Genomic DNA, 71740 nt, shown 5'->3' with positions numbered 1-71740 from the left:
AAAGCGGCAATTTTAAATACTGAAAATAAAACCGTAAACAACATAAGTTTTATTGAGGCCTGCGATAATTTAAAAAACGCTTTTCTAGGCAGTGAAAATCGCAAAATTTCGTGTGCCTCTGGCACACATTGTGTTTGATCGGCGTTTAGAAACATATCGTCACTAATTGAGGGCGGGATTTGCCTGATTATCCATTACTTTAAATTGCCGTCGAATGCCGCGGTTTGCAGCGGTATATAAGAGTGGTGAGGATTTTATTTTGTCGACGCAACCGCAGGATAAATTGAAGACAATTAAATTATCATCACTTTGCACAACAGAAAAATATATATTCGTTGTTATATTATTTGTTGTAAAAGTAGACTCTTTCAACAGGTGGCGCGGCGATGAATATGTATTTTTAATTTACTGCTAAACTTTATATGTATATTCATTGTATGAAATGAATTATTCTCTACACTTAACAGGATTTTATATAATTATTTGAGATTTTTCTAACGGCGATAACGAGTTGGCAAGATTGCAAAAATACATATTAAAATTAAACACATCAGGCAGTTTATCTCGTACTTTTAGGTCACAGATTACCGTGGACCGAATAGTAATGTTTTTTTTTGACGTAAGAAGAAGCAACCGCGAGTTATGTTGGACACATTAAATTAATATATAAAGATATTTTAGAATCTTGTAGTTGTCATGGATTGAATATTTTACGTAACAGAATGATCATTATACGCTGACAAGACGGCTCTTTTAACGAGTGCGGAATCGCGGTGGATGTTACACGCGGCAATAGGAATTTCCGATTTCGAAAATCCTGGCTGCGCGCTGGCAGTGGTGGTCATACATTCTCTACTAATTTATTTCTAACTCCAAACACAACAATATGTTACACATAATAACAATATGGTTCACATAAATTTATATACAAATATACTGGTAGGTAGTAGAATACCCTGGGCTTAAATATTAGAATTTTTAAAGGCATGATGGATTTTCGATTGTTGTTGCCTGTATTGCCAATAAATTTTATTACTCTCAGAAAATATACACAATTATCTGAATACAAGTAGTATTTTTGTCAATAGACTCGACTATTATCGTAATATCATGGTACCAATGATAGAAAGCGTCAGACAACTCCTTGGCTCTCTTTTAATATGGTCATTTGTACAAAGTGAATAATTTTAATAAACTGACTGTCACAAGTTGCTATTATTTTTTATTAATAGCTATAAACTATCAATTACATTGTGTACATATACTGTTGGTCTGTGGCTTCATTCTGATATTTCTATTGAAGCTTATTTCCTAATTTACTGGGTTTTAATCAACTAAAACAAAAATGTGTTATTTTCGATTTTAGAATGTATTCGGAATTCCAGATTCGAAAACATTATTTTAGAATGTATTCGGAATAGTTTAGTATTCGGAAATGGCCATCCCTGGCCGTGGCCCCGGTCTTATATTTAATCACCGAGGTCACACAGGCAGGTCAAAAATATTCTTAGCCTTGTCAGTTGTCATCTTTTTATCATCTCACAGTCTTAAGTATATCTCAGGTTTATTCAATTGATAATTACCAGTATATACTGATATATGTCAGTACTGCAGTATGTAGAAAATTAGCTGAAGTTTTATGTGTTCTTGATTTCGAAATGCTAAACAGGAAATTTTTCTTCCGAGATCTATACCATACTGCGGTAATTCTGTTACCATTGTATAGTAGCCTGTATAGGTATTATTTATTATATCAATTCTAATGTGCATATTTTTAAACAGTATATTGTTACATGTACTTACTTGGTCAGTCCTCCATTGAGTGAGTAACCTAAAGTATTTGGTATAGCAACAAATATCACTCAATAATGTCGGATGAAATTACACAACAGTTACAGGATCTTCAAACTGCGGATCTGAGGGAAGAGGTAAGAGGCAGTTAACATATTTGTAATTCTCTGGCCTGTTTAAGGAATGTTAGTAAATTTGATCAAATAAAATTTTTGAATAATAATAAATACAGGATTTTAGCTTTCAGAATTACTGGTTTTATTCATGCTCTATATACTGCATATATGATGGAAGCATTCATTCAGGTATTAGGATAATTTTAGTGGGTTGCATGCAGTTTAGACTCCGCAAATCACATTCTTGGCCAGACACACAATTTGGCATGCAAGAATCTGCGCAGGATAAATACCACTTTATACGTGTTCAAAACAGGGATAGGCAAATGAATCATCATCAATGATTATATAAATTTGCAACCCTTCACTATGTTTATTAATATAAAAAATAATATGACTGATAGAACTAGGTATCGGGAGATCAAAAAGGAATCAAATATTCAAATAAAAGAGATTTGAGCAAAGTTATGGACTCTCAGTGAAGCGCTAATATTTAACGAGACTATAAATAATTATAGCGTTGAATTGTACATTACTGGATGCGTTGCGATATACTCGAAAATTCAATAAAAAATTACGCACCCATCAATCTTTCACACTATCTAGTTATTTTTTATTTTGTTGTCCAAGTATGATAATAGTCCTGCAACTTTGCCCACGTTTAGGCGGTCAATGTGGACTCAGATGTGTGCATGTAGGTTCTTGACACTTGCGATATTTAACTAAACGTTTTGCGACCAATTCGGTACCAGAAAAACGAAAAGTTTATGCGTCGGGGCCAATATTAATACCACACTTATCAAACACTCAATATAATGGCGGGAATGAAAATACTTATCAAAAAGCAGCTTCACCTTTTCGGGTTTGGTGAAGCGGTAGCGCTGGTAGAAAACAATAAAATAATTAAAACTCATGAACCTTCAAAAATGCTTTGCGCAAAATCAACTGTCCATGGACCAGCTGTTGGAAACCACTGTTTCGAAGAGCAGAAAATTGTTATCATATATAACACTAACATGAATGGCAACACAAACAGTTTTTCTTTTAAAAGCGTACACGTCGTACAAGTGAAGTGAGGACATACAAGTAAAATAGTGACAATCTCAAAACAACATGAATGTAGAAAATAAATGAATGATATATGCCAAAATGGTGCTCAAACTGTTTGGAATCCATTGCAATTTTATGTCCCTAAATATCAACCGGCTTTCGAAAAAAATATTTCTCATGTCGCGCATTGAGTTGCCATAGAACGATAGAAATTGTTAAAATTAATATCTAGAAGTGTGACTACCTGATATCGGACATTCATGCATGATATGCCGTTATACACAAAAACAAGGTCATTTCTCATATGTAGCATCAATTTGCATCTGTTTCTTTTGCTAGTATGACAATCGTTATCAAGAGTTTTCGTCAGTCATAGAATAAATGTCATTCTGTGATATATATTTTTAAGCTACCTACATTCTTTCCATGCTGCCACGCTTGGCAATTCTTTTTATAAACCATGCATTGTAAATAATTTATTTTGCCTATTATTCGATGACTGCAACTTGTTTCATCATAAGTATCAAATATCTCAATCTATATGACAATAAGCCAACTAACAGCGATACTGTATCCTAAACACGATTAAATGTATGTCGGTGCTAAATTATCTTGAGATGATAGCGAAAAAAAGTATTCAAATTCTGATTCTCCAACCAACAAACAACGCTGTTGTTTGTTCTAAGTAGAAGGCAAAAACTGGTATCGAAGAAACTAATATAGTTTTCTTAAAGTTTGCATCTAGTTACTGTTGTTTTACATATTTCCATTTACCATTACGGTAATTTATTTATTTCAATTGAAATATTTTATGCTGATTGCTGATGCAGATAAAATTCAACTTTGTGGAATTTAGATACATTACTCTACTACCTATTTCCTACTTCTTCAAAATCTAGATTCGATGAATTGACAGAAATGAGGATATGTGATTTCACTCACTATTTACTATATATCAACAAATAAGTTATTGGTTTAATATATTATGTTTAATATTGTGAAGTTATGAAATGAATTACCTAAATTTTGATTAATGACTACCGTATGGACTGGTCTCCAGTAATTTTGAAGTTTCATAAGTGAATCTTTGGTATAAGTGAATCTTTGGTATAAAAAGGTTGAGTAGTCTATTATTTATAGCTGTTTCAGTGCTTCAAATGGTTTTATGTATGACAAAGAGCCAAAACATCATGCCACTTGAGAATTCACTTGGTAAAGAATGTTATTATTAATAATAATAATCTTTTGACTTTCTTCTGTTTTCCTACAGTCAATCTATACAATTCCCTTTTCAGGCCGACGAATCGTCAAAACCAGCTCGGCCACCACCTAAAGTTGCTTTGTTTGTCAAGGTAAATACGGTAACTTCTTTAGTTGGACTATACAAGGATTTCAGTTTGCACTTTACATTTTATTGGATCATCAAACACATTCTCTTGAATAGTTTGGTAGTTTCAAACTAATATTTATTAGGCTTGGCTTGGCTAAATCTAGTTTTCGATAAATATGCTAGATGGTGGGTTTTTGCTTAAACTATGGAATAACATCTTTAAATGCATTTGATTTACATAATAATTTATAATGTTGTATTTAAATTCCTCTCTTATCAGTCAGCGGTCTTCAGTTAATCCAATCTTATGATCATATTATGTTTGAGAAGGATCCACGCCCATTATTTATTTAATAACATCTCATATAAATTCCATTTACCGTTATAATATGTGTAATAAACCTCCATCAAACGCATTCCATAATCTCAAAAATGTTTTACCCTAAATAAAAAACAAACCCATGTAGTTGAATATTTTTTATTTTATTAAAAGTATGTTAGAAATTGGCAATATTGACTTACTAGGTAGTCAAGCCGACAACAATAAACCACAATAATCTGGGCACAACCTATATTTAACTCAGTGCCTCAAGGCAATTGAAACTTCTTCATAGCCTTCAATTGAATGAAGGCATGTCTGTAATTGGTAGAACTGCGCATCTTATAAGTCATAAAAAGTAGGGCGGTGCCATTCATAGGCTTAGGCTTCGTATTGGTTTGCTAGTATGGATGGGAAAGATAAAAGAAAACATGTTATTAATTTATATGTGAAGGTGAGTTCACTTCCTATTAAATATCCTATTTTTTATCATTATCCTGAATTACCATGTTGCAAGACCTAATGCTATTAGTTCCCAATCCTATTGTTATCAAATTGTTGGGATCAAAATTGTATATTACTGACCAAATAAATATGTTTATTATTGAGTTGTTGTTATATCATGTCACGATGTCCTGTAGGTTGGGACATAGGACCTATGTGTTTGGGTATCACTGAACAGTTTAACTGAATCAGAAACTTTTATAAACAATTTACTACGGGCAAAATCATGAAACTCTTGGAACTGTTGTTAATGATAAAATCCTGAAGAATTTCAACCCATGCAATACTGATTTTTTTCTGATACAGCTACTGCCTTGCCTCCCTTCTTAATAATTAAATACATTCCTGCACAACTTTCTTATTTACCCTTAATGACATTTTCAGGCCGGTTCTGACAAAGAGTGTATTGGGTGTTGCTTATTTTCACAACGCTTATTCATGCTATTGTGGTTGAAGGGAGTTGTGTTTAATGTAACAACTGTGCATCATACACGGTAAGTTAATTTTTCATCATCTTATTACAATCTAAACTTGACATAATTACAGCTAGAATGGAAATAACAGACTTGCCATTCCTTAGCATATTTTGCTAACAAAATTCCAGACCAATTGACTTTTCCTAAATTTATCCTTTCCAAACCATTTCCAGTTTCAGAATCGATTCGCTACATTAGGCATTATGACAAGTGGATAACAAAAACTTAGGAAACGCCAGACATGTGTGCATAGGTTCAAACTTATATGTTGTACAGTATTTGTGACAAGTTGCCAAATTGTACATTTGAACGTAGTGTATTGGTATTAGTGTATACCTTTTACGATCGAGTACACCCCAGTACACAATGTGGTACACCCTTGGGTGTACTATACCCAGACTCAGTTAACCAGCACTGTTCTAATCCTTGTAGATATTCCGAAACTATGTTTTATATTGAATTTTCAATTTTTTTTGGTCACAGGGTCAAGGAATATGCCGTTGGAGGAGAACGTCCTCCTTTTATGATATTCAATGGGGAAACCCTTACAGATATCCCCAAATGTGAGGATTACATTGAGGCAGAACTGCATCCACCAAACTATCCCATCTTGGCCTGCAAATATGCCGAGAGTGCCACTGTTGGAAATGATATCTTTGCCAAATTTTCTGCATTTATCAAATTCAACGGTGACCGCAGATCAGAGGATGCCAAAAGTATGTATTGTTTATATATTGAAGTGTATAATATGCGAAATGTCAGTTTTTTATCGGAGCTGTTTTTATTGTGAGAATTGAACAAGGTTGCATGCATTTACTCTTCTAAGCAAATGACCCTCACCTCTAAATGGAATGAACCACTGTCAACTGCTGAAATGTCAAGAGCTGGTCAATGCAATTTAATGAGATTCTGATAAATTCATGTTCCAATATTTCTGAAACATTCTACAAATGACATAACAGTAGTCAGCTATAAATTTATGGTTTGTTTGATAGTGATGAGTTTGTTTTCGCTGATTGTGTCGGAATTGCTTTCAAGTCCATACAGAGCCCTGGTTAGAGGAGAGAGAATAATTGTTGTGAATGCAGTTTATGATCATCATTCGATGCCTTTTTATTTCTCTATTGAAGTCGATGTGTACCATGCATGAGCCTAATAAGTGGTGTTCATATCCATTCTGAATTGAACTTGAATTGGAGTTCTGTAACATGTAACCATCCAGGTTAACTGATCTCTAGAGCAGCATTTCTTAAGCTGGGGTAAATTTCTTCATTCTTAGGGGTATATTTTATTATAGTGAAAAAAGATTTTGAATACTATAAACAAAAATCATATCTATTTGCTTGTTTTGTTGCGAGAAACCTTGTGCTATTGGTAAGTCGCAAGAAATCAGTAGGACTATATTTCAATCAAAATTGAAAACCAACATCTAAATTAGTCAAAATAAAATTAAACTTCTTAATTAAGTCGAATTCTTTGTTATTTTAATCATTACATTAAATTTAGTCCCAAACACTCTAGAATTTGTTACAACAGGATGTCACAAAAAAAGAGAAATTATTAGGACGATTACTTAGATTTTGGATTCAGGTATCTTATTTGGTATGGTCTTCATATTCCTCATTGTGTTCTGTGCATGAAAACCTTTTCAAAAGTATCATGAAACCTACCTCATCTTTTAGTTGAGATTGTCCTGTTTAATAATAACGAGTCAGAAGCTGGACAAATCCAGCACTTTTCGGCAAACTACAATACTGCTATACGTACATCTTTTGCAATTGCTTTATATGTGGCAAAAGCTAAAAAAGCAAATATGCTTGTTGAAACCTTCCTGAAACCTTGTATATTGGAAAGTGTTAAGTTAGTACTTGGCGAGAAAGCATCTCAAACAATGAAACAAATTTCGCTGTCCAACGACAAAATAAAATCTAGAATACATGAAATGTATGACAATATTAAGAGCATGATGATTCCCCGCCACTCTCTCACCCCAACACTCTCCTCCGACTTTTCCCTCTCTCACTACTCTTTCCCCACCGGACCCCTCTCTTCCCTTTTTTCACGCCGAACTAAAGCTCCATGCAGAGGAGAAGATGGGTTACAAGGAGAGTGAGAAAGAGAGAATTCATGTCTAAGATTTCTTTATACACAAAGTGCTCTTTACACTTTGCTTGACGAGTTTTTAGTAAACGGCCACCAGTGGCTGTATTGGGGGTAAATCTTGTTTGATAAAAGGGTAAAACATGCAAAAAAGATTAACAAGAACCACTGCTCTAGAGTTCAGTTGCAATGCACAGGTTGACACCAAATAACAAAGGATTAGCGTATAAATGTGTTTGAATAAGGTAGAAACTTTACATAAATAAAATTTGTCAATGATCAATATAGTTTTTAAATATTAACTTTGTCAAGACTATGGAATGATTTGTAATTTCTGAATAAAATGATCATGGTTGTTTATTTCAGCTTCAAAATTACGTTATTCAGATAGATAGCGGATTGGAGCTCAAAATCTTTCATAATAATTTTAATCCTTTACATTAACCAATTTATGCAAACTGAAATCCAGTGGGTTTGAACTCTATTAATAAATGACGTAATATTGTCAACATTGACTGTTGGTTAAAGGTGTACGAGAGAGACAGAGTATTTATACAACCGTGATATCCATTGATGTTTGGTCACAATATCTGGTATTCATCACTTGTATTATGAAATATCATATATTGCTGATAGAAACACTTTATTGTATTTGTAACTTGCAAACATTCAATTAATTTGGTTTGATGTTGCCAGAACTTGTCCTGTGTCCATCTATGTATAATGTGTCTGAATTCTCCCTATGAAATATGAATTGGTAAATCACTATTTTTGTTTGATATTGTAATCTTCGGATGAAGTGTAATATCAAATAATAATATATGTCATATTGTCTTTTCTCATTTATAGAAAGAGAGCAAGGCTTGGTTGCTGCATTGAGAAAGTTGGACAACTACCTGAAAAAACCACTAGACCATGAAATTGATGCAGATTCTGATGATAATGAAGGAGAATCAACTCGAAACTTCATTGATGGCAGCTACATGACAATTGCTGATTGTAACATGCTTCCCAAGCTTCATATCATACGGGTAATAAATAAGTCTTTGTTGTTGTATTGTATTTATATAATCATATTACAGTTGGTCATGTTCATCTCGATCACCTGGAGCCGTGGCATTTCGGTGGAACTGTAGCCAAGCTTAGCATATTATATGGAGTCGAAGCTGGAGCTGCTAGAAATTTTAGTGGTTCCAGTCAACCCTATTATACTTTCCAGCTTATAATTTTTTTTTATAAATTTCAATTTATGATATTAATTTCAAGTTCTCAGAGTGAATTTTTATATTTAAAAGTTTAATTTCGAAATTTAAAAACCCCTTTATCACAGTTTTGTATCCTGTTTTTGCAAAACTGGGTTCAGACTTTACTGGTGTTCCATGTATGTGGTCAAGCTCAAAAACCTGAATGGCTATAAAGTCAGAGCTTGAGCCCAGTCACAATATAACAAATTTTAAGCACTGTAGTTTCACAGTTTGAATATACTGTGACTCTGGAGACGCTGTGATTTCTAACCACCAGCTCCCTAGCCCTGGTGTTGGCACACAAAAATCATTTTAACTAAATGGGTCGAACATTTTTTAACACAAATAAGAAAAATGTGGGTCAGAGTCATGGATTATTGCCTGCAATAACATGTAAATACAAGTAAAATGGAGACTGTTAAATTCAGGTCATACAACGGTGTAACAGGCCTACCCTACCATAATGATGCATAAAAACAGGGATGGCCAATACCGAATAGTTCACTATTTCGAATACATTCGAAATTATTTTTTTCGAATATGAAATTTCGAATACTTCGAAAATAAAATCCACTAATTGAAGCTTATCTAAATGTATGTAGGAATTTCTATACAATAAGCAATGGAATAACTGCTATCTACAAGTTACAACCTAGCTATATTACCAGGCATTTCATATTTGCAGATTATTGCAGTATATATTTTATATACCATGAGTCATGTGAACATAATTAAATTAATACGGCAATAGTGGCATCGATGATGGATTTGAATATTTGCCCAACACAAAATCATCCTAGTAAAACGCCCATACTTTTAAATACCAACCGTTATACAAATTATTTGCCAAAAAGCGGGATAAAGTATGAGTTATTTTTCCGACTCGTGACAATTTTTTCGTGAGTACAAAAATACGAATCAAAAATTAATTATATTCGGAAACTTTACCACACATTTTAAGTCGGCAGATCGCCGTTGTGTGTTTGAGTAACAAATACTTTTATAATTTTATAAATATGAAAATAGGAATCAAAAACTATTTAAAATCGGGTAGTTTACCACACATTCTAAGTCCACAGATCGCCGTTGTATTTTGTAGATGCGAAAATAGGAATCAAAAATAAATATTAATCGCGAGTTTGCCACACTAGTCGGAAAAATAATTTATACTTTATCCCGCTTTTTGGGAACTAATTTGATAATGGTTGCCATTGGTCTGTATTTAAAAGTATGGACTTTTTACTAGGATGATTTTGTGCTGCGCAAAATATTCGAATCCATGACCGATACCACTATTTAAAATGCCTTACCATGTTAATTTGATTCTATTATCACAACTCAAATGTTGGTAAATCGGGCAGTTTACCACACATTTTAAGGCCACAGATCGCCGTTGCATTTTAGAATTATAATAGTTTCATTATTTTGTAAATACGATTCCGAAATTAATTATAATTGGGCAGTTTACCACGTATTTCATGTAAACAAATACCCGTGGTATTTGGTATCAATAGTATCAATACTTTCATTATTTTATCAATATGAAAATAGGAATCATATTTAATAATATCGGTCAGTTTACCACACATTTTATGTCCACAGATTGTCGATACAACCATGAGTTACGTTGAACAGAATTAAATTAATACGGCATAACATTTCAAATGCTGGTACCAGTCATGGATTGGATCTTTTTGCGCAACAAAAAATCATCCTGGTAAAGGATCGATACTTCTAACTATCGTTATCAAAATTATTTGCCAGAAATTATTTTTCTAATAAATCGACTTGTTTTTCTGACTTCGACAATTTATTGGATATCGTAACAATGACGGCTATAAATACCATATTTCCCGGCTAATAAGTCCACATGGCAATTAGGACGATGTCTATTTTTAGCACTCAAAAAAGGGTTTTTTCCATATAGGCCTCCAATAGGACGGGTAAAAATATTGTCCCTGTTGTTCAGTTATGCTGTTATGCGCTAATAATTTTATGTTTAGAACCAGATCATGTTAGTTTGGTAGAATCATACTCGCAGAATTAACTATTTTTCTATTTTTAACAATTGAGCGGTAAATTTAAGTTGTAAAGCGGCAATAATTTTGGACAACCTATTAACTGGAATGTTGCAATAATTTTGGAATGTGATAAGTACTACACTATACGTGCACGTGCACGGGTTATTTCGCAGCTGTGTTTTCCTGTCCCTGTCGTGTTTTGCTGAATCGGCAAAACGAAAGGGTCGCAAATCACTTTATTTCGGTGGCCGTATTTCTCTTTAAAGTAACGATAACCGGCCTGCGATTAAATAACATGATTGGCAGACCCTAAGACCCAAATATAAGGTTACACAAATCATGCTTGAGAAGACTCGTGCGAATAATAAGCAGGCCACATAGAAATAAAATAAACATACTTTCTCAAATTTGCAAATGTGTCGCAACACTATGCGACGTACGGTCGCACATAATATAAACAATCAAAGTGTCGATTCTATTTCATCGTCATTACAATACGTGAGACAGCGTAAAAAGTCGTTTGAGGATACCCGTAAAACGAAACACCACGTTTACGGCGAAAAGTGGCTACTATTCGGAATTATTCGAAAATCAGCCGAAAAGGTATTCGAATACTTTGATATTCGAATACATTCGAATATTCGATTCGTTTTGGACAACCCTGCATAAAAACTTCCTGAAAATAGGACGCTGCTGACAAGCGAACGTTCAATATTATCAGTTTTCTTCTCCGGTCTTTTTTTCAAATTAAGTAAAATTTTACAAATCGGTTCAAAAGTGGCTATTTAGGCCTGAAGAAATTCTAAACAGTTGAATTGAATTTCAAACCCTCTTAAAGACTGTATAACGATCTTATCTTGAATACTTGTTCCGATTAATATGTAATATTTATTAATGTTAGATTCCTTACATTTACAAGACGGGACCAGATATATAACAGTTGTATTGATATATAATTTTAATCTCATAATGTTATGTTGTACATCACAAAAATTCATTATGTCGTTTCATATTTTCCTTCTCAATTTGTTCATACGACAGGTACATAAATAACACTCCCACGCAATGAAAACTATGGTTATTTCCTTATTCAATGTGTGGTGTATGTCTGAAGATGAATATAATAAATTAATTCATATTTAGGACATTAATGTCTTGTCCAAGTAATAAGTAGATTAAAAAAATTCAGTCAGTGGTAAAATTGTACAACCCTGTCCTGTTTTTTGAAACACAGTTGTTCAGAATCCTTTTCTTTAGAGTAAATTACAGTCCAAATATGAAGCTGCTGCTAGTAGTTGTTTATGTAATACGATTAAAGACCATTTATTCGCTGTCCGGATAAAAATGGCACCTTTCAAAAGAAAATATACTCCTATAAATTTTGTTCTCTAAATATTTGATATTTTCTCTTATTATATAGATTGCTGGTAAAGCTCTTGCTGACTTCGAAATCCCACCTGAATTCACGGGTATTCATCGCTATCTTCATGCAGCTGATCAAACTGAGGAGTTTGTCCAAACATGTGCAAGTCCGGAGGAGATCATTGCAACTTACGGAGGAGGATCTAAACTTCCACATAAAAAATAATGAGACCGGGGTGATATTATAGTGCTCGTTGGTATTATCTACTCTTCTCAATCAGTGACCTATTTGTATTGTGTATATAATGAACAAAAAATCTAATCTTTCATATCATGATGTATTTTGTTAACTTTAATTGATGATTCGTGACTTTCATATCGATATTTTAGCGTGTTACACACATTCATGTAGTGATCATCTGAAATGTATAGCATTTTGATAATTGCATGCTTTTGAATTTTTTAGTTTACCATACTATACTATAGAAAAACGTGTATCAAAATTGATTTAATGGTAATATCGTTTGATAACTAAGTTTTGCTCGCTACCTGAAATCAGGGGTGGGAACGTTCTTGGTATATCGGTCACTAAAATTGAAGATAATCCCAAGCGGGTCAAATAAAATTAAATGTTATGTGAGAAATGCACATTCTATTTCTACTATTCCCAAATTAAGACCAAAAAAGTTTGCTGAGGTAATATTCAATGACATCTTTAAAAACGTACGGCCGCGACGCTTCTCTGAATTATAGTAAAAAAACAGCTGTCCTGACTATTATATTCTTTACGAACTGGAATTTATTATGAGACACATGTTGACTAAATTATATTATAACCAATCAAGTATATAATTCACCATTACTCGTTTAATAAGCCTATAATTAGACAAACGGCAACAAGCGCAGAAAATGTGATGCTGTCCAATGGTGCAGAATATGCATAATATAAAAATGAAATTTTTTGAGATATGATTCGTGTGAGAAAATGCGATCCATCCGTTCAGTTTTTAACGTTCTAAATACATGTGCGGCCCGCCAATGACTTACAACCCTAAATTTTGGCCCGCGAGCGACCCAAGGTCGGTGACCCCTGCTCTACATAATATAACCCAAAAGTGCTGAATTCAAGGTGCTGATATTTTACTTCATGGTGTTTAATGTATTGCAGATATACACTTGTCTTGTGATAACCATTCTAAAGATAATGCAATGGAGTGATATGGTTAGCTGAGCATATAAGTTGTTTCGAGATTACAACTGATGTCTTTTCAATAGAGGAGTAGTTATAGTTATACATATGCACATTATGGTATACTCTATAAACATGCAATCAAGTATGTTGTTTGCGTTAAATTTTAACACAGGTTCAAAGTTTCCCACCCTTGCTTTAAATGATTGTACATAATTGTAATAAACCTTTATAATATGATTAATATCATAATTTTCGTATTTGTTTGGATCTCTCAACTTGATGCTGCAAATGTTTGGATATGGATAATAAATCATTAGACCAAGTAGTTCTATTTGATCATCATAGCCGAGTTATTTTGTGATCAAGACTTCGATAATTTAATAGTTGCAGAGTTTCTTTTCTAGTCACAATAAAAAACAAAACTTGAATAATTGATCATTTTTTAACTGATTCAACACCGTAAACATATACTAAAACGCTTTGCTTGTTCAGTGTTGCAGACTTTGGAAATGTTTTTTTCTCTTGTGTTTATGTACCAGAAAGTAATGTATGAATATTGTAAGTGAACATTATATCATGTCTGCTAGCATAATATTTTAATGTATTTCTTCAGTTCCTGACATGAACGCTTGCTGACTTTGGCAAAAAACAATTGATGTGACAAGTTTGTTGAAATGAGTATTTGCCTAACAAGATTGTTATTTTGCTAGTTGATGTTTGGAAAGCCCACTTTTGTTAGAAGAATTCACCTGTTACGAATCCCGTTGATTTTGGAGAGAAACTAATATACAATTTTGTCCAACCTCCTAACGTATTAAATTTTATCAATGTGTCTGTTTGATTTGTTTTATTTCTGCCTAATTTCATTTACAAAATACGGTACATTTCCGTCAATTTATGTTCTGAAGTTTTTTCTTAGGGCATAACATTAGTGTTCGGATTAACATTTCGTTCAAAATATTTTCCTTAATGTGATTTTCACAGATATAAAATTCACTTGCTGTAAGACGAATAAACTTTTGCCATCATTGATTTATTTGAGTAAATCAAGTAATGTGATTTGTTGCTTTTTCTGCTCAATTTGTATAATCTTTTCTTTGGTGAATTGTGGTTTGTTTTCAATATCATATTATGTTTGGTATATTGGTGAATATTATGAGTAACCTTATATTATCCTTTCAAATGTCTGAACAGCCTGAACTAGGAAGGTTCCCCTAACCTTTACAACCTTGTGTTTTCTTGGAAAAATATGAAATTACTACGAACAAGTAATTTGAGCATAGCTCATCTATCCCCGTCATTCTCGAGAAGAGAGAACTCTGAGAATACTGTATCTTGTGTATGCTAGCTCGCTTTTATAGACTGTTATCGAAATTTATTAAACTTTGTGATTTTTGAGTTCATGCAGAAAATTTCAATACTTTTCCCCATCAAAAGGTTTAGGGGGTTCAAAATTCAGACTCCAGCCCGTTCCAGAAGTTCACTCGAACTCCAGTAAAACGTGCCAATTTCCCCACACAGTCCTGCTTATAAGCCATTGTTGCTGAAGTTAACAAGGAAAGTTACAGGTTGGCGGAACATCCAGTATGTTCAGTGTACACAAAATAAATTCCGATCTCAATTGCATCACTCTCACTGCATCATTCTGTAGTTTTATCAATAAATTTCACAGATATAAATGATCTGGTCTGTCTGTAAGCATATCTAAAAATCACAAAAGGGCATTCAAACAGTCAACTATTGAACAATCCATTTGATTAAAAGGATCTAAGTCCCTGATTGTTTGGACATCAGTGGTGGGCATAGGTTTCGGGCAATATGTATAACAAAGCAGCTCATCCTAGCCGTTCGGACCACATCTGTTTCCTCTAGATCATAGATGTACAATAGGCGGATCGCGGGCCACAACCCGGCCCGCCAAGCCATTCAGTGAGGCACTTAACACCAAGCATAAAGCACTAATCCAACAGTATGTTTAAAAATGCGCTTATATGGGTAAAATACATATTTTCGCCCGTGTCGCTGGGTTAAATCTTTCGCCATTCATTCATATTCATTACCTTCCATGATTTGCCTTATGAACAATTCATCTTCATCAGACATCTTATCATATTGAGCAACGACACAATCCTTTTCACAACTACTGCTCGTATTGTGGGGACAGCCTTTCTTATTTTTTGCAGAGAAAATTTTTTTTAAGCTGCTCATCTTGGTCTTTTTTTGCATTCTCGGGGGAATCTCTTTTAGTACAGGTATATATGTTAAAACCTAGTCTTTTGCGGGGGCGCTTGGTCTTTCTTTGAGGAGCATTTGATTTTTTTTTTAATCTCGCTTGGCGATAGGTACGATGATCATGAATTTGATAGGTCCGGATCTGGATTGTTATTTTTCTGGAATTGAGATGCTGAGTCATAACCTTCGGTGTAGGAATGCAAGGAATTTCTGTACTACAGCCTGGGGCAGTGGGCCCTTTCATTTTGAGAACTTCCCTGATACATTACGATCCACGCCAACGACTTCTCAGGCCGTCAAAGTTGCAGTGGCAAAATTTGCATCGGTAAAAAAATCGCGACTGTAAGGCTATATTCCAGTGCTTTGAAACCCAAATAAAATATTCCTCAATGTCATTGTGACATTTGAGCTTATTATTTCATATTTTGTCTTTTTTGAAACCCTAGCCACTATAAGCTTTACCCGCTTATTGTTTATCTTTCAATATGCCGGCATATGCAGCTGATTTTGAAAGTTCATCATTCATTTTAAAAGTTTTTGCGCTTGGCTATAAATCTAGGAAAGGTCATTTTATCGAGGAAAATGCTTCAGCTACACACCGCAATGATCGTCCGCAATATCGTCAATCAATTATATCCAGAGAAGTACTTACGGTTATGTTCGTTTTTCTCCTATAAAACTGAGGCAGCACCTAAAAAAAGCTGAAAACAGTATTGACAGCATAAAATATATATATATTAATCTATTTAGCAGGGTTAGTCGAAACCAACGACTAACATACCGGTCGAAACCCGTATCAACCCGCAGGGCTGCCACGATTGTATAATCCACTCAACCTGTGGCCACTTCGAAAAAATGGTCAAATCGTATTGCAAGGAAATATTCGTTTGCATCACGTAGTCACAGTGCCCGGAAAATATAAGTCATTTACCTTGATTTGACGTTTCCACTACAGATCTCGGAAAATGTCAAACGTCCTGCAGCCCACATCGCCAGGCAACTAAAGATCATATCCTGACCGAACACCAGGTAGCGTATCAATTTCTTGAAGTTCATTGCGCGGTCGTGAGAAGGGCTGTATCAACTAAACTAGCGCATCAACTAACCTGCCTCTCCCTACGTATTGATCGTTTTGTTATTATATTGTCGCCGTTCTTGTTTATAAACATCCTTGTAATGATATAACTTATTTCCCTGATATATTTGAAACATCTCTAGATCCAAATTGTCCAAGAAACTCTTTTCGATAGTGAATGACTTTAATATTAACTTGTTCTCAACATCTAATGCCATCCAAATAACCAATTATGTTGATATATTCCATAATGTCCGCTCCTTGTTAACAAAATCCACTGAAGTAAGTCAAACTTTCTATATGTAGCCTGCACCAATTTGCAAATCAACTCCTTTATTGTTTTATCAGTATATAACAGACCATTTTCCAATCATGTGTTGTCTGAGTGGTATAACACAAATTGATAAAAATGACCGTATAATATCTATAGAGACATCTTCACTTTCGACTCTTTTCGTACAGATGTACGACAAACATTTGAAATGAATGCCCTAAACTAGGCCTGCACAACTCACAAAAGGGCTGCAACATACAAAAACAGTTGTTCACCGGCCGCAAGTTTCATTATTACCCAATACCTTTTATATATTTATAATCTTATATGTTTCGTAATATACCGTATAAATGATCCATACACATGATATACACATGATCCATTCAACACAACCAGCTTTTAATGAGATAATTATGTTGCATCGTTTACTGATTACGAGATCCTTATAAAAATAATCATTTGATTGTAATTCCAATCTATTTTCAGTTACTGCGGTTTTGTCGAAAAATGCTGTAACCAAACGTTGTTACGATTGCATGTGTTCCCATACATTTGTCCCTTACAGCGCACGAGATATAAGGATGTATCATGGCGCCAAAATCATACGTCAGGTGCGAAAGTACGAGTTATTATTAAAGCTACTCGTACTTATTTAAGCTATATTGCCTAGACTAGAGGATTATCATATTCAGGTTCAGATTCAGATATTTTATTTCTATCACGCAAGAATCAATGCACTAAAAGATTCAAATGTGTTTAATGACATTAACATAAAAAGGTAATCGTGCACGATAAAAAAAGAAAATCTTTAAGGTTTTTTGGTGCACTTCAAAGCTAAAAACGTCATGAGTAGTCAGGCGACTAGAACTGAAAGTTATCCTTAAATCAAGCTTTTCTATTTACAAGATAGGCTACTGCCTCTCTGTGAAAGTATATAGATTTTTTTCATTGCATTCCCGGTCAAATTGTTCATATCTTCATCTTTGGATATATCTTGCATTGTATTTTAGTTAAATTGCTTAACCTAAGTTGTATTTAAACTTGAATGATTTCTATATAAAGACTAAAATTGAAACTGCTATTATAACGTTATGGTACGTTAGTTCAAATAGTCTATGTTGTGAAATCAATATCACATACTGCTAAAATCAAATTGACCCATGACATTCAGATATCAGAAGAAAATAAATATATAAGACATATTGATTCAAATTTAGCATCTATAAAAAGGGGAACCATAATTAAAATTAAAAAAAAAAATCAAGCTGTACAGAGCGCATTTGGAAATATATTGATTTTGCATCAATGTCCGGGTTTGGCAAAGATTAATAATATTGCATTTTATTTCTTCAGCACAGTGGGTTGGTTATATGAAAGCCTGGCAAATTCATAAATTATTTGCAACTGGCACCACCCTGTGCGTATTTGCATGTACATAGCGTTTCTCCGTGACATGAAGTTTTCGCGCCAACCTTCGCTAATGGACAATAAACGAAACATGGGCCGAAGCAGGTTGGGGTTTCTTTGTACACATTAGTTCCTAGCTCCCACAGTTGAACGTCAAACTCGCATCTGCAGTCCTTTAGTCCTATTTGGTTACCAGGAGATTTTGTCCCGTATCCTTCAACTCCTGATTTATTCATGCTTCTGTCATTTCTTTTGTTATGGGAATAACAAGAACCAGCGTCGAAGCAGTTAATTTCGCAAGTACGACCTGAAAACGTAAATATTTCGTATTATGCATTGTTTACATCACATGAAATGAAACTAAAAATCGCTCAAACAAATAAAAATTTGAAACCTCGTTCTTCGTTAAATGCAGTTTTTAAAACTTTCAATATTGATTCAATTTTCTGACTGCCATAATTTATCATTGAAAAAAACTAACTGTGCATGTCACTTAACAACAAAAAGCGTGTGATTTTTTTAGATTTCATATCTCAGGCCATAACCCATTCGTTTTTTCATTCAAACCACGAATATTTTTAAACAACAGCATTAGCGTATATAATAAAAAATATTCAACAAATTATTATCGGTTTAGTATGATAGATTCAGTGTATAGACGTATGATATAAACTGATATGGACCCACACACTTACCAAACGGATTGTGCCATACATGTTAATAACTCTTGATAGACTTTAGTCAATAGTATTTCAAATAGTTTGAAGAAAAATTTGATCCTAAATGAATTTTCACTCGTTTTGTACACTGAAGTTAAAATTTGTTTGACGTATACCGAATAACGTCAAACGGCATTCCTATCCAAGCATGCATCGACGAAGTGAATCAAAATTATGCCGCAAATAAATAGCAGGAATGCCAGTGCCAATGTCTTGGCGAGGTAAAAATATATAAATTAAGACAAATAAATATTGAAATCCAGTGAAGTTATATACGTACTTGGCAAGGAATAGCTTCGACTGTAATGAACGCTATTTTGGCCCAGTGAAATTTTTTGACTTTTTCCATTCCATTTCTTTTCATTCAGTTGATACGCGACAACGACATATATTTTGTATACGTTCCCTTGCACTGGAACGTAATGCAAAGCACATCCTATTTTATCCACACTAGGGTCCATCATTCTGTCGTATCTTTCTGAATAGGAATGATAAGTAAACTAAATCTTAAACTGGATGTTGTAAAAACCAAATATAAGTAAATATTAGCTAATTAATTTTTTTCAATGCGCCTTTCTCCTTCCCATTTATTCTTGTTTACAAATTTATTTTAAGGGATTTATTACCGGACATAAATGTTTAAAAATTATATTTTGTTTCACTTATGTATGGAGTTCAAGCTGATTTACAGAACAATATTACAATGTTTATTCATTTATCTATATTTAGTTGAAAGTTGCGGATAATTCACCGTCGCAAAATAAGATCACAGTCATAACGACCGACCAATTTTCAACTCCACGATTCCAAATTGGTAGAGAAGATAAAAACTTTGTAACAAGTCGAAGTAGACATACCTTTATTATCTAAAGAAAAGAGTCCGTTTTCAACCCATTTCATGATCATGTCTTCAGCAGCCAAGGATAAATACAATTGCATCCGAAAGTCTCTAGCATTTGAAGAACGAGGGAAAAGCAAAGTTTTTGACAATATTTCAGTGCTAAATGAAATACGCTCTGTAAAACAAAATATATTTGTTGTGGAACTTCAAAGGAACAGGTTCATCAATAATGACTCTGAATCAGAAGAGGTGTTATAGATAGACTATCAGCTTTAGAATATCAGTTATTATATATCCAAACCGAGACACCCAGTCAAATACAAATGAGTGTACGATAGACCAGTGAATTTAAACTTCTTTCAAACACTTTTTATATCATAATTTTTTGTGGAACACCAATTGACATTTTAGATATTCAGAAATAATCAAAAGAGATGTCATAGATAGGCTATCAGCTGAATATTTAAGATATTTGGGCAATGCAAGTTCTCTTCGAACTTTTAATATTTCGACTCAATTTCTTTTGCTTAACCTTCAGGATTTGTATGGTAGAAATCACTATTTTGCTGTCAAATCGTTAGTTTCCACTTACCTTTTTGTAATAAACTTGAATTTATATCTGCTAATCCAGCAATATGAATTTTGTATTCATTCAATACCAAATGAAGCCCCTTCAAATCAGCCTTCTCTGTCAGCAAAGCCGAGCGCGACACTGCTCCAATTCCACGATTGCTACGAATTTTATTATGTGTCACCAAGCATCTGCGTTCCCACATTCTCATCTTAGTAGTTTCTAGAAACATTTTTCACTGTTTAGTTGACATTGACAACTATATTTTGTGTGTCACAATGAAATAAGTTTCCTAATCGAGGGAGAGAGAATCGGACCCATGCAGTTTTATCAAAATACAATATTGTGACTAATTCTGAATTTCGCCTACTTGGTAGACTAACAACTTGGAGAAAATTTGTTTATCCCAAACTTCTCGAATCTGTACTTTATGCAGTAGTCAACTGTCAATTTTTTGTTGTTTATACGGTAAGTCGTCCATTTTCTTCAGTTATCTCGTTAGCAAAAAAAGCCACCTCGCTGATCATGTTCTTATTTTTATCAATACCCTCATAATAAACATAACAATTTACAACATATAATGCACTTACCGCTCACCGCTATTTCACCGAGGAGTACAAAGACAAGAATAATTCGAAAATCCATAACAGATGTAGACAGCGTTATAAACTAAGCAGTATTTGCGGTCGTCGCGAAACAGACAATGAGTAGAGACTGGCATTGTTTCCATATTTAATCCGCATCTTATTCGATTGGGTAATCAATAATTATTATATTTTTTCAAAAATATTTTTGCAAACTAATCTGATTACTCGGCACCGCCCTCTTAAATTAACATAGTTAATTACTGGCTTATGCCCAATAACTGTGGCACGCGATCTGAACATCTTGGATGCTATTTTAATGACCGTAAAACTAATTTCACGTGTGAACAACAACATTCGTTGGTGTCACGTAGAGCGCACATATGGCGTGCAAGAATTGCATTCTTGCATCCAGGAGCATTTTGCAATAGGTCCTGCTGAGTCTGACACTTCATTTTGTAGAACTAACGCGTGAGGATAATTTTTTTTTTCTTGTATACTTCTCGATTTTAAATGTCTGTTTATTATACAAAACAAATTCAGACAAGTTTTTTTTTCATTGGATATCGTGGGATAGACTTGGGTTGTTAAAGAATTTTTATTAAACGAGAAGTACATCGTCATTCGGAATTGTACGGTCGCATGAACAAACGATTACTAATTTCAAATTTTCCATCAACAAGATGCATTGGGTTGATTTCAAATAGAAACAGTCGAATAAATTAAATTGGGCTCACCTCAGTAAATATGATTTCATTTTAATCAGTCATTTTTACATACTTTCGGGGTCTTAACCCAAGGGCGCAACGCTCGAACCAGTTCTTAATCTAGCTGTCGACGCTAAGGTCTCGGCCACTTATCGCCGACTAAGACAACTTAATAAACCCGGGTGGAGGATCAGGTGATCTTGCGCCTGACAACCTCCATGTAGGTGGAGGTCACATTCTCAACTTTTGATTCCAAGTTACCATTTCTGTCGTTTTAAACCAGGACTTGGTCGACTGCAAACTTATGCTCTTATCTGCTCTTCATTTTGCATGAACTTACAATTTTCTGGCTGATTTATGTTGACATTCACGACATGAAATTGTCGGTGATCCGTCCGCTTGGTCATAATTCCAGCGATATTCTTCACAGCTCTCTTCCATCTATCAGAAAAGCAGATGTCTTTTTTGTCGAAGTTTCGTTGTTCTGTACGTTAATAAAAATTTATGCGATTGAGGTTGCCATCTCTTTTCTTCGGCATTTGCTATTTTCATTATTTTCAACAATGAACGATTTTGATGCTCCACTTCAAAATTTGCTTTTCACCGTAAAACTGTTGAAGTATTAAGTTTGATTGCATGATTTTATCAATGACTTTGTTCAAGATTGCTGACGGCATCGTAACAATATGCTGTAGTAGTCTACAACCACGAGTAAGATCTCACCTGTATAGGCTTCAGACCCATGAGATCGATTGTCTTGTCATGCACCAATTGGCGGTTGGGTTTTTTGCATTCGTCTTGGTTACTGTGGTTACGGCTTGACGTTAATCATTTAATTTAATTTTTGAATAAATTCTTCTATTCTTAACCCCAAACGAATTTACAGTTTGTATTGTTAATCTCCTAATCTTCTCTGCTATTTGTCGGAAATTTGGTAACAATTCGAGGAATATTGTATCAAACAAAGGCCTTATTTATGAATATTTTTAAACCTTGATGGATTTCTCATGACGACGACTTTCTCCTCGCTCGATGAAACACTGTTCCCATTTGAATCATGCCCCAAAGTTCTTTTTTAAACCCGAATTGGTAAGCTAACAATGTCTTACTATTATTGTATGACATTATAGGCTACTCTTTTGTCCAAATTCCATAAATTTTCCCTCATATCAAGCTTTCTTAAACCACTTTATCATCCTTTCAGCAATGCCCAATCAGTTTAGTTTTTCACGGTATTTGACTATTCTCGTCACTTTATCACATTGCGTCGTTATCTTGGTATCGGTATCAGATTGAATTTGTCATTATTAGCTAAGCGTTTTAGAAGCTCCCGAAAGTTCAATACATTCGCCGCATTCGTGTATTTTTTGTTTGTTCAATTCTGATCCAAGCCTCGTTTAACTAGGTTTGTAATTTTGTATGCGTGTGCGTGATGAGGAAACACATGGTATTTCTCCTGTTTTGAACTTTTTTAAAGGATTTGGTCGCTCCCAAGAATTCTCCATTTTAATTAGTGTATATCAGGGGTGGCCAACCTGCTTTCGACCGACACATTTATATTTCCTCCAAATCCGATTCTTTGCTCGCTTGGAATTGAAAAAAATGGGCATACTGATGCCACTGCTTGCGTTGCGAATAAAAGTTATCACACAACTCTTGGAGTGAGACAATAACTTGGCAAACTGCATAAGTTATTGTAGGGTCGTTTGTCAGTCAAGACACACGATATTCGGTACGTTCATTTTACCCCTCGGCAGCGGCGAAACTTGTATTTGTTACGTAATAATACGCTTTATCGGGCTTGCCCAGCAGACACAAATATTGTCTAACTAAACTCTAAATGTCCATATACCTATATCGTATTTTGCACATGTAAAGTACTGCATTGGTCATGTTTTAAAACACACAACAGGCGTAGAACTAGTTCAAGGCAAATTTTTGGGGTATGTTATAAAATTCACCACTATACTACAATTCACTACTCGAGACGTGGCGATCGACGTGTTGGCCACCCCTGGTGTATATTATGGAGTTTTCAAAATAAATTATCTATCTACCATAACCCCAAATTCAATCTTCATTTTACCTCGCCTTTATTTTAGAAAGCTTTCGACTCAGTTTCGGCGTTGAACCTTCTTCACTGCTTTATTACTAACGTCATTGTCATAAATTGGTGCTGCGAACCTGCAGCCTCTTTTGCACTCGCCTATTCGGGAACGTTTTGAGGGAAGTTTTTGTGTATTCTCCAAAAGTATTCTTTACAGTTGTGGATCTATGCACTATCTATCCTTTGGTAACAAATTTCTCGAGCTATATCGTGAAAATTACGGGCTTATGATTTTTGTCAAATCGTTTAACGAGTGAAATTTGATGCGAACTATGTGCCAGTGTAGTGTGCAATGCTTCGTTTCAAAAAGACACGAATCCTGATTATGATGGCTGTAAATTGCAAACCACTCTCGGTTATTATTTATCTAACCCGAAACACCCAGTCAATGTGGCCCGCAAACGAATTTATTTTTTGCGGCCCTCGAACGACCTCACTGTTGGTGCATAAAATAAAATTGTCTCATAAATTTATAATTGTCTGCACACGGATTTATGTTGTAACAATGGCTGTTGTACGGCCCGAATCTACAGTTAGTTGTAACTATCAGTTTAGTTCATTTTGATTTTTTCCAAACTGCATTATTCAAAACCTGTTTACTTTGATATGCCTTGAACCAGCATCGCAGTTATGAAAGAATTTAATACTAAACGTTATTACGTAAAGTGTCACAGCAAATTCGAAGAATATGTTGGAGAAAGGGAAGAATTAAATATAAAGAATTCAAAAAGCGGACTTGAACAGCAAACTAGTTTTTTTAAGAAAGGGCAAGAAGAAAGCCAATCAGTTACAAAGGCAGCATTGGTTGTAAGTTCGCTCTTCGCTAAACAAATAAACAATTTACTGATGCCCAGCTTATTAATAAACATTGGTCGTTGTCAACGAAGTTTGTCCTGAGAAGAAACTCCTGTTAAACAGTATTCCGTTATGTTCCATAACAGTTACTAGCAAAATGGAAGTTATCACTGAAAATCTCGAATTTCAACTCAAAAAAGGTGCTAGGTTTGATTATTTTTTCTTCGCATTTGATGAAAGCATGGATGCAGACTGTACCGCGCAACTGGTCATTTTTGTTAGGGGTATCACAGATAATTTGGACGTAGCCTAATTGAGGAGTTTGCCGAATTGATTCCGAAATAAGGTACTACACAAGGAAAGGACATAGCTCACGCAATACTGGAACGTATTGCGAATGCATCTTGATCTATCAAAACTTATTTCTGCTACTGCCGATGGTACCCCAGCCATGGTTGGCTCTCACAACGTGCAATTGTTTTTTGACAAAATCACGTAGCTTCGTTGGGCTTTTCCAACACAATTATTAAACTACAATGCATAATTCATCAGGAATTTTTGGCATCAAAGGTGACACATTTAGATATGGCAGCTTTAATGTCTAATGTTGCTAAAATTATAAACTTCATTTCGGCAAGAGGCCTCAATCACCAACGATTCAAAAGTTTACTCGAAGAAATGGGTGCTCAGCATCATGATCTGGTGTATTTATGTGAGGTTAGATGGGTAAGTCGCGGTGATATTTTGCAACGGTTTTATGATTTGCAAAACGTAATTGTGACATTCTTGAAACAAAAAAAAGCAATTTTCGGTATTGATGAACTTGGTGATCCAGATTGGTCAACAGATTTATCCTTTTCCACTTCTCATATGAACAAGCTAACTTACAACTGAAAGGAAAGGAACAATTTATTAATCGGATCATATTCTCATTGGTCCTATGTATGATTATATTGTTGCATTCATAAACAGGCATCGTCTCTGGGAAACTTAACTAATCAATTCCAACTTTGCTCATTTCCCCAATTTGAGCCTTTGTAAATCTGCAAACTCTGAAACATAGCCTACATATCGGTGATCGTTTCCACTAAAACTCAATTTGAATCTCTATTTTGTGATATATATGAATAATCAGAAAGATAAATTTGACTTATTTACAATGCCATTTTTAGTTGATGACAATACTGCGCCATGTGAAATTCAAATGCAAATATTTGATCCTCAATCATCTATTTCTAGTATGTTGAAGGTCTAATACGATTAATTAAAAATTGCGACCTGCAGTGTATAAAATAGCGTTTTTTCATCTGTTTTGTGGTTGTTAAAACAAAAAGTATGGTATTTTTTTTTCATTTGTAGTATTAAGTTGCGAATTCACTTCTTTAATTATCTTCTCGTTTCCGATGTTTGCATAATAACGAGTTTTTCACGATGAACGCCCAGTTCTAGACGAGAAAAAAATATTTATCGATGTTTTGGTGGAACACGGTGTGCAGAGAGATATTTGTGAGGCAGGGAGAATTTGCAGAAATAGAGTAAACCGACACAGTAGATATGTACGTTCTAAATCAGAGTGGTCCAACCCAAAGCGTATATATAATATAAACCCAGGCCCGCCGCTTCATTATCTGTGGCCCGCGTCGCATTTGAGCGAGGGTAAACAAAAAATCGCATTTGGAGTTGTTTCGTCATAAAAATAACCAGAAAAATCTTTTGACATATGGTTACATCACTAATGTCACTGATTTAATTAGTGTTATGGCTAGCTGAGGCAACTAGCGATTAGCGAAGTTAAATAATGTGATTGGCTGGTCTAAATTGTTGGCTGGCTTTCTATGTTTTTTGTCGGTAATATATGCTAACAGAATATACTTCATGGAAAACTAAAATCGAATGAGGAATCTGTTAGCCCAGGTTGGTTATGCCTGATAACCAAATATTAATGTAATAGCCGAACAATATAATTCCTGCCGGGTGGTTTTTCGCAACCAGTCTAATCAGTATTACAAAAAGTGCTGCCTATATGCCAGAAAACTTAGTAGCCTAAGTACTCTCCTGTATCCCAAATTTGGTAATCAATCAATCTGCAGTTATTACTCATCGATCTAGATGGGTAAGTATGTTGATCGGTATCGGTAGGCTAAGGTATTTATCTGTTTGTCTGTTAGATGCACGCGATATCTCGCGAATTATAATTTTCTTTCTTGTATTCGCGAATAAATATGTGATTAAGATATTGAATACTATTCATGTTATAATCCGGCCCGCCGAAAACTTCATTTCCTCACATCTGGCCCGCCGACTAGAGAAGTTGCCCACCGAACTGCTATGGACCTTTCCCCGACATCAAAACATCCGTATTTTCAACCAATCACAAGCGAGCAGATGTAAACAAACATTCTCCGCTGAAAAGTCGCTCAGACAACTTTGGACGCGTTCCGCACAGGTTGCTGGCGGTTTAGGCAGATATTTGTCCTTTTTTTTCTTCACAGGACTGCGAGAAAAAGAAAGCTGTAATACTGTATGTTACTTGTTGCAAATCACGTTCACGAAATCTATATATCTATACTATACTAAAAGGCTGTACCCGTTGCAGGCACCTTACAGGTTACGGTGCTGTACAGGTCACAACTGCTATTTCGAACCAAAAAATAGTAGACAGTCATGCTGATGCAATCAAGGGTACCGGTAGCCTACCGTATGTCAGTACGGAAGAATTTGTCTCGATACGATGTTGCATTTTTATTAAACAGAATCTATTAGTGAATTATTTTGATAGACTAACTATGTGTAAACGCTGTGCATATGGTATTTGCCGGTCTGACCTGTACGGTACCTCTGCCGTTCAAATGGAGTAATTTTTGTGCCTTTTCCGAAGCCACATATTGACTGCCAAAAAGAAATGAGGTGGATAAAGGAATGCAACAGGCCTCGCAGTATACCGTATTCAATCTAGGAAAAATCAACAGAAATACCTTCGTGTGTACCAAGGTAGGCCAACATAAATATTGTTTTCGATACCTATGATATATTCAATATGTTAATTCTTATATGAAATAAATTTTCATACAAGCAATGCGTTCCATCATGTATTTTCATGGAGGCGATGGACCAACTGATGAAAACCCTGACCCTTTATCAGATTCTTGTCGCCCAACAGAAAAGCACCATCGAATTGTGAGGTAAGGATTACTTATACCATGATTTAACTTTGGATCATAATTTAACAGGATCTGTCACCAGATACTTCATTTGATACAGAGACATGTGAACCTGACGAAAGTGAGAAAGGATTGTCAGGGATCCAACCAGATCTGCCCCCAGACTCTTTAGTTGAAACTACCTCAAGTGCCGCTGATGAAAAAGACAGCGCTTTGTCAGACAGCAGAAAAAATGTAAGCAAGCATCATCATCATTTTATTTTAGTTCTCTGGCATAAAACAACACAAAAAGTCAACATACAAACAAAATGCAGAGAAAAGTGGAAGTCGAGCATAACTTAAAATAGATTTCAAAAAGTACGCGACTACCTACCAGAAAAAGAAATAATAATAATAAAAGGGCATGAAAGAATTAACAAGATTCAGAATCGGAACTGCAACTGCAAAGTCACACCAAGCTGCTCCTGATACCAGAAGTTGGCCCTGCACTTGGTAGTAACTGTGGTGTGTGATGAATATACTTATTTTGTTAGGTTGTTTTGCATTTATCACTGTCATATAAATCACAACTTGTTCATAATCACCTGGTAAATCTTAGAACCGAACCAAGTGGTGGGTGTTTGGCCATCTGACTATGGGCTGACTATATAACAATGAGGTAGTGCCCAGTGAGAGCAATTCTTCCATATTTATTATCAGGGGATGAAACCAGGCAGCTTTAATAAAATAACTCAGACGCTCCATTGCTTTCATGTTTTTTGTTTGTTGTGCCCAAAAGCATATATCTAGCTGCACAGCATTTCTTAACCTGGGGTAAATTTACCCCTGGGGGTAAATTCCTTCATTCTAGGGGGTAAATTTTGTTTTTGTGGAAAAAAATATTGACTAAACAAAAATCACATCTATTTGCTTGTTTTGTGTCAAGAAACGTTGTGGTATCGGTCGGTAAGTTGTGAGTTGTATTTGTCGCTAGTAGGCTATTACTTTTATATATTGTGACGTCATAAACATTGGGGCAATTTGTAGAGGTTCCGAAAACGCATATCAGCGGATCCCTTGTTTTAGATGGGAAATTTTTTATGACGACACTATACTACGTTACGGTACCGGATCTGGTAATACGGAAATGATTAGGATCAGTTCGCAATTCAAATTTCAATTTATGTTAAACTGAATTGTCAGAGGACCTGGAAAAGCTATTACAGTCCTTGTACCGGTACATAATATCAGGGCACTAGACTAGGTTTCCTGGTCTGGTAATACAGTAAGGATCCGAATCAGTTCTCAATTCATGATGAACTGAATTGTCTCAGGGTCTAGAAAAGTTATGACAGTCCTTGTACCGTTACCGCCGATATTTGAGTTATTTAACGCAAATCGTCCTTGTACGCATTTCAACCAAAATTGAAAACCAAGTCGAGTTCTTTGTTATTTTAACTATTACATTAAATTTAGTCACAAAAGTTACACACTCAAATTTGTTTAAAAAGAATGTCACAAAAAAAGAGAAATTATCAGGACGTTTATTTAGATTTTGGTTTTACGTATCTCATCGGGGTGGTCTCCATATTCCTCAGTGTGTTCTGTCCGTGAAAACTTTTTCAAACAGTACCATGAAACCCGCCCCACTTAAACAGCACCTAGCGAATGCTCATCCAAGCATGAAGAGAAAAAATCGATCTTCTTTTGAGTCAAGATTGTCCTGTCTAAAAAGTCAAAAACTGGACAAATCCGGCACTTTTTGGCAGACTAACATTACTGCTGTACATGCATCTTTTGTCATTGCTCTGCATGTGGCAAAAGCTAAGAAAGCATATACAATCGGTGAAACCCTGTATATTGGGAAGTGTGAAGTTGATGCTTGGAGAGAAAGCATCTCAAACAATGAAACAAATTTCGCTGTCGAACGACACAATAAAATCCAGAATCAATGAAATGTCTGACAATATTAAGAGCAAGGTAATATCGAAGATTGACTCCTCCCCTGTTTTTGCCCTTCAACTTGACGAAAGTACAGATGTTTCCAATCTATCACAACTGCTTGTGTATGCCAGATATGTTGATGGTGGAATGATTATTGAAGAATTTCTCTTCTGCCAACCTTTGGAAACAACATCAAAGGCAGCGGATGTTTTTCAAGTGTTGGATGATTTTTTTTACCAATACTGGTTTAAGTTGGAGTAAGCTTGTTGGGGTATGTACTGATGGTGCTCCTGCCATGATTGGTGCAAAATCTGAATTGGTTTCCCTCATAAAGCAGAAAAATCCAGAAATTCAAGGAACTCATTGTATGATTCACAAAGCGGCCCTTGTCTCCAAAACTATTCCAAAGAGACTTCACGAGCATTTATCTGTCGTAATCAAGGTCGTTAATTATGTGAAAAGTTCAGCGCTCAGCACAAGACTCTTCCGCAAGCTTTGTAAAGATATGGATGCCGACCATACCACACTTTTATATCATACGCAAGTACGTTGGCTGTCCAAGGGAAACATGCTTTCCCGTGTTTTTGAATTAAAAGAAGAAGTAAAGTTGTTTTTGGTTGCGCAACAAAAAGATGATCTTTTGTTAGCATTTAGTGAAGACGGATTTGCTACATCTTAGCTTATCTTGCCGACATATTCGAAGCATTAAATCAACTTAACAAGAAACTGCAAGGTCCAGAAAGTAACATGATCAAACATACTGATGCCATCAATGCATTTATGGCAAAGCTCAAACTTTGGAGCCAACGAGTAACAAACGATGACGTTACATCATTTCCCCGCTTGAATGACATAATTAGGGATGGTTTTGAACAACTTTTAAAGCCGGACATTATTTGCCACTTACAAAACCTGCAGAAGGAATTCGAACGATATTTTCCCGAGATCAACACTTCCAGCATTTTGTTGAGATTAGCAAGAAATCCTTTTATATGTGAAGTGGAGGATGTTCCTCAGGTAATTCAAGAAGAATTTATAGAGTTAACAAACGATTCTTTTGCTGGAGATCAATTTCGCACCTGCGACCTAGAGAAGTTTTGGGTTAAAATGCAACGTTCCTATCCAAGACTGGGTAGTAATGCCCTGAAGATTATTGTTCCCTTTTCTTCTATCTACCTGTGCGAGTGCGGATTCTCTGCGTTGCTCACTATCAAATCTAAAGCACGGAACCGGCTCGATGTCGAATCTGATATACGCTGCGCATTGTCTGCTATTTCACCAGACATTGAAAATCTGGTTGCCAACAAACAAGGGCAGCCATCGCATTAAATGTGCTTTTTTAATAAATCATAACCTAAAGATGTTTTGGGGGTAAATTTTGTGATCTTGTTTGGTAAAGGGGTAAAATATGCAAAAAAGGTTAGGAACCTATATTCTAGCATGTATTTTTATCCTATACAACACAATATCTGCAAAACTGTATAATTTGTAGTAATTTTCTTGGATTTACTTGCTTGTTCCTTCATCATATATTTTTTAAAATCTGTTATATTCTATTTCTACACTGAATGAATAAACTATATTGTAAAACCTATCACATAACCGACTGTTTTTGGTTGAACCGGTATGCTTGGAACTCTGGCTCGATCTAACTTTGTGGGATTAGCACCAACTACAGACGACAAAACTGTTGGATCTATTCTGTTCCCTCCATATAGGTTGTTACCAATGCTGGGGAAGGCTTGTACATGCTTGGCTCAGCGGAAAATCTTTTAATCCCCTCAATTTCATCTGTTGGATAGTCTTGGTTAGTCCATTTAAAACATGTTTATCACTATAACATTATTGGTCTTGTAATTTTATGTGGTATGTAATCGATCATAATACTTCAATAAACCTGTTGAATCTAATCTTTCAATAGTATATTTGCACCCATCTTACTGAGCTAATAAATCTGTGTTTCTATGATACGACATAAACTCAAGTGCCCTCACTGTGCCTAGCATGCACAAATTGCATCAGAGACTTGGTGACTATCCAGCGACACCACTATTTGAGGATGATGTGGTGGCAGAGACTCCTGAACTTATCTATAGCACTTGGCTTTGAAATCTAGCGTTGAACCAAGATTGACGACTGAACCGTCATGAATGTATCTGAAAAAAATATTCCCCTGTTCAGAATTACAGATTTCTGTAGTTTGTGCAATGTTTCCAAGAATGTATCTAAAAGACTTTTTAAACTGCCCCTGCATTTCATTTGTTCCCATACTAAACCCACCAATTCAGCCCTAACTTGGACGCTATCTATCAGTCTATGAACTATGGGATATGGTACCGTACCGGTAGTCACGCAGGTCTCCCAGTTCTATCACCACCCTCTGACATTCTTCAACCATATAAGTTTAAATATCACCTTTCAATGAATTACAGATTTCTGTAGTTTGTGCAATGTTTCCAAGAATGTATCTAAAAGAGCTTTTTAAACTTCCCCTGCATTTCATTAGTTCCCATACTAAACCCACCAATTCAGCCCTAACTTGGACGCTATCTATCAGTCCAATGACATTAAACAACATGATAGGCAACTCTGACGTCACTCCATAAGACTACAGGCAAAACATTGTATTTCATGATACGCTCCAATGCACATATTTCTCGTCGCCTTTCGCGTCCGTTTTCCGCTCGCTTTTGCTACTCGGCGTCTTTTTTACGTGTAGTACCTGCCTTTTTGCGTCTGTAACGAAACAAAATAATCTCTATATCTAAGAAGTTTTGCTTACTTGGAAAGCTGGAATAACAGGCAAGCTGTAAAGAGCAATTCTGGACATCATAGACTTTTTTTTTATCAGAGAAGATTACAAACGCGATAGCGGAAAGATTTGTGTGGAACATTTTGCAGATAATGACAAAGTTCAAAGTTAGTAATTTTAATGTTTGCGCTTAATCATTGAAATTTCATTTAAAGAGGGTGTCATACAAAACTGTTCTGCGATACAATTTCATAACACAAAGTTTGCACCTATCGAACTTGCTTTTGTAGGTGAATTTATTAGACATATTACATATTCAGTTAATCGTAGGTAACATTGCTGGTACATAATGCATCGTAGATAGGTTTGTTTAAATTTAGGAATTTAGCTCATAGCCCACTAATTAATATTATCTTCTATGCAGGAGGTTGCAGGGCTGAATTCAACTTGCAGCCTTACCGATCACCTGACGATGCTCATTTAGTTTGGCTCGAGCAAGTCTTCTTGAAATGCTTGTGTGAATGGAAACTACCTATATTTTTTGCCTTCCTCCGATTTTAGACAAATTTGTTTTGAGGGATTTCGCATATAATTCTCACTGATTGTTGGCTGTTTATAATTCCTATTGATTGTGAATTCTGATTATAACAATGAGTTGAAAATTTTTTTACCTAATTTACTGGCACCTTTTTCTTGTCAATACTCCAAGCTGAGGTAATAAACGTGACAATACATTTATGTCTTCTGGAAGCAAAATATGCACACTAATTAATAGTTTGGCACATTGAGATAATACATCATGGCAGAAAATACAAGTTAAAGATATGTATGACCATCACATGGTAATTAAAATTAATAAAAATTAATAGGGGCTGTGGAGTATGGAAAGTTCAAGACAAAGAAAAGAACAAATGTTCATAGCTCATGAACTCTCAATTTTGCCTCCATTGCTTTGTGAAGGCCAATATATTTCGAGTGGCTGAATTGGTTTACCTTTATGATAGCAACGATTTTGTATTTAATATAGCGAGATTATTTCAATTTAATTGAAGTGATATAATTTCCCAAAGCAATGCTTGAATCGTCTAGAATAGATCAGTGGTGTCAAACTCATGGGTTTTCGAGAGCCGCATTGCATTTTGAAAATTGTAAAAAGAGCCGCAAACAGTTTTTGATAATGTATACTCAAAAGATATTTTTAAGATAGTTTTAGTTTGTGACATATATTGTGATGCAACTAAACAGTTGGATTAAGTTTTATTATTTTCTTCAATTTCAAATGCAATTACATATTAATATTTGCATTCCACTATTATTGCAACATTTGCAAGTTACAGTATTTATTATAAAAAATCGTAAAATTCTATGTACAACCATCAAAATCATTTTTGAACAAGCTTTGAATAAGGAAAGAATAATACATACACTAAAAATAACTTAATCTAAATATATGAACCTAAAATCAACAAAAATACTACAGTATAAACTCAATGTTTTAATAATTACATTTGTCCTGGCGTTTGGCATCTTTTTTGTGTCACCAGCATACTAAGGCCAGTCTGAAATGATTTTATAGTACCAACTCTAACTAACGAGGCCACATGATCATGTGTTTATCTGGGTCTTTACGAATGTTTAATTAATTCCAGTAATGCAAAAAAGTTACTTTTATCATTTCATGTATAGATCAGTAAAAAAACAAATGACAGATTTTTTCGACAAGACATTTCGCACTACATTGCGTGGCATAGGATTGCTTGAATTATTATTGATATTGATTTTTAGTAACTAAGTCGTTGTATAATTATATTAATATACAAACACATGGAAATTTTCTGTTCGAAGTTGGTCTTCGAATTTGTCATATTGACTGCTGAGCTTATTGTGTTTTTTGATTGTATCGATGGAAATATGACAAATTAAACAATGTGCTTCAGAATTTTGTGAAGAGCAGAAATGTTTTCTTCGAAAATGCCACCTTCTTCATGTACTTTGCGTTTTATTTAATTACTCAAGTGTTTTATTCAAGTATTCTTTTGCTAGCTTGATGTGTATTCTTAATTGGGTCAAAATGTGGACAAAAAAATTAATATTCCAAAACTACTTTCAGTAAATTGTTTTCTGTGTGAATAATCAATTTCACTTTAGAAGGTTTGAAAAATCTATTACATTTAGATAAAAAAACAACTTCCAAAATACTATTACAATTATTGTTAAGCGTTCGAGGGCCGCACTGGAAGTTCTCTGGGGCCGCAAGTTTGAGATCCCTGGTCTAGATTGAAGTTGTTCAAAAAATATATGATAGTATTTTATCATGAATGATGATTATACCCCTTCCGGAATTTCTTCTATAGTACTACCAAAAGTTGATGAACCAAATATAACACAGGTGCAGTGAGGTACCCGTAATCCTCATTTCCAAAGCTGTTTTAAGTATGTCTGGCGTGTTTTGTGCCTTTTTACAAATAAGACCGCTTATGCAATCTTACGCTTTGGAATTTTGAGTTATTTTCCTCAAGCCCTGCAGGATGTGGGGGCCATACACAACTCTACCGGAGGGTCAAATGCCTTTGCATGCCTCCATAGGTTGTTTTTCTATTGCAATTTTCTATTTTCAATTGCATTATATTTCTTGGAATCACACTGTCACTGATATGTCGCCAGACTTCTGATATCTCCCCGTCTGCTATAGTTGTCCCGTGAACAAATAATAGGAAATTGAGATTAGACGAATAGTTGAAAGTTTTGCTTTATGTCGGCTTAATTTCTTGATTGATATACTTACTATTTCTGCTATTGCCTCTTGTGCTGCAAGAGTCTCACAATGCTTAGACAGGTTTGTCCACAACTTTCACATCTGAAGAAAGAGAGGAGATTTATTTTCGTTAAGAATAAATAAAGCAGTCTATATGATTCAGAATGGAAAAGCTAATAAATCCAATATCTCATGTTTTATTTAAAAAATATTTTACTGAATTTGGTATATAAACCAACTAATAAAAGGGTTTAGTCAGAAAATTACAAGCATTCGTGGCTCCAAATACTTGAGAAATCAGACTATACAATATAGACCGGTATGAGTGAAATGTTAGGTGAACTTGTTAACACTTTGATTCAATACGCAAATAAAAGTGAATGCGTAATAGTATGTTACAATGAGCAGCAATCAACAATGAGTATATATCCTCACTGATTAAAAAAATCTAACTGGAGGTGCATGAACTATTTGAAACCATAAGGGGTAAGTAAATATGTAATTTCGGCAAATGGGCAACTACGTACCGTACTGAATTAATAACTTCGTAGTATTTGACAAAGGCTGGCTTTCCCACATGTACTTAACAGTGCGATGCCCGGGTGTGATATACAACAATAGTATTCACCTTACCTTTTACCGATTTCTTTTTACCCCAACTTTCAAAAATATCATTAAAATCGACAACAACTGTCAAAGCAGGCACGAACACCATTCGTGCTACGCCTTGAAAGCAGCACACATCCGCTCGTTTTCGTCTCGTCAAGTATGTGCATTGGAGCGTGCTATCGAATACGATCTTCGGACAAAAATGCCGGAGTTGCGCATCATGTTGTTTAATGTCATTGATCAGTCTATGAACTATGGGATATGGTACGGTACCGTACCGGTAGTCACGCAGGTCTCTCAGTTCTATCACCACCCTCTGACATTCTTCAACCATATAAGTTTAAATATCACCTTTCAATGAAAAGTTTTGTATCCTTCTCTTGTTGGGGGAAAGAAAAGTTCTTGGAGAACCAAGTCATAGAAAAGTCATCTAAATGAACTTTTAGAACTAAGTTAACGGTAAGGTACGTTAACGGCAATGTGAAGGCGGAATAACGTTAATAATAGATCACTTGACAATATGTTATAACTTTAGGAGCACGAAAATACCGCTATCACCAGTGAAATGCCATTTGAAGGCCTTTAAAACGAGCAACGTACCACTCTATCGCCCTACACAAGCCTGCATATTTGCAATGATTGTCTGAGCGACCAAAATCATAACAATAAAGGTCAAAGGTCGGGGAAAAGTCCATAGAGTCATGAATCGAAACCGCAGTTTCGATCGATAAGTCTTCGGTCTCCGACCAATATTCTCGTTTGTTAGTTATTTTGTAAACATGAGTTTGGAAAGAAAGCTGACCAATTCAAACAGACAATTTAAAACGGCTCTACCTGTGGAATTTTCACCGTTATGAGTGTAGATATAGTGAGATTTTTTCACGTTTTCGTTAGTTTTTTTGGCGATTTTTGCATGTTTTAGCTTGATAACTGACAAATAATGATCAATGTGTTTGGGCCATAAAAGTGTTTGTTTTGTATTGCACTGTTTGCTTATTCTTGGCGCCATTGTGACCCGCGAGGCCGACAACCTCGGACCCCGCTGTTCTAAATAATCACGTCAGGCTGACGAAAACGATCTGTGATTTAATACCAAAATTAGCTTTGCGAAAATCGCAGTAGGTCTTTCGACAATTTCATAAAGGGGCGTTTGGAATCCGAAGTCTGCTGCTTCGCAACTGCTTGTTATACGATTATGAATACCGGTAGACACTTCATCCAATTATTCTGCACTTTCATTAGAGCTGATTCGAGATCAGACGTGACATAAACTGTGCCCAAATATGTTTTTAAGTTGAGCAATGAAGTATGAAAACGTTGTTCGTTGACAACGTCGCAACAAAGTATGAAAAACAAACGCATTTATTCAAAGTTTAACAAAAAAACAACGTTCATGGTATGACTATTTGTCCATTTCATTTTGTTCGGCCAGTATCAGCTCATTCAAGTAATTTAAATATCATCGATGTCGTGATTTTTTATTCTTATGTCTAGAGAAATCGGCACCATTGGACCTTTCTCCGAGCATCGACTTTCTTGTTTACTTCGTGACATTGGCAAATCAGCAAGATGCCAAAAGTGACGTAACAATGCTCCCAACGCTCAGACATTTTTCTCACTCAGACTTTTCAGGCGTGGTCGTGAACATTACCTCGTTTTCGCGTTTTTGAACTCTATTCGTTAGTTTTCAGTTGTATTTCGGAAATTTAAATATGAATCAGATAATTCAATGACCACTCTGTCTTCTTAGGAGTTTTAATTAATTGCAGTAATAAAAAATTAGTGTAAAAATAGCTGTGATAGACTAGGCTAAAATTCTTTACCGGTACTTTTAAAAAACAGATTGTTGTATGCGATGAATCCTAATGTTGGTTTGAAACACATACCCCATTTTACAGGCGCCAACTGGCGAAACCACTCTTAAAATAAGCCCCGAATATTTTGCAATGGTAAAGTATGGGAAGAATCTTTTGGGGGTCAAAGGTCGGGGAAAGATTAAGCTGAAGCTATCACAATAGACCTTATTCAATGCCTTATTCATTAAAAACCCATCCTACGCGCAAAAAGAAAAGTGATTGAAAGCAAAACTGCCTCAAGTAAATTTTTTATTTCTTTTTCAATTAAAAATTCACACCCACGAATGGGGAGAATGAAAAGTTTAATGCACTCATATTTTTAAATTTTAAGCAATTAAATGTGGTGTTGTTTAGAGAGAAATTCTGAGCTCAAAAATATGAAGGGGCCTCTCATGGTCTAAATCCAGCCCTGAACATCACCAATTTTGGGATAGGTACATGGTGTCAACATATGAAATGAGTTTGGCCATTGGATTTTGAAAGGTGTACCAGAAATGTACATAGTTACATGGAATTCATGAAATATATAACATCCAATAAAAAACAAAATAGGTCTTTCGTTGAACGCCAGTTGTGGTCCCGGTACCGGTATTCTGTTATCACAAGCAGTTGGAGCGCATATCCCACAGAGCACGGCGCGTTGGCAGAATCTCATGGTCTAGTGAGAATGACGTCATCGGAAACACCGCGCTCATTAAAATTTTAATGAACGATTATCAAAAATCTTGACCATGTTTATCATGATAAAAATATCAAAAAAGATGTAAAAAATATTCTATCCTCAAAACTGCCCACGTCCACATTGAAAGATATCTAGAAAATTACAAAAAATGCAAATTTCTGCTCTGGTGATCACATTCCCCATAAGAGCTAATGTTAAATTTTTTTTTCACATCACTTTTCTCTTTGCGCGTAGGATGGGTTTTTAATGAATAAGATCTATTACGGGGTCGTAACATTGAGGTGTATATAACCTCAATGGGTCGTAAGCGATTTTGCCGTGATTACGGAACTGATTTTGGTCGATTAACCGGTACGTGCAAGCCTAGTGGGGACCACGCTTTGGGGGAGACAGCGTCATCATTAACATTCAGACATTAGGTACGTAACTAACAGCGATAACGATAGGGTGTGATTGAAGTCGGGCGGTGTTGAATTACGTTGAGGTGATAAAGCACTGGGAAAAAGTAGTTTTCACCGCGAGTGTTATGATCGTAGAACGACGTTGTTGAACGTAGAACAATATCTAAGAAAAAACGAATTTCAAGCGGGGCGACACGACCCCTGTAGACTAGGCAGTACAGCAGTAGGGCGTACCTGTAAGGCTGTAAGGCTGTAACCCCCAGCTGATTGCGGCACTGGACTGATCGATAATTAAAATTAAATTCAAAATAAAAATACTCCTTTTAGCACACAGAGACAAAACTCCGAAGATTGCCTAGATTTTCAGCTCACTGTTCCTTCATGCAGTTATTTGATATAACATCTCTAGAATTCCCTGTTAGTGCTGTAGTCTGGTATCATCGGTAGTGTCTGAGTGTATTCCAGTAGCCGGGTGTTCCATTTCAGTCTTGCATAATACTCTAGTAATGACTTCTCTAAGCCTAAATTTGCATTTTTTTCAGGGACATTTCAGTGTCTACTTCACAGCCTAGTGCTGTAGTGATCTGCCAACTGCTTCAGCACCATGATAGAGGTGACTGCCCGTCTTGCAAGAGGTTCTGCGTATTTTGCCGGTGAACCTATAAAATGTCTTCTCACATTTAAAAATGTAGGAAACCCGAAGGATTCTATGTCAGAATCTCCAAAGAAAACAAGGTGGGTCTGTTAGTCGAGTCCATTTACTTAGAACAAAACAGTATGATGATGAGGTGTGTCTTTAGATCGTAATCTCTGAATCATAATGCAGTATTGTGTCTTTTTTATTGGCTGTGACCTTGCTAATATGTTATTCAGCTATTCCTGAACGATACCTGCAGACTAACTCACCCTAAATCTCTGGATAGATCTTTTTGGAATAAAATTGATTTTTACAATAGAGGATGACATTAGCACTTAAATGGGGATGACTTTTTGTGATTTATTTTCTGTAAACATTTCAAATAACAAAAGCAGAGACTCACGATTTAGACAATAATCTCTTGAATGTTGTTATCAATAAAAACTACTCAAAATGAGATGACCAAACCATAGATGACTGGGGATATAAAAGTTGTAGTCTATCCAAACAGCACATCAAGATCGCCAAAGGTTATCATCTGAAAAGATTTCACCAACCCATAAAAGAAGTCGTCTACCATTTCACTTGTGGTGATAATGAGTGTGACGAAGTATCTATATACATATGACAAGCTAGAGATAGTTTTAAGACGAGCTTAGAATAACATAACATATAAAAATGGAGAGACATGGGATGGCAATGCATATACAGCTGTTTACATTGGCTGTCTATATAATGATATCACTGCATTCACTGGTATATTTTATTTTCCACAGTGCGAAAGCAGATACATTAGCTTGGGCTAGTGCACAAATTGCATGTTTTTGTAGTGTAAGCGGTTCCAGGGTTATCATGCCAGAATCTTTTATCAAACAACACGATGATGGCGTCACAGGTAACACATTGTATTAGAGTGATTTTTTCAATTTTATACAAGTTTTAACTTGGGGTAGATATTTCACACTTCATAGTAAATGATGACGGTGCAAAGTAAGGCTGTGGTTCCATCTAAGCTAATTAATCAGCGTTTTTAGTGATTGTGGATCAGAAGTCTCGTGTTTTGTTTGGAGCCAGTTATTGCCAATCTGAAAAAATTTACATATATGTGGTCAAGTAGATTCCGTTTTTAAACCATTTTCGACTGTTTGATCCGTTTGTCTCATTCAATTAATAATCATCAGTTATCTGTAAAAATCTATTTTTATTATTATGACAAATATTTTACTTTATGGACAAAAAATTAAATGAATAAAATAATAGCCATGTTGTTAGAGTGTTGAAGGTCACTATGTTTTAGCCGTGAGGTTGACACTTCCACCTGTGCTACATATAGTTTATTTGCAAAGGGCTGTATTATTTATTCTTCGTCATTTTAATTCTGCATAATGCAAATGTAATCACTGTTATCTATGTATATTCATGTTCAGGAAGTCAAAATGCAACATCGCTTGTTCCACACAAAGAAGAGCATGGGCGGTGTGTTTTACAGACAAATATTAAAATACTGTTTTGTGACTTGAGATTAATGCCTGGAGAATTGAAGCATTGTAAGTTATTTGATGGGGTGGATTATGACATATCATTTTTTATATTAATTAGTGATTGTAATTAAATTTGAACAATTGTGTCGTCATGCGATATACTTAGAAAACTGAAATTCAAAATATTTGGTTGACTATAATATTCAATCATATAATAATATCTTCAAATAATATTATTGCATTAGCAGAAATGACGGTTTACCTGATAACACATCGAAAGATTTGACTCTGTTGAGTTGAGTGCTTCAGCGCTTCAGGTTTTACTGAGTGTCTTTGCTTTGATTAGTTACTGTGACTTTATTTTGTGAAATTTGCAAATTTCTATAGAAAATGTTACAAATTCATCTTGATTTTTCAGTTTGTTTCAACGATGTCATTCCCAGCCATGCATTCCCATCATACAGAGGCCCATCGGTCAAATATTCATATAAGATAACAATTGCAATGCAGAGAGTTGGTGCTCCTGTTAGAGTATTGAGAGTTCCATTACGAGTTCTTGTTTTATATGGTAAGTTTGTTACAGTCTATCTACAAGATGAACTTTGTGTCAGGGATGACTAACCTACTTTAATAAATTTCTAATGATTCAAAAATTATACTTATATTATGAAAAAGAAAAATGTGGATTATGATGTAATCAATGTCTAGGCATCACTGGGTGACGTTTACTGTTGCATCTTTCCTCATTGAGTCTTTAAAGTCCTTGGTTGTTATTGTGTAGTTTCATGTGATGTAAAGAACCAAAAAGCATTTACTGTGGCAAATATTTTTATGTTTAAGAGGAATTTAGGAGAAAATTTCATAGTGATTGTAAAGTTAATCATTTATTCGTTTAGCTGTGCCCAGCTTCTGATATGTTTCATTTTATCAGCTAAGAATATTTCACTCTCAAACATTTAACAAACATGTTCAATCCTTTTAATGACATTCTATTATTCATTCCACCTCAAAATAATAGTACATTATTGCTGGTCTCTGTAAAAATCAAAATCAAGTTACCAGATGTGATTATTATTATACCTTGGGTTTAGATTAGACATTCCTGACCAGATTCGTCTATTGAAAGATATAATACATTAATTTGTTTTAAGGTGTAACAGAATTCAAAGTGGAAGACGAACCTCTAACAAATAGTTTATTTATTCCTACACCTGAACCAACCAACTTGCTTGATATTGCATCAGAGATTCTCAGCACAATAACATCAAGAAAAAATTCTCGTTTGTGAATTTATATTATACTTTATTATATTTATATTTATTTGTATATTTATCCTATGCTGATGCTGATAATGCTGTCCTTCTTACTATGGCTTGGCAATAATACAAGGTCTAATAAGACTTCATATTTCCATAATGCAGGAACCTTAAATCATTTGTTCAAATTCTTCTGCTGAACATGACCATACTTAAAACATATTTGTTATTCAAAAATATTGATTTAGAATATTTGATGTTATCATGTTCATCTCTTCCTGATCAGAATAATATTCAAATGTCAGAAGATTCCTGATTCAGATATTGACTCAATTATGCAAGTATTTAAGATTCAGATTATCAAGATCTTCAATAAAATCTGAATGAACCCTAAATTTTCCCATTCCTAAATTTAGGATTGTAAATATTAAAATGCAACCATAACACACGATTCCAATTTGTTAGAACATGTGACTAAATCAACATTCTTAGTTCTCAATAGCTATTATGAAGTTATTTTTTACGTATTTGCATCAATTAAGCAAAAATTTGGGTAATTGATTGCTAATGCGCACGCTACTATAAAATTAATAATATTTTCTTCAACACAGATAATTATAAAATTGCGAACACCAGCGGAACAATCACTGTCTTTACATTATTGAAAGGATCAGTTAGACTTGGTGAAGATATTGTTGGAATGTTTGATTTTTCATCTGGTACAGTTCCCTGTGTTCAAGTAAGTTGGTGAGAATGTACATTCTCTCACTCTCAAAAATAGTAATTTAATGATATGTAGATGATGATATATTTTGATTTGTTCGTATGGGCTCTGTTTTGTTGTACCAGTCACTATACAGGTGAACTGCCCTTGGCTTTTATTTTATCTCTGTGCATTGTAATTTTATGATTAAATTAATTCAAAATAAAAAAGGAAGTCCAAATAATGTCACATGTACTAACAAACTTAATTCAAGTTCAATTATTTTTGTTTGTAAATTTATTTATTAACTTCAATATCTTTAGTTTACGGTCTGTCTTCAAAGTGAGGAAGAAATATCAGAAGAATGTCAGCGACACCAAGATGTAGGAAATGCGATACTATCCTATGAAAAACACACCCAGTATTGCCTATTTCTCAAAAAAACTCATATAGCTGTACCAGTGCCATTACACAGCACACCTGGATTTTTAACTGACCTAGGTACAATTTTTATCTCATTAATACCGCTTTTTGGCTTGTTGTTTGATGTTTTAAAATTTTGTGCTATCTGCTATGCAAATTTGCAGACCGGTATAGCTAACTGCCTTTACTCTTTAGTTTTAACTTTTTGCATTGCAGTTACTGGATAATGTCGATTCATGACATTTTTTTTTACTTCACAGTTTGCCTTAAATGGAGATTGCATTTTGAATTTGTTGTCAGCAAAGGACCATTGAAAAAAGTTAAACTAGACCCTACCCAATCAGGTTTGGACATTTTTCAGTGGCATTAAGAATTTGTGAATATTTCCATCTGTGGAAATATGTGACACCGTTAGTATTGTTGATGCCTATCTTACTAATAGGTAGCAGGTTTGGTTCTTTGATTTATAAACAATTTGGACTTGTTGCTGTGCAATTTTGTAACCTGCTGACAGTGTGACCATCCCACCGTTGTGCGTTAATATCCCAGTTGTGCACGCATTCCGTCTTATACAAACTTCAACTGAATGAGTTAGTTAGTTCCGATGAGCCTCATCTCCAATATTATCACTATCGATAATGGTCATCGTCAATGAAATTGTGTACGTTTTGTGGTTAGTGACAATAAATCAGTGTTCATTAGATAGTTGACTATACCAAACTGTGTGAGAAAATATCTGATAGTTGTAGGAAAATTAAATTGTAGCTTGTTTTTTTAGATGATTGCATGTGGCAAGGTCCTTCACATTTAGAGACGGATACGGTATCCTGGGATTTGCCGGTTCGAATATTACCTACAATGCCCATGCAAGCAGAATCCAGTGGATGTACAATGAACTCCTATTCATTGACAATTTGAGCATCTACTTGCCAGCAATTGTTGTTAAATTGAGTTATCCTCGTTGACAGTTTTGTCAATAGATAGCAATTGGCAGAAGACTTGGAAATGTAAAAGACCGAGTGACCTCAACGCGTATTTCCGTCCTCTTACTAAGAGATATCTGTGAAGCTGCCATCAAACACCGTGAATATGACTCCAGAATGAGTTTGTGAAAGTTGAAATATTGTTACATTGCAATATATTGATATATGTAGGTTTATCTCTGAAATCAATTTGTTGTTCCGAAGTAAACTTTAATAATGTCACTCAGACCAGATCTAGGTTTTCGATTTTGTGGAATTGGAAAACTTTGTGACATATCACGATAGGTTTCAGACTGTGGCTGTTGGACAAACTGGTAATATAAATGCTTAACCAGTCATTCAATTTTAGATAGTAAAAGTGACCATTAATTTCCGCTCTAACTGTCATCCTAGGCCAGGGGTCGGCAACCTTTTGTCGCTCGCGGGCCAAAGGTTGCAAGGCATCGGCAAGCCGCACATATTTTTAGGAAGTTAAAAATCGAATGGATGACCGATGAATCACATTTTAACACACAGATCAGTTAAATTTTAGGCAGCGCGCGTGCACCATTAAACCATTTGCCCTTAGCAACAACTTCTCTGTGTTTTGTTGCCATTTGTCTAAACTCTAAATTATAAGCTCATTAAACCAGTAATTGTGAGTTATATACTTGTAGTTGTAACGTTATAATATAATTTAGTCTACCTGTAAATTCTTTTGCTCAAAGAATATAATCTACAAAACAGCTATAATTTGTTACTATAATTCAGTGAAGCGTCGCGGGCCGGATTGTATTGCTCCGCGGCTCGTAGGTTGCCGGGCCCCTTTCCTAGGCGGTTGTTTTCTAATCTACAATTACATTACAAATTTATAACCCTGCGCCTTCAAGTCTGAACAACATCAGTATATCACCAACCTGCTTGGTTAACGCAAAGAATCGCAAAAACTGTGGTCTCTTGACAAATTTCCCTCTGAGGTGCGCCATTGCGCAGTACCACCAGAACATTTGCGCAGTAAAATCTCATTCTTGGGCCCTTGCAACATTACGTTTTGAATGCGTGGCTCCGACTCGTAATTTATGACATTTAAATTAGCTGTCACTCTTCGCGTACGCAACACAAATTACTGATTTATCTAGTTTGATCTTGTACATCAAGTTTGTTCCTTGCTTTCGTCTTGATTTGAACAAGTGTAGATAACGCAACTGATATAGGTAAGTGGGGACGGAGGGGATGAGGATTTTAAATGCACTGGCGTTATGCCCAAAACTATTTGTTTTTGTGTGATAAATTCATGAATATTCAAACAGTATTTTTTTTGCAGACCGTAAAAAACTAATGCAAAAAGTGCCGATGTAGTGCGAAAAATATCAACATTTTTTGATGCAGGAGTCCTAAATTGGGAAAGGTCTTTGTCGTATTTTCGCTGTTTAGCCATTTTCTTTACTAATCGATTGAATGTTCAACTTCGCAGTAGCGATAGTCTGACGAGATCGCTGAAATGCGGTCACGGAACCAAGACACGGTTCAAATTTTTTAATTTTGTAGACGTCATCACACGGAAATTTGAAGTGAAAAACGACAACAATTTTATAAACCACTTCTGATATTCCCTAAAGGCCTAGTTTGAGAACCACTAGCTAGAATGTCAGTTCCATGTCTCGCATGTAGTTTGCTGTTCATTGTGATATCACATACGTGCCTGTTACGGCTTTGGTTTCTCAGAAATTATTTCTAACGGGCTAGTTTTAGCCTCGCTTACAATGACAGCCCACTTTGATAATATATTGTTGCATAATTTTACATAGTTTGTCAATCAGTTTTGACTCAGCTGTAAAATATTCATGCTCAGTAAAACAAACATTTGTTCAGTGTAACATTTTCTTAGAGGGAACACTGCTTGCTCCTCGCCCATGAAATTAAACAAATAAAGCAAATTCTTGATCGAAAAAGGTCTTTCGCTTATAAGAAAAGAATTGTCCAGTAAATTAATATCATTAAATTGATATATATATATAACTAATCGGTCTTTTGTAGAAATCCCACGTCACTAATGCAAAATTGTGAGATTTGAGAATAACACTCGCACCACGTTTTAAATAGTGCAGATTGCGCTGGAAATTCAAATCATTCCCTACCATAAATGAATAATTAAGGATATTTTATTTTTTTGAGGGATTTCTGAAATGTAAAAGATCCGACTAATCATAATCCTCGTTCAATTTTTATTTGTACATTGTCATATTTAAATCCTATAGACTTTAAATCTGACAATGTACAAACTACAGCCCGGGTTTCGTCCCCTTATAACAAGTCATCGCAATTAGCTGCAATTAGAATTGATCGAGATTTAAATCCTTGAATGAATTGTACGCTTCTCTGGGTGGTTTTAAAAAAACTTTATTGGCTCCACTTACATTTGTATGCAGACCTTCAGCCAGATAAATTTCACAGATCTCAATTGACGGATATCCATCACAGATGTGTTTTGAAATTTGCCATAACCATACTAAAACCAAATTTCAGTGTTTTAATTAAAAACATAGTTCAAAGAATTTGTTGAGTTTATGACTTTATGATTAAATTTAGAGGCTTATTGTTTTTCCTCTTTGTATTTGTAACACTAATTAAAATTCTGTTCATTAGATGTGGCTTTTTTCGTCATGCCCCACCAGTCTAGGTGGGCGAAACTTTTTGTCCCTGGTCCAAAATCTTCGTCAACCCCTGCTTTAAAGCATCACCCATGAGTATTGTCATTACTTATCGATCTCGATCGGTAAGTATGTTGATAGGTATTTATTTGTCTGATTGTTTCACTTTCGTATGTTAGGCGATATCTCAGCCATGTTGAATCTGCTCCAAATTTTGCATGTGCATTCATCATATCTCGGATCAGAAGCCTATTGATTTTGGATGAATTATGTTGTATAATTAGCGAGGTAATTATTAGTGATGATACACGCGGTGTCGCTATTGAGTCAGAGCGAAAGGAACATGTGAAAGATCGATAAGTCGGCGGTCTCCGATCGCTATCTAGTTCTGTATAAATGACGTCTACGATATCAAAGCCAAAGAAGGGTGTGGCGGGCAACGTCCGAGGGGTGTTTTTGCGACAAACTTTTATTTAGTTTGCACAGTATATTGCACCATCTAACCCGTTAGTACTTTGACTGAGCTTGTTATACATTCACTAAAATAAAACATAAATTTAACGACAGAATCTTCTGGAACACGGTTCTGGTCGTTCATTTCGTGCGAATAAATAAGAAGACGAATTATAGTTTATAGTGTTTTTAATGGGATGAATGAGCTTGGTTGGTCTTAAGCGAGTTTTTTAAATATTTGGTGACATTTTCGTCAGGCACTGATGGAAAGACAATTTCGTTGTTTTGATAGCAATAGTGTCACGGCTGAAACCACATTTTCCACCATATAAGAGGTCGGAAATAAAAGAATCGAGGGTTCTACCTCCTCAAAAATTGCCGGGTACTTGCCTGATTACCTGCACCAAAATACATCATAACGATCTTTTGTAAAATTCATCTTCGACTCCTCATCATGTACCACGGCCTCCAGTCCATAGAATTAATCAGCCATTTATTTGTTTCAGATTCATGGACTTGATAGTGGGGGAAGCCGTAACCGACCATTGGCTACGCCAGGGGGCGGTAACTTTTTGTCGCTCGCGGGCCAGTCTTGTCCAAAGTGGTCTTGTCGAGCCGCGCATACTTTTTGAAAGTTGAAAACAGAACAAAGCGCGAAGACTGCGAAAATTCGTGAACTCAACTCAGTCGTCTTATTAAACGAAAAAATAACAAACTAGAATATCGGCTAGAAACCGAAGACTTATCGATCGAAGGTTAGGGGATCCCCCAAAACAGTGGTCTTACTCCATAGTGACACCGTGTGTCCCATCACTAATTAATTATTAACTCGCTAATTATGAGACATAATCCATCCAAAATCAATAGGTTTCTGATCCGAGCTATGATTAATGCACATGCAAAATTTGGAGCAGATTCAACTTCGCTTTCGTGAGATATTGCGTGCATCTAACACACAGACAAACAGACAGAAAAATATCTATCAACATACTTACCGATCTTAAGATCGATAAGAAATGACATTTAATGTGACACTTTCTTGTTGCTACATCACGCTTGATAGCTTTTCGACCACACACTGAATGAAGCCAAGATTGTAACATTTTCTAAATGGGTATCACCAATCTTAGCTCTCCGCTTGTTCTTTGTAATGTTAATTGGACACGTAGTGGACATAACGATCGTTTCAATATTATGTTGGTCTTGTTTTCAAAAATAATTGTTCGCGCACATATGTACTTCCAACATTGAAGTGAATTTTTTCGCATGGTTTGTCAAATTTTGATAAAGATTTTCTTTATTAAGATACATTTTTATAAAAAACAAGCAGTGATGGACCTCTCGAATAGAATAAGAAATTTAATTCCCCATTGCATTGCATCTCAAGGAGCTTCATTTAAATATTTTAGCGCTATGGACCTTTCCCCGACATCAAAACATCCGTATTCTCAACCAATCACAAGCGAGCAGATGTAAACAAACATTCTCCGCTGAAAAGTCGCTCAGACAACTTTGAACGCGTTCCGCACAGGTTGCTGGCGGTTTAGGCAGATCTTTGTCCATTTTTTTCGCTTTTCGTTTTCTTCACATGGCGGCGAGAATTAGAAAGCTGTAATACTGTATGTTACTTGTTGCAAATCATGTTCACGAAATCTATATATCTATACTAAAAGGATGTACCCGTTGCAGGCGCCGTACAGGTCAACCAACTGCTATTTCGAACCAAAAAATAGTAGACAGTCATACTGAGGCAATCAAGGGTACCGGTAGCCTACCGTATGTCAGTACGGAAGAATTTGCCTTCGATACGATGTTGCATTTTTATTAAACAGAATCTATTAGTGAATTATTTTGGTAGACTAACTATGTGTAAACGCTGCACATATGGTATTTGCCGGTCTGACAACTGACATGGAGTAAGATTTGTGCCTTTTCCGAAGCCACATATTGACCGCCAAAAAGCAATGAAGTGAATAAAGGAATGCAACAGGCCTCACAGGAAATATCACCAGAAATACCTACGTGTGTACGGTACCAAGGTAGGCCAACCTAAATATTGTTTTCGATATGGTACCTATGAATATGATATATTCAATATGTTAATTCTTATATGAAATAAATTTTCATACAAGCAATGCGTTCCATCATGCATTTTCATGGAGGCGATGGACCAACTGATGAATACCCTGACCCTATATCAGATTCTTGTCACCCAACAAAAAAGCACCATCAAATTGTGAGGTGAGGATTACTCATACCATAATTTAACTTTGGATCATAATTTAACAGGATCTGTCATCAGATACTTCATTTGATACAGAGACATGCGAATCTGACAAAAGTGAGAAAAGATTGTCAGGGATACAACCAGATCTGCCCCCAGACTCTTCAGTTGAAACTACCTCAAGTGCCGCTAATGAAAATGACAGCGCTTTGTCAGACAGCAGAAAAATGTAAGCAAGCATCATCATCATTTTATTTTGGTTCTCTGGCATAAAACAACACAAAAAGTCAACATACAAACAAAATGCAGAGAAAACTGGAAGTCGAGCATAACTTAAAATAGATTTCAAAAAGTAGGCGGCTACCTACCAGAAAACGAAATAATAATAATAAAAAGGCACGAAAGAATTAACAAGATTCAGAATCGGGCAACACTTTTAACGTAATTCAAAATGAGAAAACACATACTTCTTCCAGCATTGGTGTCATATTTGCTAACTGTAAAAATGATGAATAAAGAAGAAAAATTAATATTGAAGATTTGGGACTTCATGCAGAATCTTTCACAATCTATTGGTGATAAAATAATGTTACTTTATAGAGGATGCTTCGCATGCATGCCATGTCCGGTGTGACCCTGGTGATTGCAATATCATTTTTATGCGGACTGCAAAGTCACACCAAACTGCTTCTGATACCAGAAGTTGGCCCTGCACTTGGTAGTATCTGTGGTGTGTGATAAATATCCTTATTTTGTGCCTAAAAGCTTATATCCGGTGTGTATTTTTATCCTATACAACACAATATTTGGAAAACTGTATAATTTGTAGTAATTTTCTCGGATTTTTTTTCTTGCTCGTTCCTTCATCATATATTTTTTATAATCTGTTATATTCTATTTCTACACTGAATGAATAAACTATATTGTAAAACCTATCAGATACCCGACTGTTTTTGGTTGAATCGGTATGATTGGAACTCTGGCTCGATCTAACTTTGTGGGCTTAGCACCAACTACAGACGACAAAACTGTTGGATCTATTTTGTTCCCTCCATGTAGGTTGTTACTTGTTACCAATGCTGGGGAAGGCTTGTACATGCTTGGCTCGGCGGAAAATCTTTTATCCCCTCAATTTCATCTGTTGGATAGTCATGGTTAGTCCACTGATATGGCAACAAGCACCCGTAGTTCTGATGAATATGTAACCATTTTCAAGTCATGTTTATCACTATAACACCATTGGTCTTGTAATTTTATGTGGTATGTAATCGATCATAATACCTCAATAAACCTGTTGAATCTAATCTTTCGATAGTATATTTGCACCCATCTTACTGAGCTAATAAATCTGTGTTTCTACGATACGGCATAAACTTAAGTGCCCTCACCGTGCCTAGCATGTACAAATTGCATCAGAGAATTGGTGACTATCCAGCGACATCACTATTTGAAGATGATGTGGTGGCAGAGACTCCTGGACCCATCTATAGCACTTGGCTTTGAACTCCAGCGTTGAACCGAGATTGACGACTGAACCATCATGAATATACCGGTATCTGAAAAAAAAATATTCATCTGTTCATAATTACAGATTGCTGTAGTTTGTGAAATGTTTCCAAAAATGTATTTAAAAGACTTTTTAAACTGCCTCTGCATTTCATTTGCTTCTATACTAAACCCACCACTTTAGTCCTAACTTGGGCGCTATCTATTACGGTAGTCTATGAACCATGGGATACGGTACCGGTAGTCACGCAGGTCTCACAGTCCTCTGACATTCTTCAACCATATAAGTTTAAATATCACCTTTCAATGAAAAGTTTTGTATACTTCTCCAACTGGTGGAAAGAAAAGTTCTTGGAGAACCAAGTCATAGAAAAGTCATCTCTGAGTGATTCCATTTTTGCATGTTAAATAAGCTTTTGGAACTAAGTTAGGTACGGTAACGGCAATGTGAAGGCGAAATAACGTTGGTAATAGATCACTTGACAATAGGTTATAACTTTAGAAGCACGAAAATACCGCCATCGCCAATGAAATGCCATTCGATGGACTTTAAAATGAGCAATGTACCGGTACCACCTTATCGCCCTACACAAGCCTGAATATTTGCAATGTTTGTCTGAGCAATGACATTAAACAACATGTTAGGCAACTCTGACGTCACTCCATAAGACTACAGGCAAAACATTGTATTTCATGATACGCTCCAATGCACATATTTCTCGTCGCCTTTCGCGTCCGTTTTCCGCTCGCTCTTGCTACTCGGCGTCTTTTTTACGTATAGTACCTGCCTTTTTGCGCCTGTAACGAAACAAAATAATCTCTATATCTAAGAAGTTTTGCTTACTTGGAAAGCTGGAATAACAGGCAAGCTGTAAAGAGCAATTCTGAACATCATCGACGTTTTTTTTTTATCAGAGAAGATTACAAACGCGATAGCGGAAAGATTTGTGTGGAACATTTTGCAGATAATGACAAAGTTCAAAGTTAGTAATTTTAATGTTTGCGCTTAATCATTGAAATTTCATTTAAAGAGGGTGTCATACAAAACTGTGCTGCGATACAATTCCATAACACAAAGTTTGCACCTATCGAACTTACTTTTGTAGGTGAATTTATTAGACATATTACATATTCAGTTAATCGTAGGTAACATTGCTGGTACATAATGCATCGTAGATAGGTTTGTTTAAATTTAGGAATTTAGCTCATAGCCCACTAATTAATATTATCTTCTATGCAGGAGGTTGCAGGGCTGAATTCAACTTGCAGCCTTACCGATCACCTGACGATGCTCATTTAGTTTGGCTCGAGCAAGTCTTCTTGAAATGCTTGTGTGGATGGAAACTACCTATATTTTTTGCCTTCCTCCGATTTTAGACAAATTTATTCTGAGGGATTTCGCATATAATTCTCACTGATTGTTGGCTGTTTATAATTCCTATTGATTGTGAATTCTGATTATAACAATGAGTTGAAAATTTTTTTACCTAATTTACTGGCACCTTTTTCTTGTCAATACTCCAAGCTGAGGTAATAAACATGACAATACATTTATGTCATCTGGAAGCAAAATATGCACACTAATTAATAGTTTGGCACATTGAGATAATACATCATGACAGAAAATACAAGTTAAAGATATGTATGACCAACACATGGTAATTAAAATTAAAAAAAATTAATAGGGGCTGTGGAGTATGGAAAGTTCAAGACAAAGAAAAGAACAAATGTTCATAGCTCATGAACTCTCAATTTTGCCTCCATTGCTTTGTGAAGGCCAGTATATTTCGAGTGGCTGAATTGGTTTACCTTTATGATAGCAACGATTTTGTATTTAATATAGCGAGATTATTTCAATTTAATTGAAGTGATATAATTTCCCAAAGCAATGCTTGAATCGTCTAGAATAGATCAGTGGTGTCAAACTCATGGGTTTTCGAGAGCCGCATTGCATTTTGAAAATTGTAAAAAGAGCCGCAAACAGTTTTTGATAATGTATACTTAAAAGATATTTTTAAGATAGTTTTAGTTTGTGACATATATTGTGATGCAACTAAACAGTTGGATTAAGTTTTATTATTTTCTTCAATTTCAAATGCAATTACATATTAATATTTGCATTCCACTATTATTGCAACATTTGCAAGTTACAGTATTTATTATAAAAAATCGTAAAATTCTATGTACAACCATCAAAATCATTTTTGAACAAGCTTTGAATAAGGAAAGAATAATACATACACTAAAAATAACTTAATACTTTCTTCGAAAATGCCACCTTCTTCATGTACTTTGCGTTTAATTTAATTACTCAAGTGTTTTATTCAAGTATTCTTTTGCTAGCTTGATGTGTATTCTTAATTGGGTCAAAATGTGGACAAAAAAAATCAATATTCCAAAACTACTTTCAGTAAATTGTTTTCTGTGTGAATAATCAATTTCACTTTAGAAGGTTTGAAAAATCTATTACATTTAGATAAAAAAAAAAACTTCCAAAATACTATTACAATTATTGTTAAACGTTCGAGGGCCGCACTGGAAGTTCTCTGGGGCCGCGAGTTTGAGATCCCTGGTCTAGATTGAAGTTGTTCAAAAAATATATGATAGTATTTTATCATGAATGATGATTATACCCCTTCCGGAATTTCTTCTATAGTACTACCAAAAGTTGATGAACCAAATATAACACAGGTGCAGTGAGGTACCCGTAATCCTCATTTCCAAAGCTGTTTTAAGTATGTCTGGCGTGTTTTGTGCCTTTTTACAAATAAGACCGCTTATGCAATCTTACGCTTTGGACTTTTTAGTTATTTTCCTCAAGCCCTGCAGGATGTGGGGGCCATACACAACTCTACCGGAGGGTCAAATGTCTTTGCATGCCTCCATAGGTTGTTTTTCTATTGCAATTTTCTATTTTCAAATGCATTATATTTCTTGGAATCACACTGTCACTGATATGTCGCCAGACTTCTGATATCTCCCCGTCTGCTATGGTTGTCCTGTGAATAAATAATAGGAAATTGAGATTAGACGAATAGTTGAAAGTTTTGCTTTATGTCGGCTTAATTTCTTGATTGATATACTTACTATTTCTGCTATTGCCTCTTGTGCTGCAAGAGTCTCACAATGCTTAGACAGGTTTGTCCACAACTTTCACATCTGAAGAAAGAGAGGAGATTTATTAATTTTCGTTAAGAATAAATAAAGCAGTCTATATGATTCAGAATGGAAAAGCTACTAAATCCAATATCTCATGTTTTATTTAAAAAATATTTTACTGAATTTGGTATATAAACCAACTAATAAAAGGCTTTAGTCAGAAAATTACAAGCATTCGTGGCTCCAAATACTTGAGAAATCAGACTATACAATATAGACCGGTATGAGTGAAATGTTAGGTGAACTTGTTAACACTTTGATTCAATACGCAAATAAAAGTGAATGCGTAATAGTATGTTACAATGAGCAGCAATCAACAATGAGTATATATCCTCACTGGTTAAAAAAATCTAACTGGAGGTGCATGAACTATTTGAAACCATAAGGGGTAAGTAAATATGTAATTTCGGCAAATGGGCAACTACGTACCGTACTGAATTAATAACTTCGTAGTATTTGACAAAGGCTGGCTTTCACACATGTACTTAACAGTGCGATGCCCGGGTGTGATATACAACAATAGTATTCACCTTACCTTTTACCGATTTCTTTTTACCCCAACTTTCAAAAATATCATTAAAATCGACAACAACTGTCAAAGCAGGCACGAACACCATTCGTGCTACGCCTTGAAAGCAGCACACATCCGCTCGTTTTCGTCTCGTCAAGTATGTGCATTGGAGCGTGCTATCGAATACGATCTTCGGACAAAAATGCCGGAGTTGCGCATCATGTTGTTTAATGTCATTGGTCTGAGCAATGACATTAAACAACATGATAGGCAACTCTGACGTCACTCCATAAGACTACATGCGAAAGATTGTATTTCGTGATACGCTCCAATGCACATATTTCTCGTCGCCTTTTGCGACGGTTTTCCGCTTGCTTTTGCTACTCGGCGTCTTCTTTACGTGTAGTACCTGCCTTTTTGCGCCTGTAACGAAAGAAAATAATCTCTATATCTGAGAAGTTTTGCTCATTTGGAAAGCTGGATTGGCAGACAATCTGTAAAGAGTAATTCTGAACATCATAGACGTTTTTTTTATCAGAGAATATTACAAACGCGATAGCGTAAAGATTTGTGTGAAACATTTTGCAGATAATGACACAGTTCAAAGTTAGTAATTTTAATGTTTGCGCTTAAACATTGAAATTTCATTTAAAGAGGGTGTCATACAAAACAGCAAAACTGTTTTTACTTCTCTTAAAGGTGCTGTGATACAATTCCATAACACAAAGTTTGAAACAATCGAACTTGCTTTAGTGGTGAATTTATTAGACATATTACATATTCAGTTAATCGTAGGTAACATTGCTGGTACATAATGCCTCGTAGATAGGTTTGTGTCTAAATTTCTAAATTTAGCTCATAGCCCGCTAATTAATATTATCTTCTATGCAGGAATATGCAGGGCTGATTCAACTTGCAGCCTTACCGATCACCTGACGATGCTCATTTAGTTTGTCTCAAGTCTTCTTGAAAGACTTGTGTGAATGGAAACTACCTATATGTTTTGCCTTCCTCCGACTTTAGAAGACAAATTTATTTTGAAGGATTTGGCATATAATTCTCATTGATTGTTGGCTGTTTATAATTCCTATTAAATGTGAATTCTGATTATAACAAAGAGTTAAACATTTTTTTACGTAATCTACGGGCACTTTTTTCTTGTCAATACTCCAAGCTGAGGTAAAAAGCAAGACAATACATTTATGTCATCTGGAAGCAAAATATACACACTAATTAAAAGTTTGACACATTGAGATAATACATCATGACAGAAAATACAAAGATACAGTATGTATGACCATCACATGGTAATTAAAATTAAAAAAAAAATTAATAGAGGCTGTGAAGTATGAAAAGTTCAAGACAAAGAAAAGAACAAAAGTTCATAGCTCATGAACTCTTAATTCTGCCTCCATTGCTTTGTGAAGGCCAATATATTCCGAATGGCTGAATTGGTTTATCTTGTGATAGCAACGGTTTTGTATTTAATATAGCGAGATTTTTTTTCAATTTAATTGAAGTGATATTATTTCCCAAAGCAATGCTTGAATCGTCTAGAATATATCAGTGGTGTCAAACTCATGGGTTTCGAGAGCCGCATTGCATGTTGGAAATTGTGAAAAGGGCCGCAAACAGTTTTTGATAATTTAATACTTGAAAGATATTTTTCAGATAGTTTTAGTTTGTGACATATATTGTGATGCAACTAATCAGTTGGATTAAGTTTTATTATATTCTTTATTTTCTTTAATTTCAAATGCAATTACATATTAATATTTGCATTCCACTATTATTGCAAGTTACTGTATTTATTACAAAAAATCATAAAATTCCATGTACAACCATCAAAATCATTTTTGAACAAGCGTTGGTTAAGGAAAGAATAATACATACACTAAAAATGACTTAATCTAAATATATGAACCTAAAATTAACAAAAATACTACAGTATAAACTCAATGTTTTTTTTAATTACATTTGTCCTGACGTTTGGCATCTTCTTTGTGTCACCAGCATACTAAGGCCAGGCTGAAATGATTTTATAGTACCAACTCTAACTAACGAGGTCACATGATCATGGGTTAATCTGTATCTTTGCAAGAGTTTAATTAATTCCAGTAATGCAAAAAAGTTACTTTTATCATTTCCTGTATAGATCAGTAAAAAACAAATGGCAGATTTTTTCGACAAGACATTTCGGGCTACATTGCATGGCATAGGATTGCTTGAATTATTATTGATATTGATTTTTAGTAACTAAGTCGTTGTATATTTATATTAATATACAAACACATGGAAATTTTCTGTTCGGAGTTGGTCTTCGAATTTGTCATATTGACTGCTGAGCTTATTGTGTTTTTTCATTGTACTGATGGAAATATGACAAATTTAACAATGTGCTTCAGAATTTTGTGAAATGCAGAAATATTGCAACTCCCATTTTCTTCGAAAATGCCACCTTCTTTATGTACTTTAATTTAATCACTCAAGTGTTTTATTCAGTATTCTTTTGCTAGCTTGATGTGTATTCTTAATTGAGTCAAAATGTGAACAAAAAAAAATTAACTTTCTAAAACTACTTTCAGTAAATTGTTTTCTGTGTGAATATTCAATTTCACTTTAAAAGATTTGAAAAATCTTTTACATTTAAATAAAAAAAAATTCCAAAATACTATTACAATTATTGTTAAGCGTTCGAGGGCCGCACTGGGAGTTCTCTGGGGCCGCAAGTTTGACATCCCTGGTCTAGATTGAAATTGTCCAAAATATATAACATTATTTTATCATGAATCATGATTATACCCTTTCCCGAATTTCTTTTAGTAGTACTACCAAAATTTGATGAACCAAATATAACACAGGTGTAGTCAGTGACCCGTAATCCTCATTTTTCAAAGCTGTTTTAAGTATGTCTGGCATGTTTTGTGCCTTTTTACAAAGAAGACCGATTTTGGAATTTTTAGTTATTTCCCTCAAGCCCTGCAGGATGTAGGGGCCATACACAACTTTACCGGAGGGTCAAATGTCTTTGCATTCCTCCATAGGTTGTTCTTCTATTGCAAACATTTATGGAGTATTCTAATCATATTTCTTGGAATCAAACTGTCACTGATACGTCGCCAGACTTCTGATATCTCCTCTTCTGCTACAGTTGTCCTGTGAATAAATAATAGGAAATTGAGGTTAGACGAATAGTTGAAAGTTTTGTTTTATGTCGGCCTAATTTCTCTCGGCCTCTTGTGCTGCAGGAGTCTCACAATGCTTAGACAGGTCTGTCCACAACTTTCACATCTGTAGGAGAGAAGATTTATTAATTTTCGTTAAGAATAAATAAAGCAGTCTATATGATTCAGAATGGAAAAGCTAATAAATCCAATATCTTATGTTTTTTGTAAAAAATGTTTTACTGAATTTGGTATATAAACCAACTAATAAAGGGGTTTAGTCAGAAAATTATAAGCATTCGTGGCTCCAAATACTTGAGAGATCAGACTATACAATATAGACCGGTATGAGTGAAATTTTAGGTGAACTTGTTAACCCTTTGATTCAATACGCAAATAAAAGTGAATGAGCAATAGTATGTTACAGCAATAAGTATATATCCTCACTGATTAAAAAAATCTAAATGGAGGTGCATGAACTATTTGAAACCATAAGGGGTAAGTAGGCTAAATATGCAATTTCGGCAGATGGCCAACTACGTACCGTACTGAATTATAAACTTCGTAGTATTTGACAAAAGCTGGCTTTCCCGCATGTACTTAACAGTGCGATGCCCGGGTGTGATATACAACAATAGTATTTACCTTACTTTTTTCCGATTTCTTTTTACCTTCAATTTTCCAAATATCATTAAAAACCACAACAACTATCGAAGCAGGCTCAAACACCATTCGTGCTATGCCTTGAAAGCAACACACATCCGCTCGTTTTCGTCTCGTCAAGTATGTGCATTGGAGCGTGCTATCAAATACGATCTTCGGCCAAAAATGCCGGAGTTGCGCATCATGTTGTTTAATGTCATTGGTCTGAGCAATGACATTAAACAACATGATAGGCAACTCTGACGTCACTCCATAAGACTACAGGCAAAACATTGTATTTCATGATACGCTCCAATGCACATATTTCTCGTCGCCTTTCGCGTCCGTTTTCCGCTCGCTTTTGCTACTCGGCGTCTTTTTTACGTGTAGTACCTGCCTTTTTGCGCCTGTAACGAAACAAAATAATCTCTATATCTAAGAAGTTTTGCTTACTTGGAAAGCTGGAATAACAGGCAAGCTGTAAAGAGCAATTCTGGACATCATAGACGTTTTTTTTTTATCAGAGAAGATTACAAACGCGATAGCGGAAAGATTTGTGTGGAACATTTTGCAGATAATGACAAAGTTCAAAGTTAGTAATTTTAATGTTTGCGCTTAATCATTGAAATTTCATTTAAAGAGGGTGTCATACAAAACTGTGCTGCGATACAATTCCATAACACAAAGTTTGCACCTATCGAACTTGCTTTTGTAGGTGAATTTATTAGACATATTACATATTCAGTTAATCGTAGGTAACATTGCTGGTACATAATGCATTGTAGATAGGTTTGTTTAAATTTAGGAATTTAGCTCATAGCCCACTAATTAATATTATCTTCTATGCAGGAGGTTGCAGGGCTGAATTCAACTTGCAGCCTTACCGATCACCTGACGATGCTCATTTAGTTTGGCTCGAGCAAGTCTTCTTGAAATGCTTGTGTGGATGGAAACTACCTATATTTTTTGCCTTCCTCCGATTTTAGACAAATTTATTCTGAGGGATTTTGCATATAATTTTCACTGATTGTTGGCTGTTTATAATTCCTATTGATTGTGAATTCTGATTATAACAATGAGTTGAAAATTTTTTTACCTAATTTACTGGCACCTTTTTCTTGTCAATACTCCAAGCTGAGGTAATAAACATGACGATACATTTATGTCATCTGGAAGCAAAATATGCACACTAATTAATAGTTTGGCACATTGAGATAATACATCATGACAGAAAATACAAGTTAAAGATATGTATGACCATCACATGGTAATTAAAATTAAAAAAATTAACAGGGGCTGTGGAGTATGGAAAGTTCAAGACAAAGAAAAGAACAAATGTTCATAGCTCATGAACTCTCAATTTTGCCTCCATTGCTTTGTGAAGGCCAATATATTTCGAGTGGCTGAATTGGTTTACCTTTATGATAGCAACGATTTTGTATTTAATATAGCGAGATTATTTCAATTTAATTGAAGTGATATAATTTCCCAAAGCAATGCTTGAATCGTCTAGAATAGATCAGTGGTGTCAAATTCATGGGTTTTCGAGAGCCGTATTGCATTTTGAAAATTGTAAAAAGAGCCGCAAACAGTTTTTGATAATGTATACTTAAAAGATATTTTTAAGATAGTTTTAGTTTGTGACATATATTGTGATGCAACTAAACAGTTGGATTAAGTTTTATTATTTTCTTCAATTTCAAATGCAATTACATATTAATATTTGCATTCCACTATTATTGCAACATTTGCAAGTTACAGTATTTATTATAAAAAATCGTAAAATTCTATGTACAACCATCAAAATCATTTTTGAACAAGCTTTGAATAAGGAAAGAATAATACATACACTAAAAATAACTTAATCTAAATATATGAACCTAAAATTAACAAAAATACTACAGTATAAACTCAATGTTTTATTAATTACATTTGTCCTGGCGTTTGGCATCTTTTTTGTGTCACCAGCATACTAAGGCCAGTCTGAAATGATTTTATAGTACCAACTCTAACTAACGAGGCCACATGATCATGGGTTTATCTGGATCTTTACGAATGTTTAATTAATTCCAGTAATGCAAAAAAGTTACTTTTATCATTTCATGTATAGATCAGTAAAAAAACAAATGACAGATTTTTTTGACAAGACATTTCGCACTACATTGCGTGGCATAGGATTGCTTGAATTATTATTGATATTGATTTTTAGTAACTAAGTCGTTGTATAATTATATTAATATACAAACACATGGAAATTTTCTGTTCGAAGTTGGTCTTCGAATTTGTCATATTGACTGCTGAGCTTATTGTGTTTTTTGATTGTATTGATGGAAATATGACAAATTAAACAATGTGCTTCAGAATTTTGTGAAAAGCAGAAATGTTACAACTCCCATTTTCTTCGAAAATGCCACCTTCTTCATGTACTTTGCGTTTAATTTAATTACTCAAGTGTTTTATTCAAGTATTCTTTTGCTAGCTTGATGTGTATTCTTAATTGGGTCAAAATGTGGACGTAAAAAATTAATATTCCAAAACTACTTTCAGTAAATTGTTTTCTGTGTGAATAATCAATTTCACTTTAGAAGGTTTGAAAAATCTGTTACATGGTAGATAAAAAAGAAAACTTCCAAAATACTATTAAAATTATTGTTAAGCGTTCGAGAGCCGCACTGGAAGTTCTCAGGGGCCGCGAGTTTGAGATCCCTGGTCTAGATTGAAGTTGTTCAAAAAATATATGATAGTATTTTATCATGAATGATGATTATCCCCCTTCCGGAATTTCTTCTATAGTACTACCAAAAGTTGATGAACCAAATATAACACAGGTGCAGTGAGGTACCCGTAATCCTCATTTCCAAAGCTGTTTTAAGTATGTCTGACGTGTTTTGTGCCTTTTTACAAATAAGACCGCTTATGCAATCTTACGCTTTGGAATTTTTAGTTATTTTCCTCAAGCCCTGCAGGATGTGGGGGCCATACACAACTCTACCGGAGGGTCAAATGTCTTTGCATGCCTCCATAGGTTGTTTTTCTATTGCAAATTTCTATTTTCAATTGCATTATATTTCTTGGAATCACACTGTCACTGATATATCGCCAGACTTCTGATATCTCCCCGTCTGCTATAGTTGTCCTGTGAATAAATAATAGGAAATTGAGATTAGACGAATAGTTGAAAGTTTTGCTTTATGTCGGCTTAATTTCTTGATTGATATACTTACTATTTCTGCTATTGCCTCTTGTGCTGCAAGAGTCTCACAATGCTTAGACAGGTTTGTCCACAACTTTCACATCTGAAGAAAGAGAGGAGATTTATTAATTTTCGTTAAGAATAAGTAAAGCAGTCTATATGATTCAGAATGGAAAAGCTAATAAATCCAATATCTCATGTTTTATTTAAAAAATATTTTACTGAATTTGGTATATAAATCAACTAATAAAAGGGTTTAGTCAAAAAATTACAAGCATTCGTGGCTCCAAATACTTGAGAAATCAGACTATACAATATAGACCGGTATGAGTGAAATGTTAGGTGAACATGTTAACACTTTGATTCAATACGCAAATAAAAGTGAATGCGTAATAGTATGTTACAATGAGCAGCAATCAACAATGAGTATATATCCTCACTGATTAAAAAAATCTAACTGGAGGTGCATGAACTATTTGAAACCATAAGGGGTAAGTAAATATGTAATTTCGGCAAATGGGCAACTACGTACCGTACTGAATTAATAACTTCGTAGTATTTGACAAAGGCTGGCTTTCCCACATGTACTTAACAGTGCGATGCCCGGGTGTGATATACAACAATAGTATTCACCTTACCTTTTACCGATTTCTTTTTACCCCAACTTTCAAAAATATCATTAAAATCGACAACAACTGTCAAAGCAGGCACGAACACCATTCGTGCTACGCCTTGAAAGCAGCACACATCCGCTCGTTTTCGTCTCGTCAAGTATGTGCATTGGAGCGTGCTATCGAATACGATCTTCGGACAAAAATGCCGGAGTTGCGCATCATGTTGTTTAATGTCATTGGTCTGAGCGACCAAAATCAAAACAATAAAGGTCAAAGGTCGGGGAAAGGTCCATTGAAATCCTGCACCGCGTGTTGCCATTTGTCTAATTATAATTAAATTGTAGGATCGTTAAACGATTAGAGCTGTTCACTAAATTGTTAGGTTATAATTTAGTCTAAACGTGTCTCACTATAAATTCTAAATAAATTTTTCGCCCCCTTCTGTATCGTTTTCGCCCACCGGGGGCGATATCGCCCACTTTGGGAATCACTGCTTTAGTCACACCTCAATGGCTTTAGTCCCTTTACGCCTACGGGGTCAAAGGTCGGGAAAACATCGACAGAACTCGCTTACCCGAATTCGTACTTCATAGTACAGAATAATTGTGCGTGCCGTACCGGCTGTACAATATTTTAGATGAGTAGGCCTACAACCATGATATTGTACTGATAGTTTTGAAATATTCAATCTGCGAAATTCTATTTTTAGATATTCAGAGATGTTTCACGGTCAGACGGTACTGTGATTTTATATGGCAATCAATAGTTGGTTGAGTTTCATAGATAACCTTAAAAATACGGTACGTACCGTACAGCCTCTTACCATACGTTGTTACGGGTGATTCCTTGAATTGTCAAGATGCTGATGTCAGTTATTGAAGTTAACCGAGGAAAATTGGAAACAATAAAACATTGTGTTAGCGGGATTTCTGCGATAACACAAGATCTCACAAAACTCTGCTTCTATGTCACTATATTAGTGGTCCTATCGTCAGTTCTATTCCAGTATGTCAGAGTTTTATATACAAAAGAGCCCCAGACTGACTTACCCAGCTATTATACGGAATACAGTGGTTTTAATGGGGATAGATCCCTAGAGACACAAGAGGAAAATCATTTTGGTCAACTTTTACCAAAAGAATACTTACTTGAACAAGATACTGCTGACCAATCTCTAAATGATTTACCAGGAGTGAAACAGTCAAATTTTTTGACCAGGCGGCTTGTGCGAAAAACTAGTAACTACAGAGGTAAGTCTTGTAGACATATTACAGTATTACTGTGCTTATATAACTTAAATATCGCTGTATAAAAATTAATACTTTTTACAAAGGTACGGTAATTTGATAGACTAATTAGATCACTGTTATTCATCAACAATTACATACATTTTAGATGCAAGACATGAAGAGGCAGTGATGTCTTTGAAAAAAGCAAAGCAACTGTCTTCTAAGGGAAATAAGAAACTTGCCATAAAACTCTTTCAACATGCTCTTGCACTTGAGCCGGAATTCCCAGATGCCCTCAATGTGTATGGGGAATTTTTAGAAGATGATAATAATATCATGCAGGCAGACCTTCTATATCAACGAGCATTAACTTATGAGCCCAGTCACAGTACTGCTCTTGCAAATAGAGAACGCACTTTACCTATCGTTGAGGAGCTGGATAAAAATATGCTGAGGTATAAAAATATAATTGCCAACAATGTAGTTTGGTGTCATCAATCTATTTGAATTAGTGCACACTTTAAAAATAGACCACTTTTGTAACCTACAACATTCACAATCCTTTCCAATAACAAGACCGTATTACATAGAATTTGGTATCGATAATATTATATTTATTGTTACACTGAACATTATATTTACCTAGGTCTATCGATTCAGTTGCTGATGCAAGAAAGAAAGAAGATTTTTTATCATTTTAAATAAATGTGTCATCATTCCCAACTGCTCATTATAAGGGGAGGATTCGTGGTTTTTTATTGTGATAGCATATCACTCCATTATGCATTATGCAGGTGTTGCGAACATGGATCCAGTATAGTTCCATAGATAGTGCTGTGTTTATTGTTCACCTCAACACCACTTAAAAAGTTCAGAATTCATACTGATCCCAAAAAAAATATTTTTCGAAACTTAATTTCAGTCAATAAGTAAAACAAAGTTTGCTGCTATGGTAGTGTGTCTGTAGAACATTTCTGAACTATTCATGACAATTTCTATGTACTTTTTTCAAGTGAAATTGACCAAAAGAAGACTGAATTATATAAATATCCTCCTCACAATAACAACCTGCGGAAAGCGATGAAAGAATTTTACTACCAACATATTTACCACACTGTTGCATTGGAGGGTAACACAATGACAATTGACGAAATAAGAGAAATAATCAATTCACGAAATGGTATTGCTGGAAAAAGTATATATGAACATAATGAAGTTATTGGAGTGGATGAAGCTTTGAAATACCTCAACAACACCTTATTACTCAACATTGGCTCCGTTACCGTTGATCAAATCAAAGAAATACACAAACGTGTGATTGGATTTGTTGATCCACTAAATGCTGGAGTGTTCAGGAGCAACCAGGTGTGTAGTGGATGTTTTGGGAAATCTCTTCCAAGCCAACATCGAAGTAAAAATGTTTACCTCACATGATGACATTTTTTGTGTGATTAAGTTTTCTTTTAAATACATCCATGTTAGGAATGTCTTGAATAATATATTATGCATTTCTGCATATTTTTGTGGCCTCGGTCTGCGTGGGAACGTTAACAATAGAAAAGATATATATATTTAAAATTAAGTCTAAATCAAAAAATATTTTACAAACTTGTGTATTTATCATATTAACACAATAATTAAGAGGCCAAGACGGTGTATAAATAGACAGTATTTGTAGTGAGCAGTGGCATAAATCAATTTAATTTATTCAATCATTTAATCTAATATTCACGCTTAAATGTTTCCTAGGTTTATGTTGGTAAGCATATCCCCCCACATCCAAGGGAGGTTCCAAAGTACATGGAAGAGTTTAACGACTGGTTAAACTCCGAAGAAGCGGAAAGACTACACCCAGTTGAGTTTGCTGCACTTGCCCATTACAAACTGGTATATGTGCACCCATTTATAGATGGAAATGGCAGAACATCTAGGCTCCTGATGAACCTTATTTTAATGAGAAGTGGTTTCCCACCAGTGTCTATTCAGGTGAGAGCAATTATTGTGGTGTAATATGAATCTAACAATACTAAGATATAGGTTTTATTGAGGATGATTTCTTTTACTTTAGAGTAGGACAGGATGGCCTGACCCACTTCAGGCTGGACAGTCTTGCAATGTGAATGTGCTGAGCACATGGTCCACCTCAAATACATACAATATATGTGAAATAAAAAATATACAAAGTCTATTTTGTAATGAGTAGCAAAATGATTAAGAGTTGCACCAGTCCAGCATCTAGTTGAAAATAACAGTAGAATAAAAAGCTTGCGTCTTTTCAAATTAGCTTAAATAAATTTGGCAAGAGGTAGTTATGCAATATTGAAAATACTAGCAAAATAACCTTATTTTGAGTGAATAAAAAAATATTGTGCTTGCAATAAAGTATTAAATATTTATTGTGAATATCCCCTTTCAAGGTGGATGATAGATGGGAATATTATGAAGCGTTGGGAGCTGCTAATGAAGGTGATCTTCGGCCGTTCATTCGATTCATTGCCAGATGTGTATCGTTTACTTTAGATGATTACTTAACAGCAGCCAGAGGACTTTTGCCATATCCAGAGCTGAAAAGCTCAACTGAGTCCAATGTTATTGAAACTGTTCAACAAGAAAGATGACCGTCAGATTTTTTGCTTTGTATATCATTTTAGTGCAATTTCATATTTATTTTTGTAAATATATAAATAGTTGGGTTTAATCTCAAGTCGCTGGTAAATTTCTGAGTTCCACAATATGTTACTGTGCATTCAAAGTGGTGGATAACCAATGGTGAACAGATTATCCATAAATTCTCCACCGCTATTTATAGCTGGAATATTCTTCACATATATCTTTGATTGAAACCATATCTATGTTCTGATCTTCAAGAAATTTCTTAAATCTTCGGTTTCTCAGAACTGCCATCTCATGTTCACGATACTTGGACCGTGAAAAGTCATCTGGACCTTGACCACAGCCTCCCTCTTCCCCAGCACATCTAAAACCTGGGTGTACCATGAGTTCACAGTTTGTGTTGAGACTCTCTTCAGTGAACGCTTTGAGAAGCAGGTTTCGCAGAGATTCGAATGACATGTTAATACCCATTGTACTTGATCCAATAAATTTGTCAGTGTGCTTTATGTCATATTTTAAAAATGTGGTGAGGCAGTCTTTGCTGCATTCATCAACGTACTTGAAAAATGAATTCTGTAATCCAAGATCCTTTTTCACAATATCTTCTTCGAGAGGAAGTCTTGTCTGCTTGATGCCGTATTCATTTAGAACCTCACAAAATGCATCTCTAACAAGCGGCATTATGTGAGCATGCTGATGTCCGTCAACTCTTATTGGGTATGACCCTGACACTCTTTTAAACCAGTTGATTTGTGCTTTTAATTCTTGTTTCACGTGCAATGGGTTGATATAGCTTGATCTGGCAGATTTTACAAAATTTTCTTTTCCTAAAAACATTCCTTTTTGAACCAATGATGGAATTTTACTTGGTTCAACCAAAGGGTGACCTTCTGTAATATTGAAATGAAGTCCGACTGGAATACCTATCTGAAACAAAAATGTTGACATGCTATGTATATTTCACAGGTGACAAATATTTTATTCTGTGACTTCACTGTAAAAAGTCACATTTGGTGGCATGCAATATACCAGCAAAAATCTATTCGTTCCAGTGGGTATTTCAATGTCTGCCCTGCCAAAAGATGACAGTCTTACTCAGCTAACTTGCATTGCACATAAATTCTATTAGGCTACTGTATTAAGTATAATATGATGCAATATGGCCTGAGAAAATCAATATTCTTGATTCTGAAATACCATACTTCTCCCATGAGAATATAATATCCTATAATAAATTCTGTGACTATAAACAGCTAAAGCAATAAAGCCCTTTCCTACTAAACACAGGATAGGATAGGATTTACATATTTATTCCGGGGGAGAGGAAAGTCGATAAGACGGTTTAATCATTTGGCGAACCACGTGTTACCACAGAGGTTACCGGTACGTGAACCACCATATGGCGGCGAGGAATCCAGCAATCCTCTCGCACATGACTATCCCCGCATGGGATTCGAACCTGCGATTCCACGAAGGATAATCAGAGATGCGGTGGCGAGCGTATTCCTAACGCTTAGCACGATGCACCACATCGTCGAGCATAAATGCTTTACTCACCTGCAGTGCTTGAACTATTGCAGTTTGTGAAGTACTTCCATTTGCCAAAATAGACGCTGAGGTAATGCTATTATCGCGATAGAAACATTGAAATATACCGCGATCCCTCTCTTCGTTGTAGCCAAGATCATCAGCATTTATAAGCAGCTTTCCGACTCTTTTCATCCTAAGGCCGGTTTACGGGTCGTACTACTTACTGAATACAGCGCGAAACACCGCAAAACAGGAGACGCAGTTAATAGCATTGAAGTGATTACACCTCAATGCAATGCAAGTGCAGTTCTAAGTGGCGTCTGCAGCCATGGCGGTATTTCCATACCATGGCCGCTACACCTCAATGATGGCGACTGACTTTTTGACAGGGCTGTCCCTTATGGTGACAAATATGGGGTAAGTTGGAACAGATAAATTTGTGAATATACCGTTAATACTGATTACGGAATAGCGTTATAAAACCATGGCAAAAGCTGCCGCGGTTCGTTCGTGACAGGAGCTGCCATGAAGTGGTAAGAACTGCGCCTCCCTGTAAATGGTTATTACTAGGGTTACCATATTTTTCCGACTTCAAAGCGGGACGCCTCCTGTAACTTTACAGTTTCCGATTCTACTACATAGGCCTACATTTAAACCATCCCGGCTGTCTTAATTGACCATATTTTCATCGAAAGTTCATGCGCATATTCTCTGTCTGAATATCGCGTTCAGTTCGAAAACTAAAAAGAAATGGACGCTAACGATACAAACGAGAATATCGGTCAGAGACCGAAGACTTATCGATCGAAAGTTAGGGGATCCCCAAAACAGCGCTCTTACTCCATAGTGACACCTTGTGTCCCATCACTAATTAATTAATAACTCGCTAATTATACGACATAATTTGCCCAAAATCAATAGGCTTCTGGTCCGAAATAAGATGAATCCACATGCAAAATTTGGAGCAGATTCAATCTCGCTTCCGTGAGATATCGCGTGCATCTAACAGACATACATACAGACAAATACCTATCAACATACTTACCGATTAAAATCGATAAATAATGATCCGAATTTAGATTTTTTTATGTACAGTAAAAAGAATAATGAAATAGTCTGCCGTTTTCAAGCATTGAGAATTTACCTATTCGCCCAAGCCGGTATGTTAGTCGTTGGCCCAAGCATACTTTTCTGTAGAAACACCCTTAAAAACACGTTGTTCAATGTTACATTCACGTGAACGTCCGAACAGGACCATACATGTGATACGTTCGCCAACAATGTTGGAGAAAAACAACGAAACAAACAAAATAAAGCATTCACCTTCAGTAAGTAGGCTACGCTAGCATTGCGCTACACAGCAACAACAATAACGAGAACATGTTCGTGTATTATGCTGGGTGGCTGAACTAAAAAGCGGGACTTTTGGCTGACTTGTCGGGACGGCAGGACAAGACGCCAAAAAGCGGGACTGTCCCGCCTATATCGGGACGTATGGTAAGCCTAGTTATTACCATTGAGGTGTATTAGTGGTTATTACCACACTTCATGACGGCTCCTGTCACGAAAGAACCACGGCGTCTCTCGCCATGGTTTTATGGCGCTATTACCGGTATATTTACAAGGTTATGTGCCGTATTTCAAGTCATCATGCGAAATTATATCTCCTCTTTTTTATCTAACCCTAAAGCCAATTCGGAAAATCGGAACCGTATACATATGAAAAATGTTCGAAACTACGGTATACCCAAAATGTTTCACCAGCAGGAGCAGACCTGCTATTATATCCTAGATGTCTTGGTTTGTGTTTTTAATTTGCTGCCGTGGTACCCCAACTCGAAAAAAAGGTGCCCTAACTCATTGCAGATTTTTTTTCTGCTTTGCGCTGTTTCCCTCTGTTTTGCGCTGTATTCAGTGAGTAGTAAGACCGCCGGTTTACCTATAGTATTTTGCAGTAAGGTGAAGTCACTCCCGGGTCTCGTGTAGTTTCGTAACTAAAGTACTTCTAGTGGGCGTAACATGACGATTTTTGCACATGTCTATCCCAACTCCCACCTGGCTGCGCCATACAAAAAATTACACACACTATCGAAGATTACAGAATGGATAGAAAACTCATTGTTATCGCCACAGACGTTACACGCTTGAGTGGCCTTCTGCAAAATCATATTCTTGGCGCTTAAACCGTAAATGAATACTAATACTTAAACAATGCTTTTCTTACGACAGAGCCGCATGGAATTAATGCTTCAAATCTTGTAAGATTTAGTATATTGAAGCAAAAGTTTACGGTAAATATGTTTATACGTCCGTACTTGTATACATTGTTAAAATAGAATTTATGGGATAGATTCGTACAATTTTTTAATTGGCCTCAAGTGAGAACATATGCGTAGCATCATATATTGCGTCCAAGGCGGTATGTATGATTAGAAAGTGGCTTCTGATCAATTTGTGGATACATAGGATAATTAATGTAATGCATGTTCAAGCCTTTTTTATTGTACTTGAATAAGTTGTATTCTTTGATGGTTTATCGCAGACATTGAGATTTTTCTAATGTTGATACCTTGAAAACAACAGAGCTATGCTCAAATATATGCACACGTGAGGCAAAACGAAATATTTTATCATCAATTCACCAAAAATCGTAGCGTATCCTAAACGAAGCTGAACAGTGAAACAGCTACACGGCTTCGATAAGGTGACTTACCCAGCATGGCATAGTTTACCGATTCCAAGAAAAGCCCCCACATTAGAACACATTTATTATAACAGTGAGTGTAAGCCCCGCTTTTACGAGACAGTTTAGACAACCATATCGGCAATGAATTACTTTAGGAAAAAATATTCCGATTTGCCGATAAAAAATTTACTACCGTAGCATTCGAGAGTTTTAACAAAAAGCCGCGATTTTCTTCATACATGACGTGCCAGATAGATCAGTACACGGATTTTCAAGGTCCATGATGATTCCGTTTCAACCCGAATTGAAATACCAATTCAATTCACTACGATATCATACCAGCAAATACCAAAGTCTACAAATATATTAACACTAAGCGAAGAAGTACTCACTGCAGTAGTTTACTATAGTCCCTAGTAATACCGGAAACCCAAGAAATCTTCAGAGTTTCGAGTAGCAACAACTTGTAGAATCGGCCGTCACGCGAGGCGGATTAAAACTGTGTTCCCATAATTAAAAAGTAATACAGCGAAATTTTGGTGAAATATTAGATCTCATAGGATTCATAGAAAATTTAAGAACAAATAAAAGTAATAGCCCTCTGGCAAAAAAATCAATCTTCACCCACTGAAAATTTCAAAGCAATTGGTCCAGTATTCGAAGAGAAAGGCGATTTTATAATGATGATGAACAAGAGAGCTATGCTCAAATATATGGACACGTAAATGAAAGTAATAGCCTTCTAGTGCAGTGCTCTTCAACCTTTTTGTTATTGTGGAACCCCTGATATGATTTTTCGTTTTTTATGGAACCCCAATTAACAAAATTAAAAAAAAAAACGAAATACTCGTAACACGAAATATTTGTAATTCAAATATTTCTACTTCAACAACGAAACAGAAAGAAGGTTCCAAGCGTGAAATTCAATGACAAGGTTGTTCTTGCATTTCCTTTGCAATCTTCTTGAATCGTGGCTCAACGGCGCTCAATGCAATTCTCATACTCATGTCTACACTCGTTAAACAACTTCTTTTTTGTTTTTAATAATTGAGCAGAAAATGCTGATTTACACAAATAGGTAGATATTTGTTCAAATAAGTCGATATGAAGTCAATAACAAATCTTGATCAGTATCCACTGCTCTTAA

General features: G+C 35.4%; 7 protein-coding genes and 1 long non-coding RNA gene across 9 annotated transcripts; 6 read left to right on the top strand and 2 right to left on the bottom strand.

The window, feature by feature from the left end:
• The first annotated feature begins 1768 nt into the window (after window positions 1-1768).
• Window positions 1769-15184, top strand: LOC120346231 (chloride intracellular channel protein 1-like). Of its 2 annotated transcripts, XM_039415936.2 has the most exons (6): window positions 1769-1928; window positions 4253-4309; window positions 5495-5604; window positions 6070-6302; window positions 8536-8717; window positions 12372-15184. In XM_039415936.2, exons 1-6 carry the CDS (start codon window positions 1869-1871, stop codon window positions 12537-12539), a joined length of 810 nt encoding a protein of 269 aa, XP_039271870.1. In that variant the 5' UTR covers window positions 1769-1868; the 3' UTR covers window positions 12540-15184. The 2 variants fall into 2 exon arrangements, with proteins under 2 accessions (XP_039271870.1, XP_039271871.1); XM_039415937.2 differs by lacking the exons at window positions 1769-1928; window positions 4253-4309 and adding an exon at window positions 4904-5060.
• A 3156-nt stretch (window positions 15185-18340) lies between these two features.
• On the bottom strand, window positions 18341-21613 carry LOC120346237 (uncharacterized). Its single transcript, XM_039415944.2, has 5 exons — window positions 21215-21613; window positions 20646-20846; window positions 20070-20228; window positions 19493-19690; window positions 18341-18800 (listed from the first exon to the last, which is right to left on the bottom strand). Exons 1-5 carry the CDS (start codon window positions 21267-21269, stop codon window positions 18481-18483), a joined length of 933 nt encoding a protein of 310 aa, XP_039271878.2. The 5' UTR covers window positions 21270-21613; the 3' UTR covers window positions 18341-18480.
• Window positions 21614-27904: 6291 nt separating this feature from the next.
• On the top strand, window positions 27905-30580 carry LOC120346602 (protein FAM200B-like). Its single transcript, XM_039416363.2, has 2 exons — window positions 27905-27999; window positions 30154-30580. Exons 1-2 carry the CDS (start codon window positions 27905-27907, stop codon window positions 30578-30580), a joined length of 522 nt encoding a protein of 173 aa, XP_039272297.2.
• A 68-nt stretch (window positions 30581-30648) lies between these two features.
• Window positions 30649-31230, top strand: LOC144425673 (protein FAM200A-like). Its single transcript, XM_078115170.1, has one exon. The coding sequence runs from the start codon at window positions 30649-30651 to the stop codon at window positions 31228-31230; it is 582 nt and encodes a 193-aa protein (XP_077971296.1).
• Window positions 31231-38817: 7587 nt separating this feature from the next.
• Window positions 38818-44677, top strand: LOC120346247 (RAB6A-GEF complex partner protein 2-like). The gene is made up of 10 exons (XM_039415958.2): window positions 38818-38974; window positions 39499-39691; window positions 40370-40488; window positions 41021-41140; window positions 41493-41642; window positions 42226-42354; window positions 42942-43069; window positions 43357-43534; window positions 43717-43800; window positions 44235-44677. The coding sequence occupies exons 2-10, from the start codon at window positions 39561-39563 to the stop codon at window positions 44372-44374; spliced, it is 1179 nt and encodes a 392-aa protein (XP_039271892.2). The 5' UTR covers window positions 38818-38974; window positions 39499-39560; the 3' UTR covers window positions 44375-44677.
• Window positions 44678-51902: 7225 nt separating this feature from the next.
• On the top strand, window positions 51903-52806 carry LOC144425818 (uncharacterized). The gene is made up of 2 exons (XR_013477675.1): window positions 51903-52235; window positions 52493-52806. It is a non-coding gene; the product is annotated as an uncharacterized LOC144425818 (long non-coding RNA).
• Window positions 52807-63224: 10418 nt separating this feature from the next.
• LOC120346213 (protein adenylyltransferase FICD-like) lies at window positions 63225-66480 on the top strand. Its single transcript, XM_039415906.2, has 5 exons — window positions 63225-63785; window positions 63931-64219; window positions 64778-65129; window positions 65514-65750; window positions 66182-66480. Exons 1-5 carry the CDS (start codon window positions 63395-63397, stop codon window positions 66380-66382), a joined length of 1470 nt encoding a protein of 489 aa, XP_039271840.1. The 5' UTR covers window positions 63225-63394; the 3' UTR covers window positions 66383-66480.
• LOC120346228 (carbohydrate deacetylase-like) lies at window positions 66069-68266 on the bottom strand. The gene is made up of 2 exons (XM_039415933.2): window positions 67935-68266; window positions 66069-67304 (listed from the first exon to the last, which is right to left on the bottom strand). Exons 1-2 carry the CDS (start codon window positions 68097-68099, stop codon window positions 66564-66566), a joined length of 906 nt encoding a protein of 301 aa, XP_039271867.2. The 5' UTR covers window positions 68100-68266; the 3' UTR covers window positions 66069-66563.
• Window positions 68267-71740: the final 3474 nt, after the last annotated feature.

Source organism: Styela clava, chromosome 8, assembly GCF_964204865.1.
Source record: "Styela clava chromosome 8, kaStyClav1.hap1.2, whole genome shotgun sequence".
In the NCBI taxonomy this organism is placed as follows: Eukaryota; Metazoa; Chordata; class Ascidiacea; order Stolidobranchia; family Styelidae; genus Styela; species Styela clava.
The sequence above is the reverse complement of the archived record's forward strand: the minus strand, read 5'-3'. Positions and strand labels throughout refer to the sequence as shown.

Excerpts from the sequence above, each read along its gene's own strand:
- LOC120346231 (XM_039415936.2), top strand. The coding sequence starts at position 1,869 with ATGTCGGATGAAATTACACAACAGTTACAGGATCTTCAAACTGCGGAT. Across the intron at positions 5,605-6,069 it reads ACAACTGTGCATCATACACG|GGTCAAGGAATATGCCGTTG; the intron begins GTAAGTTAATTT and ends TTTTGGTCACAG. Across the intron at positions 8,718-12,371 it reads CCAAGCTTCATATCATACGG|ATTGCTGGTAAAGCTCTTGC; the intron begins GTAATAAATAAG and ends CTTATTATATAG.
- LOC120346237 (XM_039415944.2), bottom strand. The coding sequence starts at position 21,269 with ATGGATTTTCGAATTATTCTTGTCTTTGTACTCCTCGGTGAAATAGCG. Across the intron at positions 20,229-20,645 it reads TTCAAGTTTATTACAAAAAG|AGCGTATTTCATTTAGCACT; the intron begins GTAAGTGGAAAC and ends TTTGTTTTACAG. Across the intron at positions 18,801-19,492 it reads TCGAAGCTATTCCTTGCCAA|GTCGTACTTGCGAAATTAAC; the intron begins GTACGTATATAA and ends TTACGTTTTCAG.
- LOC120346602 (XM_039416363.2), top strand. The coding sequence starts at position 27,905 with ATGTATTTTCATGGAGGCGATGGACCAACTGATGAAAACCCTGACCCT. Across the intron at positions 28,000-30,153 it reads AAGCACCATCGAATTGTGAG|TTGGAGTAAGCTTGTTGGGG; the intron begins GTAAGGATTACT and ends TACTGGTTTAAG.
- LOC144425673 (XM_078115170.1), top strand. The coding sequence starts at position 30,649 with ATGATCAAACATACTGATGCCATCAATGCATTTATGGCAAAGCTCAAA.
- LOC120346247 (XM_039415958.2), top strand. The coding sequence starts at position 39,561 with ATGATAGAGGTGACTGCCCGTCTTGCAAGAGGTTCTGCGTATTTTGCC. Across the intron at positions 42,355-42,941 it reads AACATCAAGAAAAAATTCTC|ATAATTATAAAATTGCGAAC; the intron begins GTTTGTGAATTT and ends TCTTCAACACAG. Across the intron at positions 43,535-43,716 it reads TGGATTTTTAACTGACCTAG|TTTGCCTTAAATGGAGATTG; the intron begins GTACAATTTTTA and ends TTTACTTCACAG.
- LOC120346213 (XM_039415906.2), top strand. The coding sequence starts at position 63,395 with ATGCTGATGTCAGTTATTGAAGTTAACCGAGGAAAATTGGAAACAATA. Across the intron at positions 65,130-65,513 it reads GAGTGTTCAGGAGCAACCAG|GTTTATGTTGGTAAGCATAT; the intron begins GTGTGTAGTGGA and ends AATGTTTCCTAG. Across the intron at positions 65,751-66,181 it reads TCCCACCAGTGTCTATTCAG|GTGGATGATAGATGGGAATA; the intron begins GTGAGAGCAATT and ends TCCCCTTTCAAG.
- LOC120346228 (XM_039415933.2), bottom strand. The coding sequence starts at position 68,099 with ATGAAAAGAGTCGGAAAGCTGCTTATAAATGCTGATGATCTTGGCTAC. Across the intron at positions 67,305-67,934 it reads CAATAGTTCAAGCACTGCAG|ATAGGTATTCCAGTCGGACT; the intron begins GTGAGTAAAGCA and ends TTTTTGTTTCAG.